At 37.6% G+C, this 72,089-nt stretch overlaps 2 protein-coding genes across 6 annotated transcripts; one reads left to right on the forward strand and one right to left on the reverse strand.

Moving 5' to 3' along the window:
- Positions 1-5,651: 5,651 nt before the first annotated feature.
- On the reverse strand, positions 5,652-12,556 carry LOC113281195 (peroxidase 43-like). Of its 5 annotated transcripts, none has more exons than XM_026529868.1 (8): positions 12,453-12,556; positions 11,236-11,482; positions 10,761-11,128; positions 8,702-9,720; positions 8,334-8,506; positions 6,913-7,091; positions 6,654-6,816; positions 5,652-6,255 (listed from the first exon to the last, which is right to left on the reverse strand). In XM_026529868.1, the coding sequence occupies exons 5-8, from the start codon at positions 8,389-8,391 to the stop codon at positions 5,837-5,839; spliced, it is 819 nt and encodes a 272-aa protein (XP_026385653.1). In that variant the 5' UTR covers positions 8,392-8,506; positions 8,702-9,720; positions 10,761-11,128; positions 11,236-11,482; positions 12,453-12,556; the 3' UTR covers positions 5,652-5,836. The 5 variants fall into 5 exon arrangements, with proteins under 5 accessions (XP_026385653.1, XP_026385652.1, XP_026385654.1 ...); XM_026529867.1 differs by having other exon boundaries at positions 11,227-11,482; XM_026529869.1 differs by lacking the exons at positions 10,761-11,128; positions 11,236-11,482; positions 12,453-12,556 and adding an exon at positions 9,962-9,973.
- A 12,617-nt stretch (positions 12,557-25,173) lies between these two features.
- On the forward strand, positions 25,174-25,728 carry LOC113278872 (uncharacterized mitochondrial protein AtMg00310-like). The gene has a single exon (XM_026527603.1). It carries the CDS (start codon positions 25,174-25,176, stop codon positions 25,726-25,728), a length of 555 nt encoding a protein of 184 aa, XP_026383388.1.
- Positions 25,729-72,089: the final 46,361 nt, after the last annotated feature.

The following is a 72,089-nucleotide window of genomic DNA, read 5'->3' on the forward strand; positions in this document are numbered from 1 at the left end:
TAGGTCAAATCGTGAAAATACGTGGGACCGGATTCTTGCAAGCTAAAGATCCAACCTTGGTCGGTCAAGGTAACATGCTCACGTTTCCAGGGTGTCCGTGTCTCAATCCTGAGAATTTTGATATTTTCTGTCGTGCGTTTGAGCAACCATTTGAGAAAATATGACAAAATCAGGGTTTTGCTGAAACTGAGGAAACTTCATGAGATGAAGGAAAATAATTATAAAATGAAGGAATGATTAAGCGTGGGACCGCTTAGGCCAAGGCATGGCCGACCGTCCAGTGTCCACGGTCCCGTGGTGCTTTTCCTAATTTTATGTTATTTTTCATGAATTTATGAAAATATCATGAAATAAAGGAATTTGTTGAAATTAACGAATTTTCTTGAAGTGAAGGAGTTTCCATGGGATCAAGGAAGCAAATAATATTAAAATAATAAAAATAAGGGCGTGTGGTACCGGCTAGGGCATGGTTGGCCGGCTTGGGTCCGGTCCCATGAGTTTCCCTAATTTTTATGTATTTTCCGTGTATTTTTCCATGATTTGAAGGAATTTTCCTAATTTGAGAGAAATACCATGAAATCAAGGAGTTTCATGGGATGAAGGAAACTTTAAAATAATAAAAAAAAATAAAGGGGCGTGTGGGACCGGCTAGGGCATGGCCGGCCGGCTGGGCCCCTGTCCCACGAGTTTTCCTAATTTTATATTATTTTTCATGGATTTGTGAAAATACCATGAGATGAAGGAGTTTTCATGAGATTAGGGAAATAATAATAAAATAATGAGGAACCATGAAGTGTGGGGCCGACCGGGTTCAAGGCATGGCCGGTTGGCCAATAATCACGGCCCAAAATGTTTTTTCCAATTTTAAATTATTTCCTTGGTGCGAAGGAAACACCATGAAACTGAGGAGTTTCCTCAAGACGAAGGATATTTGTTCAAATGAAAGGATTTTCATAAGATCAAGGAAAATAACAAAAAACATGATAAAATATAAAACTGGTGTGGGATTGGCCACGGCATGGTCGGCAGGCCGGTGAGCCCAATCCCTCAGCACCTTGGTCAATATTTAATTATTTATTATTTTCCTTCCTATTTTGCATAGGTTCATCGTTTCGTCGTATTTTGAAATACTTGTTCGTGCGGTGATTGTTAGTACATCATCATTGAGTACACTTACACCTTTTGAGCCGGGCTTACTCGGAGGTAGATCAGATGCCCGTGTGTTGAATATTTATTACTAACCCATGGAATTCTGCTGGGAAGAACCATAGATTGAAGTAACGAAATATTGCGAAAATATTTGAATATTTTCGGAAATTCAGTGGATGAATCCAAGAATTTAATAATAATTAACTGATGGCTCTATATTAGCAGAGCAAGCTGTCTAGGAGCATTAATTATTCTGACATGAGCTTGCTGGAGCTTCATATCCTTTATGTAGTCAGGGAAAACTTGTTGTTTGTATCCTGAAGACGTTATCGCTCTATACTAGCAGAGCAAGCTGTCTAGGAGCCGTCAATCTCGTGATTCTATATAGAAATAATTACTGAAGTGTTCAGTATTCATTGAGATATGTCGTTGTCCAGCCGAGAGACTACATATCCGCATGTACTCTGATAGAAAGTATTCTCAGTCAGAGATTCGATGAGAGACTCGTGTCTCAATACTTGCGTCTGATTGCTGGATCAGAAGTTCGTATAATTACGGGTTTACGATTTTAGCCTTTGTCGAAAATCCACCATCTACAGTTTGATGTCACGAGTATTTTTTTAGAAAATAATACCTAGTCGTCACTTGCATAACTATATTACTTGCAAAACTAGGCCTACTTGTGTGGTAAAGTCCATATGACACAAAGCAGGTCGTACCATGACTAGTAATCTGAAGTGTGGTAGTTGCTGAGTGGGCCTACCATCATGATATGTGAGAAGTATTCATGAAGAGTGGAAGAATGAATACGTGACTATTCCTTCAACTAACATGTATTGAGGGTCTTGCGTGTAAAACCTACATGTACTGAAATATTTCGACCAGTCACGCACAAGCTAGGAAACAGGCAGTCATAAATGACAAGACAAGTCGTAAGAATGGGACTTTCCCTGAGTAGTACTCAAAAATAGTACATGGTGCTTTAGGTTAAATAATTAAATTATATAATTGATACCCTAAAAATATTGTTTGTAAGGGATGAATGTGAAACTTCGTTTTCAAGCAAGCAACTCAAAATATTTGAGGCATGTAAAGCATTGTTGTATACATCCTGCCTGATTAGTCGCAGATTTCATAGTTTAAAAAAGTGGCATGACCACCCTTCTTTGGCCGGCCATAGGTGACTGCACGCGTAAGCTACAAACGACGTGATTAGTCCGTTAAGAAGAAGGATGGAAGGTGACAATCACGGTATCTCATTGGTCACCTAAGATTGGATCTAGGTCTGGAAAACCAGCTAGCCAAGTTGGACGGCTGAGATGAATTACTGCAGTTATTGGTGGTCATTGACCTAATTAAGACTCTTATAGGAAGATCGACTAGCCTACTTTGGTCGACGATTTAGAGCGGAGCATGTAGGCTAGGAGTGCTCTGATTTGGTTGAAATAGTAAAAGGGCCATAGGTAGCTCCATGGTAGATCGACCAACAAAGTTGTTTGGTCGTGATCATTCTGCGACTGACTTGGACGACCAAGATTTAAATTAAAATATAAATTGGTAGCTCGACTAGCCTACTTTAGTCGATGATTTAGAGCGGAGCATATAAGATAGGAGCAATGTGATTGGTTGATGAAATAGGTGGGTGACTGGTAGTCACGACGACACCTTGTTTACCGAGCATGTAAGGGATTATGCTAAGTTAATTCAGCCGGCCAAGTTGGATGGTCGTGATCATTCTGCGACTGACTTGGGCAGCCAAGATTTATTTCTTAAGAAATTAAGCAATCGACCATCCTTTTTTGGCTAAAAATTTAAAGCGGAGCTTGTGGGCTCGAAGCGATGTGATTGGCCAATAAGGACGGTCGGCCATGGGAGGCGCGAGCTAGGGAAAATGACCGGCCAGTGGCGCAGTCGTGCTCCTCCGTGACTGACCTAATCAGTCACGGTTTTCTCTTTATTTATTTTTTCCAACTTTTGTTTGGATTTTACTCCTACTGGCCCTGTGATTGGTTAATTCCTAGCTTGCTTAGGTTTGGTTTTGACCAATGAGAATAAAGATATCGTGTATGCTCCATTTTTAGGGCAAAAAATCCAATTTTGTGAGTTGACACAAAATTAGGTCAAAAAATTGAATTTGTGTATTGACACAAAATTAATCAATTTAGGTGAATTTTGTACGTCGACACAAAATTACTAATTTTTCACTCTTGCGAATGTTGATGGGCGAAAACGATTTACTGGTTTTTGAGGAAAAGTGGAGAGACGAACGATTCTTAGAACGAGAAAATTGTCTAAACCTTTTGCAAACAGATGCACTACACATGAGTGTTTTGAGTTCGAGAGATCAATCTGTAGGACTCCGGCCTAAACCAAGACAATGGATTTTCTAGAGTCAATTCGGTCACAAAGAGGGATGAGGGTTGATATGTAGGAGGGAAGCTGAGAAGTGTGTGAGATTAGTGATGATCGAAGGATTGTGGATGTGTTGTAGACTTCTGCAAATTTGTGAATTGTTGAGTTCGAATAAGATGAGTTCCGATTAATTGAATTCTGCTCTGTTGAGAGTTCTTGTTCAGATGATAATTTTTCTTTTTCAATCGTGGATTTCAGAAACTTATTTGTATTGCAAGAATAGTAGACACATTGATCTCTAGTAAGTGTGACGGTTGCTGGAGTAAAAGAGTGGGAAAATGGAAATCATTTGAACCAGTTTCTCATCGTTTGGGAGACTTGGTTTATTTTCCATCCACTAGTTTTCTAACTCCTTCAACTGCTTGCACGACTTACTTACATTCTCATCGTTGGTGTACACACGTGTCGTAGGCCGGCAGACCAAAACCCTAGTGAATATCCCCCCATGTGACATGATTGACGTCTCATGAATGTAGAGTCTGCAAAGAAAATGTGTATTTAATTGGTCAATTGTTGACTTGACTAGACATGAGTCTTAGCCTTGATGATTCGAGCATAATGAACGAATGTATGCTCTGAGACTCATGGTTAAGTGTGAGATGTCTGTTGAGATAGAGTAATGCACAGGCGTTGAGTCTTGATGAATTGTGATACATCATTTTACCAGTTGAGGTAGTAATGATGTTTTGATAATTTGGATCGACGAGCGTTCAATGAGATTGCTCGATCATAGACTTGTTCTGATATGTCGAGTATTCGACAGGAAATCAGAGATATTGTTGAATTATGCAGGATTCTCATTCCTGACCTAACATGTCATGAATGGTCGAATGACAAAGTAGGAATCAGAGTATTTGATGTAAATATTGGATGGTCGTCTGTTCGAACCATGTTGCTCAGTCGAGCAAAGATGTTGGTAGCAGGACCGAACATTAAATATAAATTAAAATATTGATTGCTGGATCAATATAAAAGTTTGTCGAATTATCATAAATTCGAAACCCTAATTTCGGAGAACTGTGGATCTTGAAGATAGAGAGTTGTCCAATGTGTGTGAAGAAGTATCGAACAATATTGGAGAAGCCCCAGCTGTCGTGGGACCATTTGAATTTTTGGAGATTTAATATTGGAGAAATTTGCTCAAACGAGGGAGTTTCATGAGATGAGAGAATAAATAATAATAAAATAAGGAACTGGAGAGGCGTAGGACCGGCCACAGCCGTGGCATGGCCGGCCGGCCTGTGGGCCCGGTTCGGTGACGCTCTTCCCTCTTTTTTTTCTTTTTTTTTTCCTTTCCTATTTGCACAGGTCTCTAGACTTCCTCGTTCGTCCATATTTTTGGGTGCTCGTTTGTGCATTATTGATAAGTATACTCGCACTATTTTTCAGGGCTTACTCGGTGGTGGCCCAAATGCCCAAAAAGTGAATATCTATTACTAATCCATTGAATTCAGCTGAGAAAAGCCATGAAACTGAGTAAGAGATATTATGATAAAAATAAATTATTTTTTAGGAATTCAATTGATAAATATTGTGACTAGACTAAATCAATTGATGATTCTATACTAGCAGTCAATGTCTCTAGGAGCATGATATATATTCGAGAATCGAGGTATGATATAGTAGAAATATCATATTTGTTCTGGATATTTATCCTGGAGTGTAGGCAACTACACCACCTTCAGATATATGTAATCTTCTAAATGCGGATCTCATGGAGAGAGCCTACCCCGTTTTGTTAGGCTTTAGTTCTGTTATGCTCTATTCTGTAGCTGTTTTACGGCGAAAAAAAGAAAAAAAAAACTATTTTGGCTCTATTCAATATGCCCACTGAGATTTGAGTATGCCTCGAAATAGGCCCATATAGAGTACACTGCCAACCAGCATAGCTTGATTTAGACTAATCACTTCTGGCACAACATGCTCAGTTGCCGTCTTCCACTCCTCTCAGTTACAATAAAGTAAGCAGATTCAGTTGGCGACATGTTTATATTGTTTCAACAAGTAGTATGACAGTATAACCGTCCAGAATACGAATGGAGTTGCTTAACTAAGAAACTCTGTTAGAGAGGAAGCAGAGGCACTACGAATAAACCCAACAAATAAGAAGCTATATAGAAGCTATATGTTCGAAGAAAAATCCATGATGAGAACCATAACGAGTAAGTAGCTACCACAAGCCATATTAACTTGGAGAAGATGACTTAGTGTAAATTAAACCACTTTACGATTTTGCATGGCCAAGAATACTTAAATGTTATGACATGACAGAATATCAATTAAAAACCCTGCAAACCCGCCTTATCTCTCCCTGAGAACCAGTATTTACCCCTAATCTGCCCATTTTCACAATTGAATCAACAAAATCCGCTTCAAAAGATGGACCAACAACCGAACTTAAAATTCCAAAATAAGAATCGATTATTCCCCTGGTTACTTTATCGTCATAAAGTTTTGCATCAGACTGTAACACTGCGAATCCATCTCGAATGTTCCGCAAGATTTGGGAGTCAAATCTCAATGGACTTCCATGGTCCATGGGTAATCTAGCATTTACATCTCCTTTCTGTGGGCACCTAGATTTTAGCTCAGGAAGGAAGCGCGGATTTATTGAAGGATCGGACCCTGTTGTTGGGAAGTTGTAGAGTCGATCCGTCATGAAGAAGCAGGCTGTAGTTCCAATCGTGTGCGCAGCTGAATTCAGTTTGAAAATCACTGGGAGTCAGAATTCTAATACTAATTAACTTTTGGGGTATTTATCCTCGCTCCCATGTAAATAACATCCCTAGAAATTATTGAATAAATTATAAGGTCTCTAGACTTTAAATGACTCACAATAGTTAAAAACTTCAAGGGATTAAACATGTTCATGTTCCGATCAAAAAAAAAAAAAATTAAACATGTTCATGTTGTAATCAAACATGCATATTTCCTCTTCCAACCAAAACCTTAAGAATGTCACATCAAATATTCATGCGAAAGACTCATGCCTTCTACTAGTTGAAACTGATCACAATAAGCATTTGTATCATGTATTATACATAATAAGAAAGTGTAAGAAAGATATATAGTATAAAGTAATTATATAATACCGCTGAGAAGAACAAGATCCTTTTCTGAAAGTCCCTTTTGAAGAAACTTAGATTTCAATTGTTGAATGGATTCATTCACTTCTGGCATAATAGAGGCTGATGAAACATTCGAAACTCGGCCGTCTCTTCGACCCGTTTGAACCTGATAACGTGGTCCATTGCTCTGCAAACATATATGATATACACATGTATCAATTACGAACATGGTATAAATATTTTAAAAATAAACAAGCCGATCAAAGATTAGTACAATGGGTACCAGTGAGATAGAATCTCGAGCTGCCATGGCTACAATATCAGCACAGGAAACAACACCAGGACATACTCTTTCTAACTGCGATTTAGCTCTCTCTATAACATCAAAACCATTAACACCTTGATGTCCAAATGCATGTCTCTCTGCGTTTTGGCCCTCAATTAAAATCGACCCATCACATCCTTAATATTTTAGAACAAGAATTGGTGATTAGCAGAGATAAGGAGAAATTAAAAAACAAAAAAAAAAGTATGGAGAGAGAGAGAGAGAGAGAGAGAGAGATTAAATTACATTAACAAAACAATCATGGAAATGTAGTCTAAGCAAGATAGCAGCCATATTGTTGTCAACAAGAAAAGCTTCACGAACAACAGAGCTTACAATTTCTTCAGCTTTTGGACATACAGATGAATAAAAACCAACCCTAAGTTGCCCATATGAAAAGCCTAAGAAAGAAGTACTAATCAGTGTGATCACAATAACTGAAATCAGAGCCATTATATCGAACGATAGATGATGGTGAAGTAACTTAGAAGCTTTGTTTTCTTGTATATGTATTCAGCTACAAAAATTTAAACTGTAAAAGATGATTAATATGATAAGAGTGGAGAAGAAGATGATAAAAAGAGTAAAGGTGGGGAAGTAGTGGAGATTGTAATAGGTGTCATAAATGTGTTGGATCAGAAATGTGTCAATTTTTATGCATGTCTTTTTACTTATTTGTTGCAATATTTCTGTCTCTTTTATCAGTCATGTCTATCCTGATATACTCTTTTACCAATAATATTTATTACAATCTGTTTCCTGTGGAAAATTAGGTGACAAGTATTTGTTTTCCTACTTTTCTCATAAATATCATACTATATACCTCTTTTTCGTTTTCGATAAGAAAAGCTATATGTCTGAGTAAAGAAGAATAATTCTGCCATCCTAAACTAGAATGTACAAGTGTATGAATAATTCTATTATTAGGTTACTACTAGCTTTGTTTGTTTAGAGGTTCCTAATCTATGTGCCAGAAACCACATAAATCTTAGAAGTTCTGAAAGTGATAGGTTTCTTTTCGCATGAACAAAAACCACACAAATCAATCATAGAGGTTCAGGGAGTGATAATTCATCAAAAAAGTTATATGTGCACACAGATTTCAATTAATAATCAAGCAGCCTGAAATATTAGCTCAGCCAAGTTGATCTGCAAAGGCATTCCAGTCGGTAAAAAATTATCATTTTCCATCGATTTTTCAGTAGTTTTCTATAAGCATTTTGCCACCATTTTCCTTCTACGAAGAAATATTGTGACATGGTTTACGCTTTGGGGAACTAAAGAAGGTTGATTGTGCTGGCGTGTGAAAGTAACAACGATCCATCAAAGAAAATACAAATAAAATAGTAATGCGTTGATTTAATTTATTCGACTACTAACCTCATCCGCAACCACATATATCCACTTGTAATGACTCGAAACACTTTTGGCAATCATTCAGTGCAACCTCGTACAAAGTGATTACATGGGACATCCAGGACTAAATGTTACGGGCATGTTCTTATCTTCATCATCGTCGCCATAATAGACAACGGCATTTATTGGAGTACGCCTACCGAGCAGGTTATATTAATAAATCAGTCATCAGAAAACAAATTAAAGTAAGAAAAAAGGTGTTTATCTTCATCATTTTGGCTGCAATAGACAATAATATTTACTGAAGGAGTAAACCTACAGAGCAAACTATATAAATTGAAAGATCATCGAAAATTAATTAAAATAAGACAAAAAGATGCTTCAAAGTCACCTGGATATTTCATTTCCCCAATTCGATTGAGTAGAAAGAAGAGCTATCGCTTCCCTTACAAATGAGTGAGAAATCCAACAGTCTGTATAGTCTTGCCAACCCCTGTCCATGCAGCTGCTGCCCGTGCTAACAAGTCCCAAGCATGGATGCCAAATTGTTCCAAAGAAGTAGCATCTCTAGGACATGAATTTTTATGAATTCAGGAGCTCTCATTTCTGTTTTCTGCAACTTGTTATTGTTCAATTCTCTTTTTCTTTTTTTACTACTTCTCTACCATCCTCACTTTCCTTTAGAAAGTTCTTAATGGAGTAGTCAGCAAACACTACCCACTAGCAATTGAGGGAGGTATCCAGCAATGATTTGTTTACTTTTCCTCCCATTGGACACCAAGTCATGTTCAAAACAAGATCATCCACTGAAATTGCATCATTTCTACATAACACAGCCAATAGATCCTAGTTCATGACTTTTCACTTGTCTCAGTGATTCAGTAAAATGATTCAACACTGGGGCAACAGAACTACCCCAACTGTTAAAGAACGACGCCACTTAGAAACCAACACCTGCTTTGGGTTTAGGGGATGACCAAGAACTGATAATATGAGTGCCCTATCTTCACATAGTTGATTATAAATCTATAATTTTCTGAAGCTAAAAGATACTAAGAAACCATGGATCAGACAAACTAACCACACTTGATCTAAATAGTTATTAACTTTGAAAAGAAACATTCCAAAACATTCATATTTCTCCTTCTACAATTGGCGTCTAACAACACTCCCAGTCGACTTGAAATGAAACAAAACCAAAACATATTGAATAGAAGAAAGTAATCCAAAAGTTACGAGAAACAAGAAAGCTCTCAACTATAACCCCACCATCAAAATTCCGAATCCCATCCTCTGATAAAACTTCTTCGCTTAATAAAAGAAACCAAGTACCTTACCACCAACGTTCTTCCTCCTTGCCTCTTCGTGGTCCATGATACTAGCAGATGTAGTAAGCACGATGTAACCGAACTGCAGAGTTACCAGTCAACAACATAAGAAAAAATAACAAGGATTGCAATATCACTGGCGAGTTTTTGTTTAAGAAGAAAGACCCTAATCAACCTCGACACACTATTAAACGCCAATTCAGAGGTCTCACACCTAAGAAGGATTTATTTTCCTAGAAGTCATCCAGTGTATTTTACTGGTCACCAGAATGATTCTGGTAGTGTTGCTGCTGAATGACGAAAACAAAAAAGGTGAAACTAACCTGTCTAGAAATGAATTGTTGACTGCAAAATAAAAAGATCTCGTAAAGGTGAACCTAAAGCAACTCAGCTTACTTAATAAGCCAAGGGCACACCGAGGTTATGAAAAGTTTTAGCTATTGCTCTTGTAAGTACCTAACAAGAGCGTTCTTGCTACTTGTGTGCTTAGCCATCTCCTCACCACTTCACGTTTTGTTCCTTAAATAGCTGGATGAACATACTGACACCACCATCGTGTTCCGATAGTTTCAACTCAAGGACACTACTAGTGATATGGCTAGGACTCCTAATCCATACACTCGATCTGAGTCTTCCATGACTTATCCGATTATATACAGGAGAAGATGCCCTTGGATATTTTACTCTAAGAATCTTCTCTTTTGAGCACATAAAGAATGTATCAAAAACGTGTTCTGTATTAACGGGTTATAGAGACAGGAGCCTATGAGTATCTTACAAACAGGACTCGGTCAATCCCATGAAAAACATACTGCAAACAACCAAGCATACATAATTCATATAATTGATATCTAAATAGGATCTTCTCTAACAAGCAGACTAGAGAACACAGAATAGTTCCATAAATCAATGGTTTATAACAGTGAGACCATAAACAGCTGACAGTCAGGTCTCAGTATTAACTAACCCGCTAGCAACAAGAATAAAACAGTTAGTATCAATTAACCCACTAGCAAGAGGTAGTATAAACTATAGTAGTATACCTTAACAGCATACTCATGAACTTTAGATTGCAATGCATAAGTCTCATGATATATGTTCACACGAAAGTTGATGACTAACCTTCTCGAGAGATGAGCCAATCTTCATTAACCTGAACATCATTCTCTTGTTCTACTTTCGACGTTTCTTGGGGAGTCGGCATCCATTATGTGGAAGGTTGGTGACATCCTGTACATTTATAATTTGATATTTGGGTCCTAATGCTTCTCTCAATCGCAAGACAGCTTCTTTCTTTTTCCTGAAATTAGTAAATCCTTTGACTCTTACTACGACTGTATTCGCCTTGACATTTCCACCTTCGTCATTTTCTGTTGCATCAAATCTTCTTAATCCAGTAAACCCAGTTCGTCCTCTAGGTGGGTTTGTAAATTGAAAATTATTATCCATCCTAGGACCTCTGGATGGCGACGAAGATTGACTCAAAACATCTGCAAGTTCAAATGAGAGAAACCCAAAAAATCATTAAATCGGAAACTGATAACAGAAAATGAGTATGGTGAGAGTACTTGCTTACTACCAACTGTACCTGATATACCTAGATTAGGAGAGGAATCACGCCGGAAACGAGAGAGGGAATCAGAAAGTGAAGATGATGATCTATCGATAACATCATTTTCTTCAACGAAATTAGGGAACCGAGTGTTGCTGCGATCGTTGAGGAAACGGATTGAAGATGGAATTTCAATCTTCCTAGCAGCAACAAGTGAACCAACTGGGTGATGATGAAGAAGAAGATTACTAGTCTTCTTTAGAAAAGCCATCGCCATTGATTGAGTTTGCCCCTAATTCCCAAATGTGTAAAAAATAGATTATAGTTAGGATTATAACACAACGACGGAGTAATATAGAAATAAATCTAGCCTACATTCTGTTATAGAAACATTTCCCCTCTTGAACGAAATTGATGCTATAAAACAGTGAAAAACATGAGTTGTAATCTGCTGATATATCTAGTCCAACATCAATTAAGCATGATGTTCCCGAATATACATTGCTTAATACACAACTACATCCACCTTATTTTATCGATATCACGGGTCTAGTCAACATTTACTTATCATGGCAACTTGAAAAGAACAATAACGATTAACATATCAATTCTCATTAAGGAAGTGACTTTCCTCAAAAAAAAAATGATAAAGATATCCAATCAAATCCTAGGGTAAGCAGTGAATCAAACAAAATGCATCCCATAAGATAGTACTAGGATTAACAAAAAGATTCAATCCACTAAAACCAAAAAGAATCATAGAATTACGACAATCGTTAATCATCATTAAGAACTCAAAGAAGCCATACAAGTGAATCCTTTGAACTACAAACACCCTAAACAAATAATAAAAAATGAATTTATTTTTTGATGCTCAGATAATAAATGGAATTGGGTATTCTTTTCCCTGACCTTCCACAAAGTAAGATTTCATAATGAGCTGGGATTGGATTGAAAATCATCATTGCATCGCTAAATCAATACCAACAAAAACCTAATAAACCCCTAAAATTGGATTCACTTCATTGGTTATCAGAATGAACTCCGGTTTTTCGAAAGTTCACAACAACACTAAAATCTAAGAAAAACCCTAAATCCATACACATGCATACAAAAATCAAAATCAGTAAAACCATACAACAGAATACAGAAGAGTAAAATCTAACAAGAACCCATTATTCAAAATGGATCTAAAAGCCTAAATAAACGGAATCACAAAAACGATAGGTGATAGTAGTGAGAGTGAAAGAGGAACAGCGAACCTTTGATGCCGAGATTTACAGATTAAAATTAAAGTGAAAAAGCTTTTTTTTTGAGGAAGATGGGGTGCTCTTAACTGAGAGGAGGAAGAAGGCTCCAGGAAAAGATCATTCACTGAATCACTGTTATAAGGTGTTTGACTTTGAGTTCAAAAAGTCAAAGAGGGTGCGGCCTGTATCATTCGGATGGAGCTTTTTCCTACAACGGCTACAAAATTTCGGTAATTTAAGCCTCGCGTCATTAGGGCTGCCTCGAAACAATTTTGGGCGTCACAAAAAGACAAAAAAGATCACCCAAACGTAAATTTAAGTTACCTTTTATTGGGGATTTTTTGAAATGGCAATTTTATCCTCCATAATCGGTAGATAAAATTACAATCGGAAGATTATTTACGTAATCGGTAGATGTTAGTATAATCGGAGGTTATTGTGCGCATATGTAGTTTGAAAGTTTTGTTATTTTGAAAAAAACCTACAATCGGAAGGTACTCCCTCCGTCCCACTATTAAGTGACCTACTTTATAACTAAAATTTAGTTATAATGTAGGTCACTTAATAATGGGACGGAGGTAGTATTTATTTACCATGTCTCCCGATTATGAAGTTGCCCCAAAATTGATATTTGAAAAAAATCCCAAGTTTTTCGAATTTGGGAACTATCATAATCAGTAGATTATGAAGTTCACCACAGCTACCGATTATGGAGTTGCCCCAAAATTCATTTTTGAAAAAATCTCAATTTTTTCGAATTTGGGAACTACCATAATCAGTAGATTATGAATTTCACCTAGTCTACCGATGTTAAACCCCACGTTAATCGGTAGACAATGATATAATGTTGTGTCCGATTATAAGGCTATTTAGGTTCAAAAGAACAATAAAAATGAAGCCACTATAATCGGTAGAAATGGTTAATATTTATACCCCCGATTATGTGCATGTCTGACTTTTTTTTGAAAAGTCACCAGAATCGGTAGTTAAGGTAGATAACATTACTACCGATTCTGCACATATCTCACAATTTTTTGAAAATTTACCAGAATCAATAGGTAAGGTTGATATATATGCTCCGATTCTGGTGAAAAATTATGCACTTTCAGACAATCAAGTAATAAACATAACTCAAAATACATTCATAACTCATAAACTTAAGAACATATAATCCAAAACAAGTATTTAAACACACCATAATCCGAAAGAAACTGTTAAAACAACATAATCCATAGCATCGAACAACTCATTATCACCTAATTCCTAGTTTTCTTCTTAGTATTGTCAGCTAAAGTTTTAGAACGCTTAACATGACCCAGACGACCCGCATTATCACCAACATCACCTTCATCTCCCTCAATATTTCCTTCAGCATGAGAGCTTTAAGAAGCATGAGATCTTTTATTCGCCTTTGAAACTTTTTTCTTGGGCGCTTTCTTCGTCACTTTCTCCCCAAAATCAGCTGCATACTCTTCATTATCAATATTATCAATCATCTTCCTGTGCTTTTTTATCTTCTCAATTGGCACAGGTTGTCCAACCGTTATGCAATCAGCGCACCATTTGGACAAAACCTTGAACCTATTCACCTGTTTTTTTAGTTGACAAAAAATCAAATGGAGTTCACCTAATAAATTGAATCGTAATATTAGAGGGAAAAGTCATAACCATATGCACCAGTTTTTCATAACCTGGGGTTTTTTCTTTGACGATACATGTGTAAATGGAAGCCGCCGAGATCGTCTTTTCTTTAAGCTCACGGATTACGCGAAGATGTGAATGCTCTCGGTACCACTCCATATAGCCTGGAGCATTTTCATCACCTCAGTTGACAGCTCTCCTAGTGTTCACCATGTGGTACTCCTTCTTATCCCGGTGATCAACAACAGATGGTGTACCAGAGTAAACTACCTTGATGTTGTCCTGGTTAGACTCGCTATGCTTCACGTCCAACTTGAACTTGTCATTCATGTGATGCCATGGTACTGTTTGGCAAGCACCATGTTGTCGCATCACCCTGGAGCCATGGTACATCACATAACCTGTGGGGTGGCACAATGGTCCAAAATAATGGGACAACTCGGAACGACCCGTTATATGTCCACTAGCCTGGTCTTCCTTGTATGGATCAAAACATACATCCGAGGCCTTCATCGCGTCTAGTTTCTCCCTCAGGCTAACCAACTGCTGCTCCTTTGTCCTTGAACGGTTGTCATGGAGCTTGTACTTTGTTCCTCCTGGTGTACCTTTCTCCCACTCGGGGTTCTCTGCTGCCAATTTCAGACCAGGGTAGTGGTCATAGATCCATGTCTACATAGATGTTGAACCAGGTATTAGAAATTGATTCTTACATTAGATGAAAAAAAAACACACTGATCGGTTGATTAATAGTGTTGAGTAGCAATTACCTGAAATAGACTCACGATCCCCAATTTGGCTAGTCTTAAGCCTCGACGCCTTTCTCAACTCTGTCATCAAGAATGCAAGGCGTGTCGTGCCCCAAGAGTAGTCCGCGACCTTATGGAGAGGATCCAATAGTTGTAGAAGGTTGGCGTCTACTCGGTTGTCACTGGTATTGGGAATATAACACATCCCAATACACACAACATATAGGCGGTGGCCGCATGCTCCACTTCGGCATCACTTAACGGTCCTTTCTCTTCTTTCTCCTTTGTGCCTTTGAACATCTTCACCAACTGAGACATGTTGAACTGCCTAGTTTTGTAGCTAAAGCACCTGTTGAACTCAATGTCCGCTGTCGCTTTATCCCAACCAAGACACTTCTGACAGAGTTCATAAAGTTTTTACCAACTTAACTGCTTTGTGTACTCATACTTGACAGCTACACCATGGTCATTGAGATTAAGAATCTGCTTCGCATCATCCGGAGTAATCGTCATATCCCTAAACGGCATATGAAAGGTGTCCGTCTCGGGATACATTCTCTCCGCAAAAGCCGATATTGCTACCCGATCATGTTCCAACATTGAATTTTCGGCAGCAGTAGATAACCCCGAGTTGTCTATGAGTGTCTTGAACCTTACACATTCGTCGTCTAAAGGCCATTTCTTCATCAAAGTGGGTGTGGCTGTGGGTTTGAGTATACGAATCGCATCGGAATGATACTATTAAACACACAATACAAAATTAATAGAGTATTATTACGAATAAAACGACAACACGTTAGTTCAAGAATGCTCAACATATAACATCTCATGGAACAACCAACAAGGTCAATATTAATCGACATAGTTGTAAGGTGCTCAACATAAGATACACAATGGAGCCTTCACGGTAAAACATAACAAAATGGATCAATGAAGATCAGTACCATGGATAACATACAAGGATCTATTCTATTTTCCATCACTATTTGCATAACGACATAATAAACTTTATCCTTGTCAAACAAAAGATTTCATCCTATTTTCCATCAAATAAATGACTGCATAGGCACAACTTTTGTGATTGTCAAAAGTCCATTTGTCCTTTCATCAATACGAATATCAATTTATGAACGACTTTACTTTTGACACAATATGGGACCTTCAAGTTCACGGACGCAAACAATACATATCCCATAAAAATATTGCAATACTTCAAAACAGATTAATACTGCAATCATATCATCCTCCAAATATTTTTAGAATTTAAAACAAATAAACCTAAAAAATAAAATAAGAAGATGAAAACAAAATAGCTATGTGTAGTCACAATCTTCGCTATTAAAGCTCTAGTTATCTTCCAACTTAATCCAAAAAGAAGACATACTAGGCAACAAAAAGACAAGCTAGAGAGAATCAGACTCCATCGTTTTCCTGACAGTGAATAGGGATATGGGCAGTACGGGATCCTCACAAGACATGGAGTCTTCGGGCTTGTGAACGCCATCCTTCTTTGCTTCATCAGAGAGATGATTCTCTTTACGAAGATCATTGATTTGAGATTTTATGAGACCAAGGTCAGACACAACCTTTTCCAACCCAGTTTTCACCTTATCAAGACCTTTTAAAGTATCAACAAGCTGTTGTTTTGCTTCCCCAAAGTACTTACGAAAGTCATGAACGGCTTCAACAGAGATCATATCATCCTTCTCAACATCTTCATGAGAATAAGCAAAGATGCATGGAGCATTGGGATGATCTTTATCTACAAGTGTTCTCTTCCTCCTGGAATCAACCTCAACACTTTCATCAAGAAATCCTTTTCCGAAACCACCATAGCAAGAAGAGGAGGAAGACATTCTTTGAAAATCCAAAAACCACCAGACTTGTAACCCTAAGAGGTTGGATATTTTATTCTTGGGGACAACAACTTAGGGTTTCAAATAAACTGCTGACTCGGGCCAGAATGGAATCCGTTCGAGTACAACAAATACCCAAGAAAAAAAGTCCTTCAAATAATTAAAAAACAGGTCCTAAAAAAATATTAAGACAGTATGCAACATTTTCTTTTGACTTAACCACTACTTGATCTTAGCGGATCTGTCAACACAAGTTTAGATATGGACGATAAGAAAATAGCTTAACTTAACGGATGCAAGAACAAGTATACTTGTTTTTAACACAACTTACTCAAGAGGATTTTATATGAGTAAGTTCTCGAACCTTGTGATTAACTAGCACAAGTACGAGCCACGGGCTCATTACGAGGTTTATGTATTTGGTTAAGTTTGTCTTTCCTCTTAGTCTTAGAGAGGGATCATGTTTGATATGAGAAGTTATCATAAAATTACTGTCGTCAAAGTAAGAGACATAGTTAGAGTTCTTACCAGAAGTGCCTTGACATGAGGAAGAAGATAATCTGTTGACAAGCTCTATGTATCTTACAATTATCTCTTTAATATCCTTTCTTATCTTATCAATTTTCCTTTCTTCTGGGATGATCTTCTCAATAGGAACAATGTTGCATTTAGAGACAAAGCGTTGAACTTCCTTAGGACGATGTTTATTAAGACGTCTATTCTTCCCTTGAACATTGGAGGAACTCACTGTACGGACTTTCCTGGTTGCATACACAGGATAGGTACGAAAACCAATTGGCTCAATCATACGGATGTCAATCACACTTTTGAGAATCAAATCTAGGATGTGTTGAAGTTGAACTAAGGAGTCTTTATTCAACTTGGAGTTTCTCTTCTGTCTAACAGAACACTTAGTCTCACAAACAAGACATACCTTTTGATCATAGGAATGATTGGAGGATGTAGTCTTAATATTACCGTCATAACAGTTGTCTCTTTTACAGAATGTCCCAAGTTCATGATTAGAAGAAACATTAGGAACATATGTATTTACTTCTGAATGTAAAGCATCAGAAGTTCTTGGTACATTTGATTGCTTTGAACATCCTTGAATGGAGAGTTTACTCAAGCGGCGTTCAATATCCAAGGCATCCTTTTCGAGGCTGGCCTCAAAAGTCAAGCATGAAGACTGATCTTCAGTGTTGCCATGGACTTTGCAATCTCTTACAATACCAAGAAGAGCATTGACATGGTGTTTTAACTGATTCATTCTAACTGCTTGAATTCTAACAAGATTTAGAATCAATTTACTCTCTTCAGCTGTATCCCATTCATTAGCAGAGAAGGTCTCTTTCGAAGGGTAATCATGAACATTCATGTCATTGTTTGTCTGGCTCGTCAAACCACAAGGTTTCTCTATATTCGAGATTGAACTTTTCTCTTTAATAGATTTAGACGAGAGATAATCTTTATTACTGGTGACGCGTTTATCAGAGATAGTATTCTTGTCCATAGAGTCAGATCGCTACAAACACAACTGATGAGATCTTAAACGTGTTTGCCTGCTCTGATACCAATTGAAAAAGCGGGGGTCTAACAACACCACCCAATATTTCGCTTAGCAATATGTATGGACTGACTCCGAAATACTTTGCTAGAGAATCAACTAGACAATCAGACTCAATCTAGATTAAAGTATCTCAAGGAGTTAATATCTCTCTCTTGATTTGATTTTTACTCAAGCTAAAAACAATAGCGAGTCTTTATCAAATACAAGGAATAACTTGAACGGTACCAAAGACCAATATCCAAGGATCAATCAATATCAATCAATAACCAAAGGTTGGATTTCCAATTGATGATATTAATGCACAACCTGTATTATTTCAATTATATAAAATATAATTTGGAAAAGAAATAACACAAACACCAGAAGTTCTGTTAACGAGGAAACCGCAAATGCATAAAAACCCCGGGACCTAGTCCAGATTGAATACACACTGTATTAAGCCGCTACAGACACTAGCCTACTACAAGCTAACTTCGGACTGGACTATATTTGAACCCCAATCAGTCTCCCACTAATTCAAGGTACAGTTGTACTCATACGCCTCTGATCCCAGCAGGATACTGCGCACTTGATTCCCTTAACTGATCTCACCCACAACTAAGAGTTGCTGCAACCCAAAATCGCAGACTTGATAATAAACAAATCTGTCTCACACAGAAAAGTCTATCAAAGGATAAATTTGTCTCCCACAGAAAAACCCTAGGTTTTTGTTCCTTCTTAAGATATAAAATCAAGGTGAACAGGAACCAATTGATAATCGGGTATTATATTCCCGAAGAACAACCTAGATTAATCAATCAACTCCCAACAATCCTTCTTGACTACACAAGCGGTTTGTCGAGGAATCACAAACAGTGAGCCGAAGATGTTTGCGACTTCTTTATCTTTCCTATCGGATAACTCTCACGATCTCAAGCCAACCAATAGATTGTACTCGTACGATAGAAGATGCAACATCAGATCACATAACTACGATAAAAGTATTATCGGTCTGGCTTCACAATCCCAATGAATTCTTTAAGTCGTTAAGCTGGTTTAAGAGAAGAAAACCAAAGGTTAAAGGAGAATCGACTCTAGAGAGCGCACTAGTATCACACAAACGTGTGGGGATTATTTTTGCACAATGCTAGATGTCTCCTTTATATAGCCTTCAAATCAGGGTTTTTCCTTAGTTACAAAGCAATCCATATTCACCGTTAGATGAAAACCTGATTTATATTCAAGCTAATATTTCTCAACCGTTAGATCGAAAACTTAGCTTGTCACACACACTTGGGTAGACGTTTACTGGGTTTGTGAAAACCGTGCCCAAACGTGTACGTGTATGTTGTTTCAACATAGTAACCAAAAAGGTTAACCATATGAGCAATTCATATCAACCTAGTTCTTCTTCACCATAGCTAGTTCAATTGACTCAAATGAACTAGTTAGAGAGTTGTTCAATTGCTATGAGCTCTTATGTAACTACACAAGATACAATTGAAACAAAGATGATTTGATTCGATTCGATTGAATCGTCTCATGAACTTTATAGCCACGGTTTGCATAAAGCATTCCTTAGTAATTTAAGTTTCATGTTCAGAGCACATCTTTAGATCATAACCACTTATGCTCACAAACAAGTTCGCGGACTTAAGGCAACCGGCAGAGTTTTCCAAACTCAGCAGAAAATCTCGGCAAAGAGACTTCCGCCAGTTCGCGGACTAGGTTCGCGGACTGAGTTTGCGGACTTGAACTTCACGAAAGAATTTGGAATCCCAGCAGAAATTCTCGGTACAAGAACTTCCGACAATATGCGGACCGAGTTTGCAAACTGGGTTCGCGGACTTGGCAAAGCCAATTCCTCCGTTTTCTCTCAATCAACAAAGTTCAAAAACTTAGGATTAAGGAATACATGGTTATGTAATCTAAACTCTCATTCCAATCATTAAGACATTCTCAGAGGACGTTATATAGCCGTTATTCACAGACCGTTTCACGTCAGAGCAATTCTCAAAGTAACTGAAACTTTTCATGACTTTCGTCACTAGGTGAAGATAAACTTGATCTAAGCAAAACGCTTTACCAACACACGATTTCGAGAATGTGTATGATCCAGTATATATAGCATACGATAGGTAGTGAATACTCAGCTCAAAATGTCAAATGTGTATGGTCCAGTCTATATAGCATACGAATTTTTGTCTCATAAGAAGTAGGATATAGAATAGATAGACTTTTGAGTGATAGATAAGTTCAAGTCTCCACATACCTTTTTGTTGATGAAGTTCCACGGTTCCTTGATTAGATCTTCGTCGTTGTATGATGAATCGCCATGAAGTCCTTGAGCTCAACTACACTTTTCTATCCTAGTCCGAGACTTATCTATAATAGACTAGAAATCAAGACTCATAGTTTTGATCACTAACATTGACAAACATGCTTGATATGGCAACGCATGCGAGGTCGACCGAGCTATGCTCTAACATCACTTATAGTGGGACGGAGGGAGTACTAATTAATTCCTATTATAAAGATGTAAGCGATATTAGATTGAAATTCATGACCTTCTCTCTCATGCGATTTTTTTCTCTATGGTTTTAACATCCGATTTTCTTAGATCCATGATTTGATTTCTCTTTTAACTTCGTTTTCATTAGATTCGTATCTTAAGTTTTCATACTTGATCAGTTTTCTCTCTGTCTATGTTCTAATCTCGACTTCCATTAATGGTTGTGGTACCATTATAATGGTTTTTTCAAAACTATAAAAACCCATTTATGCTAGTGTTCTTTAAGTGATTCATATATACTCTCTTTTGATTTTCCTCTCTTATCTTAAGATCTTCTAATGGAGTTCTAACTTTTGCAGGTCTCCTGACTTTCTGTGGGATCCAGTGGTGCTTTATATTCAGTATGTGGAATGCTTTTGGTCCAATGACAGTGGTGTTTAAAAAATTAAAGCTTAAAGCAGTGGTGCTAACCATCATCTCTGTGATGGTATTGCTCAGTAGTATCAATATAAGAGCAACTTTAGATCAAAACCCAATAGGCAGTTCTAGAAAACCCATTTTCATCTGCAACTCAACTCAGAAATTAGTCAACCAATACCTCTCAAATTTTCAAATTCAAAAATTGCCCCCCAAACAAATCTGTATATGTTGCCGAGAATTAAGTTCGTACCTTTCTTGGAGATATATTATCCTCCAGAATAACTATTTCTTGTTAAGCAAAACCTCCGGTCAATTAATGCGTCAAGATCTCTTACTGATTTTTTGGATCGATAATTATCTCCAAAAGAAAGGCTATACTCATTTAAGGAAAGCAGTTATAAATACTGTTATTTGGTCTCATGACCCTAAACTCCCTTTACCTTTGTTTAATACTTTCAAAGAAAACCTCAAAATATCTTCGACCAGCAATAACAATATCAATCAACTATCAAGGCAATTCAGAAGGGCTAACATTGATTTACAAACGACAAGAAGAACTGTGGGCTCACAACAAGTGGTTAATCAAGCTGCAGAAGAATGGCTCTTTGGTGTTCTGGGGAAGCTAATGTGGAAATAAAAAATAGATATGAGAACCATCAGGGAGGAGATCAACTCATTGTAGAGGAGCTATATGAATAAGCAGATCCGAGTCATGGGTCAAAACCTCGTTCTGGTTCGCCTGAACTCAGAAGAGGAAAGAGATGAAGTCATAAGGAATGGGCCATGAATTATAGGAGAAGCACTCTTTGTTGTTCAAAAATATACCAATGGAGTTCCGATAACTGAGTATAAGTTTACACATCAAGTTTTTACCATATAGTTTAAATACTTAAGGTTGTAACATCTTAACAGCTTGGTGGTGGATGAAGCAATAGGTTTTATGGGAAAGAAAGTATTTACAAGTCCTCCTGACTGCAGACCAAGGCATGGAAATACAGTCAAAGCAAGAGTGGAAATGAGCCTTAAAGCTCCTTTACATAGAGGTGGATGGTGGAATACAACCACTAAAGGAAAAGTTTGGATCCAGTATCACTGGGAATTGTAGCCAAAAAAGATCTGCCCAAAGTGTTTTGTCATTGATCATGATGACAGCAAATGCATGCATACTTCTCATCTCTTGTACCTGGATACAGGGAAGAATATGAAGAATATCTGAGGAATGAAGCAAATGTCTATGAAGGAATGATGGAGAAACTATGGACAAAGATGAAATGTTACTTTTGGAAGTATTTGGAAATGAAGAAGAATCAAGACAAAGCAAAAGGATGAGAAACTCTGAACTAAAAAATGAACCTCTCATGAACCCTCACAATATACATGTTCAACCTCCTAGTACTAGTGATAACACAAATACTACTGTCTTGGAAAATCACAATAACTCAATGATGGAAGCTAATGGACCAGGAGCCAACACTGCTGAAACCACAGATCACAGTCAGGATCAAACCACGCAGGTACATTCAAAACTTTTTCAACAAGTTACTTTGTACGGTTTTATTACTCCACGCTTTTATACTTCCCTTGCAGAAACTGTTTTTATTATTTATCTTTATTTTCATTCCAACATGTGTATTATATCATGGAATTGCAATGGTTATGCTGCTAAAGACACTAAACATTATCTCTCTGACATCAATAAAAGACTCCACCCAGATATAATTTTTTTACAAGAAACAAAAATCGACTTTGACAAAATTCTTCAGCGTGTCAGACCTCTAGGGTTTCCTAACTACTCTTATGTTCCCTCTATAGGCAGATCTAGAGGTATATGCCTCTTGTGGAAGGATGCTTTCAACTAGATATTGTTTATAAGGATAATAACATGTTCCATTGTCTTGTTAAAGCAGACCCTGCTAAACCTCAGTGGCTCCTATCTTGTGTATATGGTTCTCCATATCCACAAGAAAAGAAAACCAATGAGAGTTCATTAAAACTATCTGTGATACTTATAATATTGGTGCCCCTTGGATCCTCATAGGTGACTTAAACATAACCATGCACCCTGATGAAAGAGCTAATAGCTCTGGTTCTTCTTCAAAAACTCCTCATATAGTTCAGATGATCAATGACATTTGTTTATCTGATCTAGGTTTTCATGGTAGTCCATACACTTGGACTAGTGGTAAGAATGGTACTGGTAGAATCAAGTCTAGGCTGGATAGAGCCATCATAAACCCATAATGATTAGTAACCTTTCCTGATATTGTCCTAAAACATTTACCAATTTTAGGTTCAGACCATTCCCTATTTTCTTGGATTTTTATCCCACTGAGATTGTTAAGAGTGGAAACTGGAAGTTCTTTGAATGCTGGCTGAGAGACAATTCTTGCAAGGACCAAATCAATGCTTCTTGGTCCACCACTGTGAGAGGATCAGCTGCTTTTAGATTGGATAAAAAATTAGTTTCAACTAGGAGAGACCTTTCTAATTGGAACAAGGATCATTTTGGTAACATCATGATAAAGTTAAAATCCTACAAGATGAATTAACCTTTATGCAGCAGTTACCAACAAGTGAAGACACTACTTCTCAAATCAGAAAGGTAGAGAATGACATTAATGAATGGCACGCACGAGAAGAGGAATTTTACAGGCAGCAGTCAAGAAATCTCATGTTTCATGAGATAGATCAGAACACCAAATATTTCCACCAGCAAACAAATAGGAGGAAATCAAGGAATCGCATTGAGTCTCTGCTTAAACCAAATGGTCGCTGGTGCTCAGGCAGGGAGAATCTAGAAGAACTTCTTACATTACACTTCACAAATATCATGAGCACAACAAATCCAGAGAATAATGAAGATATGTTCAGTCTTCTTCCAAAATGTATCATTGAAGCAAAGAATGCTGCTCTTACGAGCATACCACAAGAAGAGGAAATCTGTGCAGCCTTAAAAAGCATGCATCCTTGGAAAACACCGGGTCCAGATGGCTTCCCACCCGACATTTTCAATCACAATGGAGCACAACGAAGGAAAATGTAGTTCAGATGATTCAAAGTTTCTTTTCAAGTGGGAGAATGCTCCGGAAAATGAATATAACCAATCTCTGCTTGATACCAAAAGTTCAGCTGCCTCAATCACCAGGAGACTACAGGACAATAGCACTGTGTAACACAACATACAAGCTCATTACCAAAATAATGGCACTGAGATTAAAACCTTTGATGGAAAGTTTGATCTCACCGATGCAGGCAGCTTACGCACCTGGGATACAAATTGAAGATAACATTACACTTGCGCATGAGCTGATTCATTGTATGAAAAGGAAGAAGGCGAAGAAAGGTTTCATGGCTCTAAAACTTGATATGTCCAAGGCGCTCGATCGTGTAGAATGGTCTTTCCTGCGCAAAATCATGGAGGGTTTTGGTTTTGCAGATCATTTTTGTAATCTAATACAGGAATGTGTCAGCATAACAGAGATACAGATACTTCTCAATGGGTCACCATGTAAAGCGTTCAAACCTAGTCGGGGGATAAGGCAAGGTGACCCATTATCACCTTACCTATTTTTACTTACCATGGAAATGTTTACAAGGTCATTAGCCAGAGCTGAAGCTGAAAAGAAAATACATGGTATCAGAATTGCAAAAAATGCACCTCCAATTTCGCATTTACTCTTTGCATACGATTGCCTGTTATTTGTGAAGACATATCTCCACAATGCGGATAATCTGCTACAACTTATCAATGATTTTGGTTTGGATTCAGGGCAGCAAATCAACTTTCAAAAATCTGCAGTTTTCTTCTCAAAGCATTTACACTCAAGGCATTGCAGAATTTTACCGAGAAGACTAAAAATGAAAAAGATGTCACTTGAAGAAAAGTACCTGGGAATTCCATTATTTCTCAACAGAAAAAGGACAACTTCTTTCTCCATTGGTGGAAGGAATGAAGACTAGATTACTAAGATGGAATGGTAAGTTTCTAACACAATCAGGCAGATCTGTAATGGTAAAGCATGTTCTTAATGCCATTCCATCACACCAAATGGGAGTTTTCAAAATCCCAAAGAAAATGATAAAGGAAATGGATGTTGTACAACAGAATTTTTGGTGGAATAAGCAAGAGAAGAAGGGTGTTTACTTCATTTCATGGGATCGAGTTAATACTTACAAAGAAAATGGTGGCTTGGGTTTTCGTGATCTAGAATGTTTCAATAAATCTCTATTAGCAAAATCTGTATTGAGATTATGTCACAGCTCTCAACAACTTTGGGCAAAAGCTTTAAAGGAGAATAATTTTTCGGATACTTCAGTTCTACATTCAAAAAACAAAAAGAACACCACTTGGGCATGGCAAAGCATTCATGGGGAAATAGGTTTTGTGCATAAATACAAATTCTGGTTACTAGGAGATGGAAAAAATATTTTAACGTGGAAAGATAATTGGATAACCGGAGAACAAGAGCCGCCTAGCACAATAGAAGAATTTAATTTGGCAGTATCCTACAACACTGTAAGTGATCTTATTGATAAAGATACAAATACCTGGAAAATCAGTTGAACAACAACTTTTCTCACCTGCAGATATCCTCAAAATCATGCGAATGAAAATTCCTCATCACACTCAAGACAGACTAATCTGGACACTTACTCGCAATGAGCAGTTCACAGTGAAGTCTGCTTACAGGAAACTGGTGGAGATAAAAACTAATATAGCCGGGAAGTTTGTGGCATGTGTCAACAAAGAATTAAAACAACTAAACATATTATATGGGATTGTGCTTTTTCTCGAGTTGTCTGGACATCAATTCCGGGTGAAAGAATAAGTATGGAAGATGCAAACCAAGATGTAGCTCAATGGATCAGAAGTTGGTTCACTAATTATATGGCAAAACTAGATAGAGACTGGATAGTAAAGATGGAAAATGCTTGCTGAGAAATTTGGAAAAAACGTTGTAGAAGTGTCTTTGATGGAAAGAAACCCAATCCGGTGGAAGTAATAAATACTATACATCATCTAAACAATATTACAGGGAAAGGAATGATTAAACGAAATTGCTTGGAAAGCATCAATAGTTTAACCACTATTTTACCTGCCATCTGGTCACCACCTAGTGCACCTTTTTACTCTATCTGTTGTGATGCATCTTTCAAGAAGTCTGATTCTGAAACTCATAGTGGCATTGGACTAATACTACGGAATTTTACAGGTGCATTTGAACGAGGGAGTTGCATCTATGAACGTGGACAGTTAGACGCGGAACATGCAAAGATATAAGGATTGCCGCATGCCATACGATGGGCAGATAAACTCAACTTGCATCACGTACGTTTCGAGCTCGACGCACAGAATGTGGTAGTTGCAGCAAATGGAGACTATCAAAAAGTCAGATGGGAATCCCAGGCTCTTATTCTAGACATTATTGGTTTTCTAAGCAAGCATCCAACTTGGACTTGGAATTTTATTAGTAGGAAATTAAATAAACCAGCAAATAAGCTGGAAAAACACTCTCGTTCTTTTCAAATTAGTAGGAACTGGATACAATATCCACCAAATTTCATTGTTGCAGCATTACATGCTGAAACATGGAATGTAATAGACTGCAGCTCATAGTCTTTTCATGTGAATTAAAATCATGGATTTGAAACTATGTGCTGGTTAAGAATCAGTGAATCACGTTCACAACCATCAAAATTATCTTTGATTCTCGCCATATCAATAGATGTCAAAGTTTCCCACTGGAAATTATGTCTTTCCCGAGACAACATCGATCTTTAACATGATATGGCAAGATCCTGTTTAAGAATCGTCAATGGATGATGGATCAATTATATCTATCATATACCGACGGCACAAAAATATTCACTCAAACTGGATTCACAGTATAATGAATCATGAATGGATGATGGATCAATACGTATATTGCCAGTAACATTTACAGACAAGAATAAAATTAAAAATTCATCCAAACTGGATTTATAGTGTATCCTAGACATGAAAAAGAAAAAATATCTCGTACTTCTGGATATTGTTTTTCTTTTGATTTTTGTATGCAACCAAACAAGTAATAATATTAGTTCGACAGCCACATCATCCATAATGAACCATTAGATATATAAAATCCGATGGATACTAATTTTTGTTAAAAGGTTTTGTCAAAACCCTTTGTTACAGGATCCCGACCCATGGTTTATACCCTACTGTTGGAAACAACAGTCACACTTACCAGCAAGCTCTCCTGCTTCAAAAAAAATAATAAGCAAGCTCTCCGGACTTATATACAGGTTTGTGGTTTGCCCTCTTCTTATAACATTGATGATACTGCCCCCTAATCCATGCACACCTGGCAGTTACATTCTTTGATGCTATAAAAAAGCAAATTCCTAGCCAATTCAGCATGTCTGTTAGAGGTTCTACTTTGTGGCAGTGTAACAAGATTAAACACGCACATGATTATCTTTTGGAAATTCCCATTAGTGAGCTTCACCAATATCTTGGGCCGAGATAGTTTAGAGTTGTTTTGTGTTATAGGCTTGGTATCCCTCTTTTTATGGAAGGAAGTTTGTGTTCTTGTTGTAAACGGGAGATGAATGTATTTGGTGATCATGCGTTACATTGCGCTAGTGAGGTTGGGCTCAAGTATCGCCCTGACCTAGTTCGAGATGTTTTTGCAGATATATGTCACAAAGTTGGTGCTTATGCTAAAAAAGGAGTGTCCTTGGGCTTTCTTTCAAATGGTGTTGCATCGAAACATGCAAATATTCTTGTTTATGGCTGGGATGATGGCAAGGATGTATGTCTAGATGTCACTGGCGTTTCACCCTTTACAACCGGTGCGAGTGGTACTTTTATGCCAAGGCAGGCTATATCCAAATCCATTTTGCGTAAACATAACAAATATTTGGATATATGCACTACTCATGGATATGGTTTGGGTGTTTTGACATTCACTACTTTAGGCGAGCTTGAAGAGGATACTGTTGTTTTCTTGAAGAGACTTAAGAACTGCCTAGCTAATCATGATGCTTCTAATGGTCGTGGCAGTTTTCTTTTTCATAGGATAGGTGTGGTCATTCAAATGGGTGTTGGCGCCCAGCTGATTGCTAGGTTATCAACCAAAAATTTGTACGATTCATAATTTTTATTGTTTAATAAAAGGCCCTTTGAGGTGGTTTTTCAAAAAAAAAAAAAACTGGGCCAGAATACAAAATTCTTAAACTAATTGATTAAATAGACCGGGCCGTGAGTTAACCCCAAAGGTTTCACTACCCATCCACAAAAAACCCAACAAAACAAAAGTAACACAGAAACTCCAAATAAAAAAAATAACACAAAACCCCCAAAGATGTCACTATCCACCACCAATCACCACCAACCAGTAACACCATTACTAATCAACGGTAACATGACAAAAAACATCACTACCACCATCCTACCAACACCAACCAGCAACACCGTTATTGCCGCCACCACCACCATCACCAACCACCATTACCATATCCACCATCAATATATACCAGCACCACCATATCCACTAACAACACCACCCATCACCATCAGCTTCATAACCATCAATGCTAAAAAAACGGGGTTCTAACAACCACACCCAATATTTCGTTTAGGCAATCTGTATGGAAAAATTCCAATATAATTCTAAGAGAATCAACTAGACAGTCAGGCTCAATCAAGGAAAATATATCCAAGAGTTATATCTCAATTTCTCAAATCAATCTGCAATCAAACATATAGGAATCTATGAGCCGGATCAATATGAGAAATAACTTGGATGGTACCAAAGACCAATATCCAAGCGTCAATTAATTTCAATCAACAACCAAAGGTTAGATTTACTAATTGATTGAACTACGCACAACCTGTGATATTTCAATTATATAGAAAATATAATGTGGAAAAGAAATAACACAGACACCAGAAGTTTTGTTAACGAGGAAACCGCAAATGCAGAAAAACCCCGGGACCTAATCCAAATTTGAAGACCACACTGTATTAAGCCGCTACAGACTCTTACCTACTATAAATTAACTTCGTATTAGAATGTAGTTGAACCATAACCAATCTCACACTGATTAAGGTACAGTCGCGTTCCTTACGCCTCTGAATCCCAGCAGGACTCTACGCACTTGATTTCCTTAGCTGATCTCACCCACAACTAAGAGTTGTTATGACCCAAAGTCGAAGACTTGATAAACAAATTTGTGTCATACAGAAAAGTCTATTAGAATAGATAAATCTGTCTCCCATAGAAATACCTACGAAGTTTTTGTTCCGTCTTTTGATAAATCAAGGTGAACATGAACCAATTGATATACAAGACTTATATTCCCGAAGAACAACCTAGAAATATCAATCACCTCACAATAACTTAACTATATGGTAGTAGAACAAGTTATCGTGGAATCACAAAGAATGTTACAAAGAGCTTTGTGATTACTTTTTATATCTTACCTATCGGAGATAAATCTCGAGCAAATCTTAGAGAAGATAGTACTCAATACGATAGAACAACGTAAGATCGGAACATGCAACTACAGAGAAAATAGTTGGGTCTGGCTTCAGAATCCCAATGAAGTCTTTAAATCGTTAACCTATAATGGTTTTAGGAAAAACCTAGGTTAAAGGAGAATCGACTCTAGTCGCAACTAGTGTCACACAGGAGGTGTGGGGATTAGGTTTCCCAGTTGCTAGAGTTCTCCCTTATATAGTCTTCAAATCAGGGTTTGCAATCAATGTTACCTTGGTAACAAAGCATTCAATATTCACCGTTAGATGAAACCTGATTTAAGATTCAATCTAATATCTTTCCACCGTTAGATGGTGTTTAGCTTGTTACACACAAATGAAATATACCTTCATTTAGATATGGGTAACCGTACCTAAACGTGTATATTGAGTTGACTCAATAACAATTAACCGAAGATAGCCATATGAACACTTTTCTCTTAACCTTGTTCATCTTAACACTTCTAGATCAATTGATAATAAAATGAATCTAATTGTGTTACTCATAGAGTTGTTCAATTTTTTATATTCTCATAGAAGTATACAAGACACAATTGAAGCAAAATCGGATTGATTCAAAAGAATCGGTTCATGAACATTTTAGCCACGGTTTGCAAAGATTGCATTCCTTAATTTATAAATGTATTTGTTCATGAGTATGAAATCATACATAACCGATTTAAGAACTTGAACCACTTAAGTTTGCAAACGGGTACGTAAACTTAAGTTCCGGACATTGGTCACAAGCCGACAGTGTGCAAACGGGTACGCAAACTTTAGCTCCGGACCTAGTTCAGTTGAAATCGTTTGCGAATCGGGTATGCAAACTTGGTTAATGGACTTCAACAGTCAAATCAGTTTGCAACGGGTATCCAAACTTAAGTACCCTAACTTAAACAGTTGAATAAGTTTGCAAACGGGTATGGAAACTTCCGGTCCTGAATTCCATCAAAACAGTTCGTACACTAAGTACACAAACCGTAATGTATACAGACATGGGTTTAGCTCTTAACTCCCATTTCAATCATTGAAACATTCTTAGAAGACAACAATAGTTGTCTCACACAAACTATTATCTTATAAGCAATTTTCAAGTGATCGAATGACCAATATGAAACATTCTGAGCCTACATCAAATGACTGTCTCACACAAATCATGTAAGATGTTACCAGGTGATTTTCACATGATTATCTTTTGATTTTCGTCAAGAATAATGATGAACGTGGTTAAAGCAAAAATCTTACCAACACATATTTAGATAAAGATATAAGCGAGCTAAACTCATCTCGAAATATCAAATGTGTATGATGTAAAGCCTATATAGTTATACGACTTTTGTGTCAATATGAGATAGAATAGAATGGACTTCTGAATGATCGATGAGTTCAAGTCTCTACATACCTTTTGTTGATGAAGTTCCACAAGATCCCCTTAGTAGTTCTTCGTCTTCAATCGATAAATGTCGTGAAGTCTAAAGCTCAAATACACATTTTATCCTAATCCGAGACATAGATATAAGTAGACTAGAAATCAAGACTTATAGTTTTGAAAACTAAACTTGACAAACAATCTTGAGATAGCAACGCTTGCGAGTTCGACCGAGCAGTGCTTTAACAATCTCCCCCTTTGTCAATTTTAGTGATAAACCTATCAATACATATGGATTACAAAATAAATAAACTTTGTAGCTTCTCATCCAAATGCTTGATTTCCTTGGTTCTTCAACATTCCTTGAATTATTCGTCACTCCAAGTACTCCAGTGATTCTAAATGTGTTCAACTCAATATCATAGTTGTTGAAGACTCGTATCCATAACAATAAGAAAACAATTGTTCTCAATTATTGTTATACAGTGTCATAGTATTATTACACAACATCAAAGTTCAATTGTATCACAACTTTGACAATAATACTACGGTGATATGTATCACTCCCCCTTAGTCAATACTTCATCTCACAATGAAAACCACTCCCCCTTACATAATGATCCGTAAACCATATGTATATGTAGTGTGAACTACAAAGTAATTCTCTCTATTTTTGTCAATATAAATTGGCAAAGGTACGAAAACTAGCGGGATCATAATGAAATTCTCAAAGAGATACTTCATGACTAAAAGAGAATATATCAACTTTGTTTCGATGATTTCACATATGCAAAACTTAGTGTATTCATCAAGGAGTTAATAAAGATACAAGATAACTCCTATAATATTCCACGACCGCACTCCCCACAAAGATTTGGCAATTAAGCACAAGCTCGATTAAGAACTCTCCCCCATAAAATTTCATGCCCGAAAGAACAACAAGAGCGACCTTACTTTTACAAGAAAAGAAGGATTTCTTTGGACATTAACAAATCACATGAGACATGAATTTGTATCCAGTAAACTCAATTAAATTAACCACAAAGGAACCTTAATGATTAATTTAATCGTAAATGCTCAACATAAGAAAACTTACGGAGCCGTACAGTACTTTCACATAGAAGTGGATCAGGGAAAGATCAATAGTGCGGAATATTCAAAGATTCATTCTATTTTCCATCAATATTTGCATAATGACACAATAGACTTAACTTTTGACATATATGGGACAATCATAGTTCACAGATGTAAACACACATATCCCATAACAATTTTTGTAGTATATAAAACCAATAAAGATTAATACTGCAAAATCAATCTTTGCTCTTAGAATGTAGAATCAATCTTTTTCGCACGGATTTACACCAAGAATGGATACCAAAGGCATATAAAAATATTTTCTTAACAAAGAAGAAAATACAAAGTCATTAAGGACCATGCACCGAAGTTCACAAAAGAGGATTGTGAACATTCAAGAATCCCAAAGTAACTCGTACTACTGCCCATTCTTGAACTTTCTTCTTTGTGATTCACCAACAACATTCTTAACAAAGCTACAAATGAGATTAGAAGAGAAGTACTCCAAGAATCCAAGTGACCAAGTCCATGAGAAATTGAACAAGTGCAACGAAACGGAGCAAAATACTCAAAAAAGAGATGAGACAAAGACCAATCTTAACTCATCCAAATTCAAGAATTCTCATCCCCATTTTGAGGAGCATTCAAAGAGGAGGGTAATGAAAAAAGAATGAGATCATTCTGAGTTCGGACGAAGAAGTTACATCCAAAACAAGTTTACCGAATATCGACGTCTACATGCCAGTTCACAATCGGGTATCCAAACGGAAGTAACTGAAATTTCAGTTTGCAAACGGGTATGCAAATGAATTTCCCTGGATTTTATTACAAAATTTCAGTTTGCAAACTGGTATGCAAACTGGTAGGCATTCCTGAAGTGTACCAAGAAGGCCAAACATCCCGAACAACTATTTTCAAACCGGAACATTTAAGAACCTTAAACACAAATCAAGCTAGGTAGACATGAACGAAACACAAGGTACATGAATCATTAAATCTTGCTAAAGATTAGAGACATACCTTTTTAGAAGAATCCAATCGAATTCTACAATGTTACCAAAAATTCAAAATCATATCCAACGTAATGTGTGTTCCTCAATTCTTGTGCTTCCCTCACCGTATACATAACATGGAATTTCTTGGTGAGGATGAACTTTCAACACAATAAAGTTGTGTTGTGGTGAAAAATTCTTACTCACCACAGGTGTCAGAAACCGACTTTTTCGCAACCATGAATTTCTCACAATCTATAGTTTTTGGTTTATTTCGTTACTTCTTCCAGCAATTTGTGTGTTCCATTTTTGAATTATCATGAAAGAGATCACTTTTAGAACCTTTCATATCCAAATTCATTATTCCCAAGAAATTTATAACTTCCAATATCATGGATTTTGCCTTCTCCATAGCCATGGGATTTTATGGGAGATCATTCCTATTGACACTCAGTGCATCATTGGCTTTCTTTGATACCCATTGCTGAGTGTGTTTAGGAACAACCAGAACCTTCTTCAAATTACTCTCTTCTAGATTTCTCGGAAGATAATTGGATTGACTATTCTTTTGCAAGTTAGTTTTTCTCTAATTGGAAGCATCGAATCTTATCTCCGTCTTTACGAAGTTATCCTTTTGATAACCATTACGATTGTGAAAAGTCTTCGTATGACGTTTATCGGCAAATCTAGATTTATTACGACACCGATTCCTTTGCCTAAAGGTTGGATAGTTACAACCTGGAATATTAAGGGGATTAGCCTTAGCATATGATCTTGGTTTCATAACTTCTTGCGATGTCCACACAAGAACATCATGAAGTTTCTCATTCCTTATACGAAAACGACATCTCCTTTTCAGGTGAACTTTGTTTCTGAAAAAGCGGGGGTCTAACAACAACACCCAATATTTCGCTTAGCAATCTGTATGGACTAACTCCGAAATACTTTCTAGAGAATCAACTAGACAGTCAGACTCAATCTAGGTAAAAGTATCTCAAGGAGTTAATATCTCTCTCTTCTTTTGATTTACTCAAGCTAATAGAAACCAGTGAGTCCTAATCAAATACAAAGAATAACTCGGATGGTACCAAAGACCAACATCCGAGGATCAATCAATGACAATCAACAACCAAAGGTTGGATTACTCTAATTGATGATCTAACGCTTAACCTGTATTATATCAATTATAAAGATAAAACAATATAATGCGGAAACTGAAATAACACAGACACCAGAAATTTTGTTAATGAGGAAACCACAAATGCAGAAAAACCCCGGGACCTAGTACAGATTGAACAAACACTGTATTAAGCCGCTACAGACATTAGCCTACTCCAAGCTAACTTCGGACTGGACTGTAGTTGAACCCAATCAATCTCCCACTGATCCAAGGTACAGTTGTACTCCCTACGCCTCTGATCCCAGCAGGATACTGCGCACTTGATTCCCTTAGCTGATATCACCCACAACTAAGAGTTGCTACGACCCAAAGTCAAAGACTTGATGACAAACAAATTTGTCTCACACAGACAAGTCTATCGAAGAATTAATCTGTCTCCCACAGATAAACCCTAAAAGGTTTTGTTCCGTCTTTTGATAGTAATCAAGGTGAACAGGAACCAATTGATAATCCTGTCTTATATTCCCGAAGAACATCCTAGAGTTATCAATCACCTCACAACAATCTTAATCGTATGGTAGCGAAAACAAGATGTTTCGGAATCACAAACGATGAGACGAAGATGTTTGTGATTACTTTTTATATCTTGCCTATCAGAGATATCAATCTCAAGCCAATCAATATGATTGTACTCGTACGATAGAAGATGCAAGATCAGATCACACAACTACGATAAAGTAGTATCGGTCTGGATTCATAATCCCAATGAAGTCTTTAAGTCGTTAACCTGGTTTTAGAAGAATAAAACCAAAGGTTAAAGGATAAACGACTCTAGCACGCAAACTAGTATCACACGTAAGGTGTGGGGATTAGATTTGCATTGAGGCTAGATGTCCCCTTATATAATCTTTCAAATTAGGGTTTGCCATTAAGTTACCTTGGTAACAAAGCAATCAATATCCACCGTTAGATGAAAACCTGATTTAGATTCAAGCTAATATTTCTCAACCGTTAGATCGAAAACATAGCTTGTTACACACAATTGAAATGCACGCTTCTAGGTTTGTTAACCGTACCCAAACGTATGTACTTGTTGGTTCAATAATAGTTAACCAAAAGGTTAGCCATATGAGCATTTCATATCAACCATGTTCTTCTTCACCATAACTAGTTCACATGAATCAAATAAACTAGTTAGAGAGTTGTTCAATTGTAACGGATTCTTATGTAACTACACAAGACAAAATTGAAGCAAAGATGATTTGATTCACTCGAATCGGTTCATGAACTTTTATAGCCACGGTTTGCAAACTGAATTCCTTAGTCTTTTTAAGTTTAAGTTCAGAAATCATCTTCAGATATATAACCTTCTTAAGTTCGCAGACTTGGTTCGCGGACTTAAGTTACCGGGCAGAGTTTACAAACTCCAGCAGAAATTCTCGATATGAGAACTTCGCCGGTTCGCGGACTGAATTCGCGGACTTAGCTTCATGCACTAGTTTGTCAACTCCAGCAGAAATTCTCGGGTTTGAGAACTTCGGCAGTTCGCGGACTTGGCTCACGCCATTCTTCCGGTTCTCTTGATTAACAAAGTTCGCAAACTTTGGTTCGAGGAATAGGACCTATACATAAATGTGTTTCCACAACAATGCTTATGTCCACCATTGGTTATGTAATCTAAACTCTCATTCCAATCATTGAAACATTCTTCGTCAAAGCAATTTTCAAAGTGATTGAAACATATCATGAGTTTCGTCACTTGGTAAAAATAAACTTGGTCGAAGCGAAAAGCTTACCAACACATATTTCGAGATATAGATAGGAGAGGTATACTCGGCTCGAAATACCAACTGTGTATAATCAAAGTCTATATATAGCATATGACTTTTTGTCTCAAGAAGTAGGAGATAGAATAGATAGACTTTTGAGTGATAGATAAGTTCAAGTCTTCACATACCTTTTTTTCGAGAAGTTCCACCGGTTCCTTGAGTAGTTCTTCTTCTTGTATGATGAATCGCCATGAAGTCCTTGAGCTCAACTACACTTTTTATCCTAGTCCGAGACTTAGCTATAGTAGACTAGAAATCAAGACTTATAGTTTTGATCACTAACATTGACAAACATGCTTGAGATAGCAACGCATGCGAGTTCGACCGAGCAATGCTCTAACAATCTCCCCCTTTGTCAATTTTAGTGACAAAACTATCAATACATATGTAATACAAAAAAGATAATGAAACTTTAGGAGCTCCTACTCCACATGTCTAATCTTCAACGTTCCTCGGAATCTTCGTCATTTCCAAGTACTCCAATGATCCCAAAGGTTGTAAGTTTAGCATCACCGTTGTTGAAGATCCGTAGCTATAACAATGAGAAAACATAATTCTCGATCATTTTTATACTGTGTCATAGTATTATTACACAGTGTCAAAGTTCAATTGTATCACAACTTCAACAATAATACTATGGTGATATGTATCACTCCCCCTTAGTCAGTACTCCATATCACATGGAAACCACTCCCCCTTACACAATGATCTGAAAACCATATGTATTTGTAGTGTGAACTACATATTAATTCTCCCCCTTTTTGTTAATATAATTGGCAAATGTACAAGAACGGGATCATAATGAAATTTCCGTAAGAGACATTTCATGACTAAAAGAAAAAATACGTACCAACTAATTTAGATGCAATCATAAAACCGAAGCTAAATGCATTCATCAAGGAGTTTAAAGATACAAGATAACCCCTCTAAAATTCCACAACCGCACACCCCTCAAGATATGACCATTAAGCATAAGTTTAAAAGAACTCTCCCCCATTTGATGTCATTCCTGAGAGAACAACAACGACCGACCTTAATTTCAAAAGAAAAGAAGGATTTCTATTGGACACCAAAACCATAAGAATGATTTTTATATCCAAAAACTCAATCAAATTAATCACAAGTAAACCCATGATTAATTTAATCGGAATACACAACCAAATTAAACACAAAAAATGATCAATTTAATTGATTAAGCTCAACATAAGTAAACTTACGGATCTACGACTAAGTTTAACCATAAGAAATGATTAGCTTAACCGTTCATATACTCAACACAAGAAAAACTTATGGAGTAATAACTAAATAACCAAATAACCAAAGAAGATGATTAATTTAGTTGAACATGATCGACATAAAGTACCTTACGGAACAACAACATAGCTAATCATGATAATAATCAACTTGGTCGTTCAATGCTCAACATAAGACAGTTTACGGAGTCTCACAGTAATACATAAAATATGGATCAGGGAAGATCAATTACTGCGGAATACACAAGGATTCATTCTATTTTCCATCACTATTTGCATAACGATATTTAATAGACATAATCCTTGCAAACAAAAGATTTTAACCTATCTTCCATAAACAATTGACGTAATAGGATTAACTTTTGTATTTGTCAAAAGTCTATTCATTCTTTTATCAGTACATGAATATCTATCATAAACGACTTTACTTTTGACAAAGTATGGTACAAACATAGTTCACAGACGTAAACACTAATATCCCATAACAAGTTGTAATATAACAAATCATAAAGATTAAATACTGCAAAAACATCATCCTCCAAATATTTTTATAATTTTTTAAACCAAAACCTAAAAAAGAACAAGAAGATGAAAAATAATAGCTACGTGTAGTCACAATCATTGCTAATAAAGCACTAGTTATTCTTCCAACTAAACCGAAAAGAAGACATACTAGGCAACAAAAATAACCTCAGTTTTCCTTGATGATCTCATACCTTTGGAATGGTCCATCGAAATAGGAATCACTGATATCCTTGATCTTGTTGACCGTAGAGACACCATGTTCATGAGTTAGAACGTTAGTTTTTCGATCAACAATGCGCGCAAAATGTCGAGCTTTAGCGCAGTCAAGAATAACTTTCTTCTGATTCCTGATCAAGATATTCTGAGTACCAAGGATCTTTTCCTGTCCATCAATAAGCTGGTTTATCTGCAGTTGATGGTTAGACAGTTCGTTCTTTACTTCATTCTAAACGAGAATTAAATCCTTGACAGATTCTCCAATCCAAGAGTTGTACTCTTTCCTTTCAAGCATCTTCTTTAGAATAAACTCTTCACCAGAATCACTTCCTTTGAGGTCATCCTCTACAATAGGGTTAACGTCTTCTTTGGGAACAGTTTCCATCGAGTTCCTTTCTGAAGAATAATGAACGCATACATAAGATATATATATGTACACGTGTACACCCTAGATGGAAACCCTAGTGTTCCTTGAGGAGATATGGACGCTCGTGGACAAAGCCAACGCCAAAATAAATGGACCCAACCAGGAACACTGCACACTGTGTTGATTTCAAAAAGTCTCAATCCCCAAGAAATCACAGTGATGAAAGAAATAAATACTAGAAACTTACATAAGATATCAACATACAAACTAATGAAAGTCATCTAAATACTTGAGCATCTCTCAAACATCATCCTTGTATCTCTCAAGTTAGATACAAGAATGAAACTTTCTGCTACTAGGTAGCAGAGGGAGACATAGTCTCACCATAGGTTCTGAAAGAATAGTTGCGATTTCCACTAGGATATTTGATCTCAGCATTTGTTGTCTTCCCTTGGAATTTTCCAAATTTAGGGAAATATTTCACATCCCTCCCTGGAAGCACAGGAGAAGAACCTTTCTGATTACAAAGTCTAGGACCTCTAGAGATTGGTTCTAGGGGATTTCCCGAAATGGGTCTCCATACTCTAGACTTAGATTTACCAGAGTTGCTCTTATAAGAACATGACATGCTTTTATTAGTAGAACAAGAATTTATACCACTGGAATACACCAAAGTCCTGTAATGATTTCGAGGAAAGAGATCATTTTTATAAGATGCCTGGTTTCCTATGAGCAAGAGGTTCACTGCATTAGTCGTTTGACTATTTACTCCATTGACAGTGGAAAAAAGCAAATTGTGAAGTTTAGAAATTTGTTTCTTCCAAAACAACGGATATCATAGTGATTTTCTTTTCCATAGAAAGTACAGGTTCATGGAGAAGACGCAGCAGTTGGCATCTGTTTTAACTTTTCATCCCTGTGAGAAGATTGCAAGTTATATAAACTTTTCTCGACACAATCTTCTTTTGGAGGATATTTATTCATGTACTGTATGTCAAGAGGAACAGTTGGAACATAAGAATTTTTCCTTAAGACGGAGTTTTCCTTTTCCGAGGTCATACACTGTTCATGGGCTAGTGAGAGTGATGCTTCTAGATTCTCTTTCTCAACACGAAATCTGCCAAGATCAGATGAATGTGTCTTGATCAAACGTTTTTCTCTAATTGAGCCTTCTTTGATAATCTTTTCAAGATCACAAATATTTTCACGTTGTATATTATTTTGTTGAAGAAGTTTCTCAATATCCTTAGAGAATGACTCTATGATGTTATAGAGTACACGTTCTCGATCAATAGACTTTTCAAATTCATTGATGAGTTGATCATGATTCTGAAGATCAACAAACTCAGTAGAATTTTTTGAAATTCTGGTGAGCTCCATTTCAGCTTTTGCCATTGTGTCTAATGTCTCATTGGAGGAAGAGTGGTCAACACAAGATGAGACAGTCTTCCTACCTCGGGATTCGGCAGAATCAACTAAGGAATAATCCTTTGAGGTATTTCCGAGACACTTGACATAGTTGAAAGCTTTAGGAGGCATTTTGGTATGCGTAAGATTCTGTCCTCAGACTCAGATTGCTACAAACACAGACTTGTAAGGTCTTGAAGGTGTTTTCCTGCTCTGACACCAATTGAAAAGGCGGGGGTCTAACAACACCACCCAATATTTCTCTTAGCAATCTTTATGGACTAATTCTGAAATACTTTCTAGAGAATCAACTAGACAGTCAGATCCAATCTAGGTAAAAGTATCTCAAGGAGTTAATATCTCTCTCTTGCTTTGATTTACTCAAGCTAATAGAAATCAGCGAGTCCTAATCAAATACAAGGAATAACTCAGATGATACCAAAGACCAATATCCGAGGATCAATAAATGACAATCAAGAACCAAAGGTTGGATTACTCTAATTGATGATCTAACGCACAACCTGTATTATTTCAATTATAGAGATAAAACAATATAATGCGGAAACTGAAATAACACAGACACCAGAAATTTTGTTAACGAGGAAACCACAAATGTAGAAAACCCCGGGACCTAGTCCAGATTGAACACACACTGTATTAAGCCGCTACAGACACTAGCCTACTCCAAGCTAACTTCAGACTGGACTGTAGTTGAACCCCAATCAGTCTCTCACTGATCCAAGGTACAATTGTACTCCCTAGACCTCTGATCCCAGCAGGATACTGCACACTTGATTCCCTTAGCTGATCTCACCCACAACTAAGAGTTGCTACAACCCAAAGTCGAAGACTTGATGACAAACAAATCTGTCTCACACAGACAAGTCTATCGAAGGATTAATCTGTCTCCCACAGATAAACCCTAAAAGGTTTTGTTCCGTCTTTTAATAGTAATCAAGGTGAACACGAACCAATTGATAATCCGGTCTTATATTCTTGAAGAACAACCTAGAGTTATCAATCACCTCACAACAATCTTAATCGTATGGTAGCGAAACAAGATATTTCAGAATCACAAACGATGAGACGAAGATGTTTGTGATTACTTTTTATATCTTGCCTATCGGAGATATCAATCTCAAGCCAATCAATATGATTGTACTCGTACGATAGAAGATGCAAGATCAGATCACACAACTACGATAAAGTAGTATTGGTCTGGCTTCATAATCCCAATGAAGTCTTTAAGTCATTAACCTGGTTTTAGAAGAAGAAAACCAAAGGTTAAAGAAGAAACGACTCTAGCACGCAAACTAGTATCACACGTAAGGTGTGGGGATTAGATTTGCATTGATTCTAGATGTCCCCTTATATAGTCTTTCAAATCAGGGTTTGCCATTAAGTTACCTTGGTAACAAAGTAATCAATATCCACTGTTAGATGAAAACCTGATTTAGATTCAAGCTAATATTTCTCCACCGTTAGATCGAAAACTTAGCTTGTTACACACAATTGAAATGCACGCTTCTAGGTTTGTTAACCGTACCCAAACATATATACTTGTTGGTTCAATAATAGTTAACCAAAAGGTTAGCCATATGAGCATTTCATATCAACCATGTTCTTCTTCACCATAACTAGTTCACATGACTCAAATGAACTAGTTAGAGAGTTGTTCAATTGTAACGAATTCTTATGTAACTACACAAGACACAATTGAAGCAACAATGATTTGATTCACTCGAATCGGTTCATGAACTTTTATAGCCACGGTTTGAAAAATGCATTCCTTAGTCTTTTTAAGTTTAAGTTCAGAAATCATTTTCAGATATATAACCTTCTTAAGTTCGCAGACTTGGTTCGCGGACTTAAGTTACCGGGCAGAGTTTACAAACTCCAGCAGAAATTCTCGGGATGAGAACTTCGCCGGTTCGCGGAATGATTTCGCGGACTTAGCTTCAGGCACTACTTTGTCAACTCCAGCAGAAATTCTAGGGTTTGAGAACTTCGGCAGTTCGCGTACTTGGCTCACGCCATTCTTCCGGTTCTCTTGATCAACAAAGTTCGCAAAATTTGGTTCAAGGAATAGGACTTATACATAAATGTGTATCCAAAATAATGCTTATGTCCACCATTGGTTATGTAATCTAAACTCTTATTCCAATCATTGAAACATTCTTCGTCAAAGCAATTTTCAAAGTGATTGAAACATATCATGACTTTCGTCACTAGGTAAAGATAAACTTGCTCGAAGCGAAAAGCTTACCAACACATATTTCGAGATATAGACAGGAGAGGTATACTCGGCTCGAAATACCAACTGTGTATAATCAAAGTCTATATATAACATACGACTTTTTGTCTCAAGAAGTAGGAGATAGAATAGTGTTGATGGTGGATTTTAGTTGAGGGCTAAAATTGTAAAACCAACTTTATGCGCTGACATCCTGCAAAGGATGAAGCCACTGATAAGTGATGAATACTTCTTCGCTTTACTAATTCATCCAGGTTGGAGCATGTAACAACAATCCCAAATACCCTGTGAATTTTTAGCATTATTTATAATGCATGACTAGCCTTGTATTTCCTGTACTGCTCCACTCTCATTATTGGTGCGGCATGACGACTGAGTGTTGCTCTCAGCAGAGCAACACGAATCTCCAAGCGTTAATAATGAAGCAAATACGGAATACCCGTACAGGCTGTAATTCTCTCGGAGTGTTATACTAGCCCGATCGAGCATTTAGACTGTCCATATCAGTCTCAGAAACGATCACGACCATCCAAGTTCACCAGCATGATTGGATGGCTTAGATCGGATCCATAACCCTTAAGCAGGTATTGGAGTATTCACCACCGGCCCAATGCGGGCCCCGCATGGTCGGCCTCCCCAAAAGGGTAGCATGGCTTGCCAATTCGTCCATCCAAAGCAGCGCGGACGTGAAACCCTAAATTAGGGTTTGCAGCACATTACATGTGTCCCAAATCAGTCTCAACCATCCATCTTCGCGGGCATAGATGAAGGGTGTAGATGTAGATTCAAAGGGCACAGAGCATGTCAACACAAACACCGTGGGCCCGCCTACATACATGACCAATCGGTCAGGACTAACTATGGTTGGTTGTCCCGGTTCGTGCGCCCAAACAAGGCGTGACACACGACCGGAAAAACCCTAATTAGGGTTTGTGTTGCAATCACGAGCGTCCATCTTCTCCTTCTCGGATAAAGGGTCTAGGTATAGACTAGGAAGGTCCGGTGAGTATTAACATGATCACTGTGGCCGACCTATCTCAACACCCGATCGGTCAAGGCATACCATGGCTGGTTTTCTCGATTCACACGCCCAAACTAGGTACGGTCACACTTCCCAATCGCAAACTGATCTCGGCCACTCAACTTCGCCGGAAAAATTGAGTGGCTTAGATCACGTTTCTCCGGGACAATAAGGTACAGACGTGTACACCAGACCACCGTCTGCGTACCTGACTGATCAGCCAAGACCGACCAGGCTTGGTCGTCTCGAAACGCGTGCCCTAAGTTGGCATGACGCGCGACCTTTGTGGTACTGGATTTCTGGCGCAATTTGATCTTAACCACTCCTCTTCACCGTACAAATTAAGTGTCCTAGATCACACTTTCACGAGACATTGAGGTATGTGCATGTACACCGACATACCGTCAACACGCATGCCCAATCGGCCCTGCCAAAAAATGTCCCCAAGCTTGGTTTCGACCAAGCTAAAGAGTGATGCTTGCGCACATCTTCAAAAACCATAACGGTCGCAGATGAGTGTCTTAAAGATCATCTCGTCCGTTCAACTTCACATGCTTGGTTATACAGCCCTGGTCAGGAGTTAAACGGTCAATGAGGTGTCGTGGTGATTACCATCCGTCACTCTACCACACCATGTGGTCGGCCAAGGGAGGACTTGCTTGCGCAGTCTCCAAACCATCACATGAAGTAGGCTGGAAAAGACGCTCAACAGCGATGCTTCATACATGCTGAATATATTCGATGCATTACCTGCATAGAATTCACACGATATTTCATAAATATCGACTTCCTAAATAACATAGTTATTTAATCTAGCATTACATGCTACTTTCTGTGGATCCCACGATCCACACACTCGAGACATCAATCATGTCACAAACTGGGGGATACATACTGGGGTATTGGTTTGACGGTTTACAGCGTGCATCATAACGCGCCATCACAAGAACATGTCAGGAAGTCATGGACGGTTAGTGATGATGCGAGAAGTGGGCAAGACTGATCGTGTAACACTAACACACGACTCCACTACTCCATCACTCCACTTTCTCCACTTCCCACGAGATACGAGGGTTAAGCTCAATGACTTGTATAAATAAGTTCTCCTCCCTATTTTTCAAACAAGACAAGACAACAGAAACAAGTGTTAATACAACCGTATTCAAACACCGGAACTGATAGCTTACATTCTGCAAGCCAGTTCAGCTTTCTGATACAAGTCATACACAACCAACACCTTCACAATCTCAACACCTTCTTCGCTTCCCTCCATAAGATCAACCCATCTCCTTCACTTTGTGACCGAAGCAAGTCTGGAACGTCCATTTCTTGGTTTAGGCCGGAGTTGTACAGATTGATTTCTCGAATCACAAGCACTCCCGTGCAGTGCATTTGTTTAGGGTTTAGATTCATTTCTCATCCACACACCCCAAATTACCAAAACCGGCAGAAATAGTTTTCACCCATAAACAATTGGAGACCACAGTGGGAGATTAATATCTCGGTTGTGAAGTCAACTTCTTCAATACCAATTCAATTTTACTGATTTCGAAAGTGGCGGATCTTAGGTCTGGATCAGCAACCAATCCTGACGAGACTAGTGTTGACAACACTCTCGGTGTTGATATCCCAGGTGTCACCGTGCAGCCAGTCAATACCATCAATGTATGTCGTGGAATTGCTTCCTCTATTACCAGCACCAGCGAAGCAGGAGGAGATATCCCATTAGGAGTGACGCATCATGTCACCAGAGCCAGAGAAGCTGAAAACCTCGACATTTCGGCGGTCACCATAGTAAAAACTTCCACTCCTTCATCAAGACGAGGAGATGGATGAGCAAGAGGAGGACCATCTCCCATTACCATAGCAGATTTGATGGAGAGGCAGGAAGTCCTTGCTAAGACTCAAACGGATATGGATGCAACTTAGAAAGAGGTACTCACTTTTCTTAAGACATTAATTGATCGATTGCCAAAAGAGACGCGACATCCCCTGGAGCCAACAAGGAACGCATTCCACGCACCCGGAGAAGGTACTTCAGCGGCGCGGGCCTACATGGACCTGATCAAAGAAGCGACATCAGATATGAGCAGTCCTGTCATGGAGATTCGTACACTGGGGACTGATCCTCACAACGATCCTCCTCAAGTCAATAGTCTCACTATGAGCCAGAGGCCGGTGGATCAGGAAGCGCTTTCTCTAGTGGAAAGTTTATGCGAACTTTTACACCTCTCGAAGAATCAGCGGGCAGAGACGTTTTGCTGCAATTAACCAGAAGAAGGTCACAACCGGGCCCTACATATTATTGCACGCATCAAGGATTCAAAGTTCAAGAGGGACCTCATCGACATGGAAACGTCTTCGAATGTAATTACTCTCAAGACTCTCAGGATGGACAAGGTTCGCTCAGGCGAGATCGTATGGCATCCTACCACAATGACAGACTTTGAAGGAAACCAGAACAACACATACGGGATCGTCCCTTTAACGTATCACCAATGCCTGAAGACTATGCTGAATAAAGAAGTCGTTCGTATTCATGCATCATTGTCTCCTTACACACGAATATACGGAGTGGAACTGTTCAAATCGAGGGAAGCTCCGCGGGAAAGACCATACAAATTCCATTGCATCCTTCTCCCTACGTGGGAGTCAATCCAGGAGGAGGACCGACTTGCATCAGACTAGGCCCCATGATGTATCCTTGCTGACAAGGTGTCTCAATTCTTCTCTCTGCCCAACAGGATGCTACAACAACGAAGAGCCACAAGAAGAAGTGTTAGACGCTCCACGACAGCTGCAAGATGGTACCAACTCCACAACTGATGAGCTCGGCAATGAGGAATCTCCTAGGCCTATCTTCATCAACTCAACCTTGCGTAAGCATTCATACAATCTCCGATCCAAACTGGTCAAACAATCTCCGAGGCAATTCAGGCGCGAGATCAGGTGTTGCATAAATCCAGAGACTTGAACGAATGCTGCCCCAAGGATGACTTTCCTCTGCCTAAATCAGCCTCAAGGCATTTTTCTCGAGAGAGAAAGACACTTTCTCTGTCATTGAAACAATTTTGTTGAGAGTCACACCCTGCATCGGATTCTGCAAGTTTTCTTTCAACGTAAAGAGATTTCGACGAAGATTTTCACATTCAGAATCTTTTGAACGCACATCTTCTTCATGATACTTAACAAGGGATTGTAACAGACTATATCCACAATCATATCCTTTAAAGAGTTTTCTCAATTTTTTGTTTTCTAGACAGAGAGGGGTCAGAAACTCAGCCAAGCTAGATGTTGACTTTTTTTATGAGATGGTCAGGAAAGCTTGATGTATTGCGAGATTTCCTCATCAACATTGTATCCCTCGTCTGAATCACTTTCGTCTGAAAGATCATCCAACTGTTCATCAAGGGGTGTTTCCCAGTTATACACAGTTTCAGATAATGGAGAAGATGTGAGAGATTTCTCAGGAGAAACAAAGTTTTGAACCAAGTCAGAATGTTTCCGTACTGGTGATGTATTGTTTGAGATAGTATATCTGTCCATAGAGTCAGATTTCTACAAGCACAAACTTATGAGGTCTTAAACGTGTTCGCCTGCTCTGATACCAATTGAAAACGCGGGGGTCTAACAACCACGCCCAATATTTCGTTTAGGCAATATGTATGCACAAACTCCAATATAATTCCAAGAGAATCAACTAAAAAGTCAGACTCAATCAAGAAAAATATATCTAAGAGTTATATCTCAATTTCTCAGATCAATCTTCAATCGAACACATAGGAATATGTGAGCGGGATCAATATGAGAAATAATTTGGATGGTACCAAAGACCAATATCCAAGCGTCAATCAATTACAATCAACAACCAAAGGTTGGATTTACCAATTGATTGAACTACGCACAACCTGTGATATTTCAATTATATAAAAAATATAATGTGGAAAAGAAATAACACATACACCAGAAGTTTTGTTAACGAGGAAAACGCAAATGCAGAAAAACCCCGAGACCTAGAAAATGACTCAATGATGTTAGAGAGTTCACGTTCTCGGTCAAGAGACTTTTCAAATTCATCAATAAGCTGGGAATGATCCTGAAAATCAATAGCCTCAGTGGAATTTTTTGAGATTCTTGTGAGCTCCATTTCAGCTTTTGCCATAGTGTCACATGTCTCATGGGAGGGAGAGATGTCAACATATGGAACAACCTTTCTACCTCGGGATTCAGAAGAATCAACTAAGGAGTAATCCTTTGAGGTATTTCCAAGACATTTGGTATAATTAAAAGCTTTAGGAGACATCTTGGTATACGTAAATGCTAGATAAGAGATTCTGTCCTCAGACTCAGATTGCCACAAACACAGACTTGTAAGGTCTTTAAACGTGTTTGCCTGCTTTAATACCAATTGAAAAAGCGGGGGTCTAACAACCGCACCCAGTATTTCGATTAGCAATATGTATGGACTAACTCCAATATACTTTCAAGAGAATCAACTAGACTCAATCTTAATAAAGTATATCAAAGAGTTATATCTCTCTTTCTCAATTCAATATTTACTCAAGCATCTGCGAGTCTAATTGAATACAAGAGAAATCACTTGAACGGTACCAAAAACCAATGTTCAAGTATCAATCAACAACCAAAGGTTGGATTTCCCAATTGATTGATTCAAACGCACAACCTGTGATATTTCAATTATAAGGATAAAAAATATAATGCGGAAAAGAAATAACGCAGACACCAGAAGTTTTGTTAACGAGGAAACCGCAAATGCAGAAAAACCCCGGAACCTAGTCCAGATTGAACACCACACTGTATTAAGCCGCTACAGATTCTAGCCTACTATAAGTTAACTTCATACTGGAATGTAGTTGAACCATAACCAATCTCACACTCATTAAGGTACAGTCGCGTTCCTTACGCCTCCGAATCCCAGTAGGACTCTACGCACTTGATTCCCTTAGCTGATCTCACCCCACAACTAAGAGTTGCTACGACCCAAAGTCGAAGCCTTTATAAACAAATATGTGTCACACAAAAAAGTCTATTAGAATAGATAAATCTGTCTCCCATAGAAATACCTACGAAGTTTTTGTTCCTTCTTTTGATATATCAAGGTACATAGGAACCAATTGATATATCGGACTTATGTTCCCGAAGAACATCCTAAAAAGATCAATCACCTCACAATAACTTAACTATATGCTAGTAGAACAAGTTATTGTGGAATCACAAAGAATGAGACGAAGAGCTTTGTGATTACTTTTTATATCTTACCTATCGGAGATAAATCTAGAGAAAATGTTAGAGAAGATAGTACTCAATACGATAGAACAACGTAAGATCAGAACACGCGACTACAGAGAAAATAGTTGGGCCTGGCTTCAGAATCCCAATGAAGTCTTTAAGTTGTTAACCTATAATAGTTCTAGGAAAAACCTAGGTTAAAGGAGAATCGACTCTGGTCGCAAATAGTATCACACAGGAGGTGTGGGGATTAGGTTTCCCAGTTGCTAGAGTTCTTTCTTATATAGTGTAGATGGGGAAAAACGATTTGTTGGTTTTTTAGGGAAGTGAAGAGACGGACATGTTGTCGAGACTCCTCAACCGAGAAAACTGCTTAACCTCACACATATGCACTGCAAAGGGAGTGCTTAGATTCGAGAGATCAATTTGTAGGACTTCGGCCTAAACCAAGTCAATGGCCGTTCCAGAGTCAATTCGGTCGCAAAGAGGGAGATGGGTTGATCTGTAGGAGGGAAGCTGAGAATTGTGCACGATTAAATGATGATCAAGGATTGTGGATGTGTTGAAGGTTTCTGCAAGTTTTCTGTGAATTGTTGAGTTCGAAGTAAGTTCTGGTCGATTGATGGAATTTCTGAGAGTGATGACTCGAAAAATTGTCTTGTTTCGATCATGGATCCAAAGACTTATTTATATTGTCAGAATAAACACATTGATCCCTATAAGTGTGAGGGTTTCTTGAGTGAAAGAGTGGGAAATCGTGGTGAAACCAGTTCCAGGTCGTGCAGAGACTTGGTTAACCGTCCACCCACTACTTTGCTAACTCCTTCAACCGTTTGCACGACTTACTCACATTTCTCATCGTGGATGAATCCACGTGCCGTAGGCCGCCAGACCAAAACCCTAATTGATATCCCCCCATGTGACACGACTGATGTCTCATGATTTGTGAAGTCTGCAAGACAGACGTGTATTAATTAGTCAGTTGTTGACTGATTAGACACTTAGCCTAAATTTTGTTGAATTGAGCATGAGTGAGGAATGCCCAGTGTTAGAGCATAGCTCGGTCGACCTCGCATGCGTTGCTATATCAAGCATGTTTGTCAATGTTAGTGATCAAAACTACGAGTCTTGATTTCTAGCCTATTATAGCTAAGTCTCGGACTAGGATAGAAAAGTGTAGTTGAGCTCAAGGACTTCATAGCGATTCATCATAAAATGACGAAGATCTACTCAATGAAACGTGGAACTTCATCAACAAAAAGGTATGTGGAGACTTGAACTTATCTATCACTAAAAAGTCTATCTATTCTATCTCCTACTTCTTATGAGACAAAAAGTCGTATGCTATATAGAATGGATCATACACATTTGACATTTCGAGCTGAGTATTCACTACTTATCTTTTTCTCGAAATCGTGTATTGGTAAAGCGTTTCGCTTTGATCAAGTTTATCTTCACCTAGTGACGAAAGTCATGAAAAGTTTCAATTACTTTGAGAATTGCTCTGACGTGAAACGGTCTGTGAATAACGGCTATATAACGTCCTCTGAGAATATCTTAATGATTGGAATGAGAGTTTAGATTACATAACCATGTATTCCTTAATCCGAAGTTTTCGAACTTTGTTGATTGAGAGAAACCGGAGGAATTGGCTTTGCCAAGTCCGCGAACTGACGGAAGTTCTCTTACCGAGAATTTCTGCTGGGATTTTCCAAAAACTCATTTGCGTGTTTAGTCCGCGAACTGGCAGAAGTCTCTTTGCGGAGATTTTCTGCTGAGTTTGGAAAACTTTGCCGGTTGCCTTAAGTCTGCGATCTTGTTTGTGAGCTTAAGTGGTTATGATCTAAAGATGTGCTCTGAAGATGAAACTTAAATTACGAAGGAATGCTTTATGCAAACCGTGGCTATAAAGTTCATGAGCCGATTCATCGAATCGAATCATTTTTGTTTAAATTGTGTCTTGTGTAGTTACATAAGATCTCATAGCAATTGAACAACTCTTTAACTAGTTCATTTGAGTCAATTGAACTAGTTATGGTGAAGAAGAACTAGGTTAATATGAAATGCTCATATGGTTAACCTTTTGGGTTACTATGTTGAACCAACATACACGTACACGTTTGGGCACAGTTTTCACAAACCCAGTAAACGTCTACCCAAGTGTGTGTGACAAGCTAAGTTTTCGATCTAACGGTTGAGAAATATTAGCTTGAATCTAAATCAGGTTTTCATCTAACGGTGAATATGGATTGCTTTGTAACTAAGGAAAAACCCTGATTTGAAGGTTATATAAAGGAGACATCTAGCATTGTGAAAAACTAATCCCCACACGTCTGTTTGATACTAGTGCGCTCGCTAGAGTCGATTCTCCTTTAACCTTTGGTTTTCTTCTCTAAAACCAGGTTAACGACTTAAAGACTTCATTGGGATTGTGAAGCCAGACCGATACTACTTTTATCGTAGTTTTGTGATCTGATCTTGCATCTTCTATCGTACGAAAATAATCTTTGATTGGCTTAAGATCGTGAGAGTTCTCCGATAGGAAAGATAAAGAAGTCACAAACATCTTCGTCTCACTGTTGTGATTCCTCGACAAACCGCTTGTGTAGTCAAGAAGGATAGTTGAGAGGTGATTGATTAATCTAGGATGTTCTTCGGGATATAAGACCGGTTTTTCAATTGGTTCCTGTTCACCTTGATTTTATATCTTAAGACGGAACAAAAACCTAGGGTTTTTCTGTGTGAGAAATATTTATAATTTGATAGACTTTTCTGTGTGAGACAGATTTGTTTATTATCAAGTGTGCGATTTTGGGTTGCAGCAACTCTTAGTTGTGGGTGAGATCATCTAAGGGAATCAAGTGTGCAGTGTCCTGCTGGGATCAGAGGCGTAGGAGTACAACTGTACCTTGGATCGGTGGGAGACTGATTGGGGTTCAACTATAGTCTAGTCTGAAGTTAGCTTATAGTAGGCTAGTGTTTGTAGCGTCTTAATACAATGTGTATTCAATATGGACTAGATCCCGGGATTTTTCCTACATTTGCGGTTTCCTCGTTAACAAAATTTCTGGTGTCTGTGTTATTTCAATTTCCGCATTTTATTGTTTTATCTTTATAATTGAAATAATACAGGTTGTGCGTTTGTGATCATCAATTGGAAATCCGACCTTTGGTTGTTGATTGATATTGATTGATCCTTGGAAATTGGTGTTTGGTACCGTCCAAGTATTCCCTGTGTTTGATTAGGACTCGCTGATTTCTATTAGCTTGAGTGATATCAAAAATAAGAGAGAGATATTAACTCCTTGAGATACTTTTATCTAGATTGAGTCTGACTTTCTAGTTGATTCTATAGCAAAGTATTTCGGAGTTAGTCCATATAAATTGCTAAGAGAAATATTGGGTGGTGTTGTTAGACCCCCGCGTTTTCAATTGGTATCAGAGAAGGCAAACACGTTTAAGACCTTACAAGTCTGTGTTTGTAGCGATCTGACTCTATGGACAGTAGTGCTATCTCAATAAATGCACCATCAGATCCAGGGATTTCAGAATTCTCCTCCATGACTGATTTAATAAAATATGTAGAAGAAATTTTATCTAAACCTCCACCAGGTTTAAAATCCCTTGAAGTGTTTTCAGGGCTTGAAAATAAGCTTGAGATCTTATCTCTTGATGTTGAGTTATACCTCCAGAAATAGCAAGAATCTCTTGACAAGCTAAATAAAGTTATGATGAATAATATTCATGTTGAGGTTGATATTGATTTACTCATCAGTGAGAGCAATGCTCCTCCTCTGCGTAATCCAATTAGTTGTGATAAACTAAACGAATTACAAGAGGAGTTTAAATCTCAGTCATCTGAGTGTATCACCTCAAAGCATGAATTGATTCGTTGCTCAATTCCTGATACTTCCTATCAAGATAGTAGTATTGTCTTCTTTTGTGAAGAATCTAGGACGTCTCTTTTTATCAAAAGAGTTTCCCTTCGCAGTACTAAAAACTATCTGCATAAACTGTTTTTTATAAGTTGGAAAACAACAAATCAGAAACACAAATCTTTTTAGGTTCTCTTGAAGTTCTTTGATAGACTTATAAAAACAGTTCCTTGGGTGTTTCTCAACCCTACAAGATTTAAGAGTTGTTGGAAAGAAACTCTTTCTTGGTGCCATGGTGAGCAAGACATTGTTCACCTCAACACAACTTGTTTATGTTGAAAGTGCATCCTCACCAAGAAACGCCCTGCTATGTATACGACGAGGGAAGCACAACAACTGGGGCGCACAGATTATATTCGGTAAGGCTGTAGAATCCAATTGGAATTTTCTAAAAAGGTATGTCTATAAACTTTAGCAAGTTTTATGTTTTTATTACTTGTTTGAGTAATTATAATGATCCATGTACCTTGATTATCGTTCATTTCTACCTAACTTGATCTGTGTTTAAGGTTCTTAAATGTTTAGGTTTGAAAACATTAGTTCAGGATGTTTGGACTTCATGGTACACATACCAAGTATGCATAACATCATTGAAAACCAAAATCCAGGGGTTTAAGTTCGCAAACCCCGTCTGCATACTGCTCCAGGATATGAAAATTCGTTTGCAAACCCGTATGCATACTTGACGTCGATATTCAGTAAACTTGTTTTGGCCGTAACTTCTTCGTCCGAATTCGAATTGACCTCATTCTTTTTGCAATCTCTTCCTCTTTGAATTCTATTCAAAATGGAGATGAGAACCTTGAATTTGGATGAGTTAAGATTGGTATTTGTACTGACTCTTGTTTTTGAGTATTTTGCTCCGTTTCGTTGTACTTGTTCCACTTCTCTTGAACTTGGGCACTTGGATTCTTGGAGTACTACTCTTATAAGCTAATTTGCAGCTTTTACAAGAATGTTGTTGGTAAATCACAAATAAGGAAGTTCAAGAATGGAAAGTAGTACGCAGTGCTATGGAATTCTTGAATGTTCACAATCATCATATGTGAACTATGGTGCATGGTCGTTATTGACTTTGTATTTTCTTCTTTGTTAAGAAAATCTTTTTATACGCCTTTGGTAAATATTCTTGGTATAAATCCGGGCGAAAAAGATTGATTCTACCCTCTAAAGACAAATCATCTTGTTTGTGCATTACGAGTTTGTCTTGATGCCTAGGAAACTTCTTATGAGAATTTATTCTTATGTTTGAGAAGGATTACTATAGTTTGGAATAACAATTATTGTGACTACACATAACTATTTTTATTTCATCTTCTTATGTTATTTTTTAGGTTTATTGGTTTTAAATTATAAAAATATTTAGAGGATGATGTTATTGCAGTATTAATCTGTTTGATTTTGAAGTATTGCAATATGTTTATGGGATATGTATTATTTACGTCCATGAACTTGAAGGTCCCATATGTTGTCAAAAGTAAAGTCATTCATGAATTGGTTTTCGTATTGATGAAAGGACGAATGGACTTTTAACAAATACAAAAGTTATGCCTATGCAGTCATTTATTTGATTGAAAATAGGATGAAATCTTTTGTTTGACAAGGATAAAGTCTATTATGTCGTTATGCAAATAGTGATGAAAAATAGAATAGATCCTTGTATGTTATCCACGGTATTGATCTTCATTGATCCATTTTGTTATGTCTTACCGTGAAGGCTCCATTGTGTATCTTATGATGAGCACCTTACAACTATGTCGATTAATATTGGCTTTGTTGGTTGTTCCATGAGATGTTATATGTTGAGCATTCTTGAACTAAATTAATCATCTTTATTGGTTATCTAGTTATTTGCTCCGAAAGTCTTCTTTTGTCGAGCAAAATCTTTGACAATTAAATTGATTGCTTCGGTGATTAGTTTGGTTCTGTATTCCAATTAGATTAATTATAGGTTCTCTTGTAATTAATCTAGTTGAGTTTTTCATATATTCCACAAGTTCTTGTGTTGAGTATATGAACGTCTATACTAATCATGTTCTATTGGTTGATGTAGTCGTATATTCCATAAGGTTTTCCTTATGTTGAGTATTTGAACGATTAAGGTAGTCATCTACGTGTGGTTATCTTAGTTGTAGCTCCTGAGTTTTCTTATGTTGAGCACAATCAATTAAATTGATCACTTTTGTGGTTTGATTTAGTTGCGTATTCCGATTAAATTAATCACGGGTTTACTTGTGATTAATTTGGTTGAGTTTTGGATATAGAAAATCATTTCCATGGTTTTTGGTGTCCAATTAAAAAATCCTTCTTTTCTTTCGAAATTAAGGTCGTTCTTGTTGTTCTTTCGGGAATGACATCAAATTGGGGAGAGTTCTTTTGAACTTGTGATTAAAGGTAATATCTTGCGGAGTGTGCGGCTGTGGAATTTTATAGAGGTTATCTTGTATCTTAAAACTCTTTGATGAATGCATTTAGCTTCGGCTTTATGATTGCATCTAAACTAAGTTGGTATGTATTTTTTCTTTTAGTCTATGAAATGTGTCTTGTGGAAATTTCATTATGATCCCGTTCTTTTACCTTTGCCAATTTTATTGACAAAAAAGGGGAGAAATAATGTAGTAAACACTACAAATACATATGGTTTTCGGATCATTGTGTAAGGGGGAGTGGTTTCCATGATCGAGATGGAGTATTGACTAAGGGGGAGTGATACATATCACCATAGTATTGTTGTTAAAGTCGTGATGCAATTGGACTTTGATGTTACATAATGATACTATGACACTGTATAATAATGATCGAGAATCTCGATTTCTCTCATTGTTATAGCTACACATCTTCAACAACGGCGGTGCTAAACTTACAACCTTTGGGATCATTGGAGTACTTGGAAGGACGAAGATTTCAAGGAACGTTGAAGATTATACTATGAAATAAGAGCCACTAAAGTTTATCTTTTTTGTATTCCATATGTATTAATAGTTTTGTCACTAAAACTGACAAAGGGGGAGATTGTTAGAGCATAGCTCGGTCGACTTCGCATGCGCTATATCAAGCATGTTTGTCAATGTTAGTGATCAAAACTATGAGTCTTGATTTCTAGCTTATTATAGCTAAGTCTCGGACTAGGATAGAAAAGTGTATTTGAGCTCAAGGACTTTATGGCGATTCATCATACAAAGACGAAGATCTACTCAAGGAACCGTGGAACTTCATCAACAAAAAGATATGTGGAGACTTGAACTTATCTATCACTCAAAAGTCTATCTATTCTATCTCGTAGTTCTTATGAGACAAAAAGTCGTATGCTATATAGACTGGATCATACACATTTGACATTTCGAGCTGAGTATTCACTACTTATCTTTTTCTCGAAATCGTGTGTCGGTAAAGCGTTTCGCTTTGATCAAGTTTATCTTCACCTAGTGACGAAAGTCATGAAAAGTTTCAATTACATTGAGAATTGCTCTGACGTGAAACCGTCTGTGAATAACGGCTATATAACGTCCTCTGAGAATGTCTCAATGATTGGAATGAGAGTTTAGATTACATTACCATGTATTCCTTAATCCGAAGTTTTCGAACTTTGCGTGTTTAGTCCGCGAACTCAGTCAGTGAACCTAGTCCGCGAACTGGCGGAAGTCTCTTTGCCGAGATTTTCTGCTGAGTTTGGAAAACTCTGCCGGTTGCCTTAAGTCCGCGAACTTGTTTGTGAACTTAAGTATTTATGATGTAAATATGTGCTCTGAACATGAAACATAAATTACTAAGGAATGCTTTATGCAAACCGTGGCTATAAAGTTCATGAGCCGGTTCATCGAATCGAATCATCTTTGTTTCAATTGTGTCTTGTGTAGTTACATAAGATCTCATAGCAATTGAACAACTCTATAACTAGTTCATTTGAGTCAATTAAACTAGTTATGGTGAAAAAAGAACTAAGTTAATATGAAATGCTCATATGGTTAACCTTTTGGGTTACTATGTTGAACCAACATACACGTACACGTTTGGGCACGGTTTTCACAAACCCAGTAAACGTCTACCCAAGTGTGTGTGACAAGCTAAGTTTTCGATCTAACGGTTGAGAAATATTAGCTTGAATCTAAATCAGGTTTTCATCTAACGGTGAATATGGATTTCTTTTTAACTAAAGAAAAACCCTGATTTGAAGGCTATATAAAGGAGACATCTAGCATTGTGCAAAACTAATCCCCACACGTCTGTGTGATACTAGTGCGCTCTCTGAGTCGATTCTCCTTTAACCTTTGGTTTTCTTCTCTAAAACCAGGTTAACGACTTAAAGACTTCATTGGGATTGTGAAGCCAGACCGATACTACTTTTGTCGTAGTTATGTGATCTGATCTTTCATCTTCTATCGTACGAGTACAATCTTTGATTGGCATGAGATCGTGAGAGTTCTCCGATAGACAAGATAAAGAAGTCACAAACATCTTCGTCTCACTGTTTGTGATTCCTCGACAAACCGCTTGTGTAGTCAAGAAGGATTGTTGAGAGGTGATTGATTAATCTAGGCTGTTCTTCGGGAATATAAGACCGAATTATCAATTGGTTCCTGTGCACCTTGATTTTATATCTTAAGACGGAACAAAAACCTAGGGTTTTTCTGTGGTAGACAGATTTATCCTTTGATAGACTTTTCTGTGTGAGACAGATTTGTTTATTATCAAGTCTGCGATTTTGGGTTGCAAGAACTCTTAGTTCTGGGTGAGATCATCTAAGGGAATCAAGTGTGCAATGTCCTGCTGGGATCAAAGGCGTAGGAGTACAACTGTACCTTGGATCGGTGGGAGAATGATTGGGGTTCAACCATAGTCCAGTCTGAAGTTAGCTTGGAGTAGGCTAGTGTTTGTAGCGGCTTAATACATTGTGTATTCAATCTGTACTAGGTCTCGGGGTTTTTCTGCATTTGCGGTTTCCTCATTAACAAAATTTCTGGTGTCTATGTTATTTTAATTTCCGCATTATATTGTTTTATCATTATTATTGAAATAATACAGGTTGTGCGTTTGTGATCATCGATTGGAAATCCGACCTTTGGTTGTTGATTGATATTGATTGATCCTTGAACATTGGTCTTTGGTACCGTCCAAGTATTCCTTGTGTTTGATTAGGACTCGCTGATTTCAATTAGCTTGGGTAATATCAAAAATAAGAGAGAGATATTAACTCCTTGAGATACTTTTATCTAGATTGAGTCTGTCTGTCTAGTTGATTCTCTAGTAAAGTATTTCGGAGTTAGTCCATACAGATTGCTAAGTGAAATATTGGGTGTTGTTGTTAGACCCCCGCTTTTTCACCCAGTGATTCATGGATTAAACATACTTGTAGTTCTTATATTGATATTGCTCGTCTGAGCAAATATTGTAAATTCGAGGAACTGAGCAAGTATTGCTCAATTCGACGAATTACTAAATATTGATAATTTACTGAATATTGATAGTTCGATCAATATTCGAGCAACTGAGCAAGTATTGCTCAATTCGACGGATTATTTATTGGTAACGTGACCCAATAAAATGTTAATTAAAATATTGGTAGACTACCAAATATCATATAATTAACCCAGATGTTGGTTGCTGAATCAACATAAATTTATTAGTGTTTGAATCTTGCTCAGAATGATGATTTATGGAGCGTTTATTCGAAACCCTAATTTTTGATCAATTGTTCGTCAATTGATGAATTGATGAAAATAGGTCATGAGTGATGGAGGAACCGTCCACATGGGATAATGGACGTCCATGTGGCGCCCAAATTCTCGAGTGAGCGTGCACCAGGGCCCTCGGTTGACCGGTTGGTGAAAGAATAATGATAAAATGCCGGTTTCATCATTTATTGAAAATAATGCTCGATTGAGCATTAGGTGATAAAACCTGATTATGGAAAAGTGAGGGACCGACCAAGAGGGTATGAAATGCCCTTGGTGGTCGTGGGACCAGCTGATGGTCATTTGAGCAAACTACAAGTTGATTGGAAAACGTTTGGACCCAATATGAGCGATTGAGCAAATTAGGTCAAAGTTATAAGAATGTGTGGGACCGGCTCCTTGCAAGCCTTAGGGCCGGCCTTGGTCGGTCAAGGAAGCATTCCCGTGTCACCAAAACGTCTATGTCTCAATCCTGAGAGTTTTGGTATTTTCTGGTGTGCGTTTGAGCAATATCTCGAATTTTCAGAAGAGTTTGATCTTTGACTGAAATTCTCGATTTTTACTCGAATGAGCAAGTAGAACTTTGCTCGTTTGATCAAAATTTGGAAAATATTATAATAATAATATTTTAATATTTGGCGTGAGTAGCCTGGTTGGTCATGTGACCATTTTAATTTTTGGCCTTTTCATGGTTTGAGAAATATTTGAGAAAATATGAAGAAACCATGAATTTTTGCTCAAACGGAGGAGTTTCATGAGATGAGGGAAATAATAATTGTAAAAATAAGGGATTGCAAGGTGTGGTACCGGCCACGGCTAGGGCATGGCCGGCCGGCCGTCCAAGTAACCCAGTCCAATACCTTTCCCTATTTTTATTATTTTTCATGAAACCGTGAAAATATGGAGAAACCATGAGTTTTGCTCAAACAAGGAAAATTGCTAGAATCAAGGAGTTTTCATGAGTTCATGAAAATAATAGAATAATTAAAATAAAAGGAAAAAGCGTGGGGGGCCGGCCGGTGGGCCCGGTCCCCTAGGCACCACTTTATTATTTTAATATTACTTTCTCTCTCTTATTTTGTGTAAGATTCCTCGTTTTTCCATATTTTCGAATGCTCGTTCGGAGTAATAAAATTATCTATTATCACTCAATGAGATCAGCCGTGGATTCGATCATGAAATCGGAATAGTGAGATAAAATAGTTATCTATTACTATTCCATGAGATTAGCCGTGGATTCGACCATGGAATCGGAGTAATGAGATAAAATAAATTATCTTCTAAGAATTCAGTGGTGAATGTCACGGTAGAATTAATCTATTGTAGAAGGGATATTAGCCAGTTAAAGCATCATACCCGTCCTGAAAGGTGCATAGTCAGGAAACAACGAGTGTTTCCGACGTCCTGAAGGCGTTTTGCCCTCTCAACAATTATGTATGGAGAACCGCCTGAATCTATACACGGTCTCTCTACATAGTCAGGGAATAGTGGGTGTCACCGACGTCCTGAAGGCGTTTTCCCCTCTCAACAAACAATTATGTAGAAGGACCGCCAATCATTCTTCTATGTAGAGAGGTTATGATGAAACGCACAACATCGAACGCTCAGCTAGTGAGCGGCGTTTCGAGAATCATATTCATCATGGCTCTGAGAGGAACTCGATCAGAGATCGTGAAACGGTTCACGATTCGTAAAATATGAATCGTCACATGCGTTCTTGAAGCCGGGTCAGAAACATGCAGTATCATGATTTTACGATTTTGACCTTTATTGAAAATCCACCATCAACATTAAGTCCTCTGCTTAGTGAGGGACAGTCATGTTCCGCAGTAAGCATTAGATGGTGATTTTCTAGGGATAAGCAGTGGAACTTGGTCATACAAAGGTATTCTCAGAATCCTCGATTTGCTCCAATGATGTCATATACGAGCAAATGCTCAGGTAAGGACCCTGATATAGTAAGATAGATTGTCATCTCATGTGTATAGATAGATGAGGCACTGCTGATTTGGACGTTCAGGGGCTCAGTTCTGGTCGGTTTAGGACTTACGGGCCCGAGCCCCAAAAGGGAAATCCTTATTTTATTAGGTTTTTGGAAATAAAATTGATATAAAAGGGAAGAGACCTTAAAAAATGTATTTTCCCCTAGCTGTCCGACCACCCCCTCCTTGATTTCTCCACGAGCAGATTTTTTTTTTGATTGTCCGCCGGAGCTCCAATCCTCGCCGGCGTTCCACCCACCACCGACCAACTTCCGGCGCCCATTGATAGGTAAGTTTTTTTTTTGTATGTTTTGTTATTCATGAGTTGTTTGAAAACAAAAAATCCATAAGTATTCATGCATGTGTAGGTTTTATGAAAATTTTGTTTTTAGAAAAATATACATGCCCGGTCGTTCGTTAGTTTAAGAAACGAGCAATGATCCCTAATATGAAAGAGATACATACATAAATTCTTGAATAGACATGGTCTAGTTGCAGTAGAGAAAATTTTGTTTATGAGGTTTCATGAAAACCAAAATTTATTTTCAAATCATGTACTTTCACAAATACTTTTAAGAACGTACGTTTGTTCGTAGCCAAAGTAATATACAATAATCCCTAGAGTTGGAGAGATTTTGAAAAGACCTGCACCTCATGATAAAATTATTTGTGAACTTTCAAAATTTTATTTGGAATATGTGGACCTTTACGAAAATAGAAAAGACCCTCGTTTCGTATACAAATGCTCGTTTGAGCAAAAACAAAGGAATTTTAATAAATAAATAACTCACGTAAATAATGATTATTTTTTTTACGTGAGTTTTAAAATAAAAAGTATTTTTTGTTAAGAAAATCAAAATTTGATTTTTGAGTAATTGTTGGAAGCAAATAATATTTTCATGAACTCGTAGTGTATGAGTTTGGTGATTTCATAGTGTATGTACACATGTAGAAAATCAGCGAATGTTCATATGAAAGGCTATGTGAATTATTCATAGCTTCGTGAGAAGTCAGGTGTTTGACTTTTGAATGATGAATTTTGCTCGTATTCACAGGTTTGAAGGAGTAAGCAAGTTTTCGAAGTTTTACGTTGTTATCACTAAGTTCGTGAAACCATAAATAGGTAACAATTAAGGATTATCATTTTTGTAGATGCTGATGCGAGCATCATAATTATTTCGTTGCTTTAATTCCATTGTTGACGAGATTGAAAAAGCGGGGGTCTAACAACACCACCCAATATTTCGCTTAGCAATCTGTATGGACTAACTCCGAAATACTTTTCTAGAGAATCAACTAGACAGTCAGACTCAATCTAGATTAAAGTATCTCAAGGAGTTAATATCTCTCTCTAGATTTGATTTCTACTCAAGCTAAAAACAATAGCGAGTCTTTATCAAATACAAGGAATAACTTGGACGGTACCAAAGACCAATATCCAAGGATCAATCAATATCAATCAACAACCAAAGGTTGGATTTCGAATTGATGATCTTAATGCACAACTTGTATTATTTCAATAATATAAAAAATATAATGCGAAAAAGAAATAACACAGAGACCAGAAGTTTTGTTAACGAGGAAAAACCCCGGGACCTAGTCCAGATTGAATACACACTGTATTAAGCATCTACAGACACTAGCCTACTACAATCTAACTTCGGAATGGACTATAGTTGAACCCTAATCAGTCTCCCACTAATTCAAGGTACAGTTGTACTCCTATGCCTCTGATCCCAGAAGGATAATACGCACTTGATTCCCTTAGCTGATCTCACCCACAACTAAGAGTTGCTGCAACCCAAAATCGCAGACTTGATAATAAACAAATCTGTCTCACACAGAAAAGTCTATCAAAGGATAAATATGTCTCACACAGAAAAACCCTAGGTTTTGTTCCGTCTTAAAATATGAAATCAAGGTGAACAGGAACCGATTGATAACCCGGTCTTATATTCCCGAAGAACAACCTAGATTAATCAATCACCTCTAAACAATCCTTCTTGACCACACAAGCGGTTTGTCGAGGAATCACAAACAGTGAGACGAAGATGTTTGTGACTTCTTTATCTTGTCTATCGGATAACTCTCACGATCTCATGCCAATCAAAGATTGTACTCGTACGATAGACGATGAAAGATCAGATCACATAACTACGATAAAAGTAGTATCGGTCTGGCTTCACAATCCCAATGAAATCTTTAAGTCGTTAACCTGGTTTTAGAGAAGAAAACCAAAGGTTAAAGGAGAATCGACTCAGAGAGCGCACTAGTATCACACAGACGTGTGGGGATTAGTTTTGCACAATGCTAGATGTCTCCTTTATATAGCCTTCAAATCAGGGTTTTTCCTTAGTTACAAAGCAATCCATATTCACCGTTAGATGAAAACCTGATTTAGATTCAAGCTAATATTTCTCAACCGTTAGATAGAAAACTTAGCTTGTCACATACACTTGGGTAGACGTTTACTGGGTTTGTGAAAACCATGCCCAAACGTGTACGTGTATGTTGGTTCAACATAGTAACCCAAAAAGGTTAACCATATGAGCATTTCATATTAACCTTGTTCTTCTTCACCATAAATAGCTCAATTGACTCAAAAGAACTAGTTAGAGAGTTGTTCAATTGCTATGAGATCTTATGTAACTACACAAGACACAATTGAAACAAAGATGATTCGATTCGATTGAATCGGCTCATGAACTTTATAGCCACGGTTTGCATAAAGCATTCCTTAGTAATTTAAGTTTCATGTTCAGAGCACATCTTTAGATCATAACCACTTAAGCTCACAAACAAGTTCGCGGATTTAAGGAAACCGGCAGAGTTTTCCAAACTCAGCAGAAAATCTCGGCAAAGAGACTTCCGCCAGTTCGCGGACTTGAACATCACGAACGAATTTGGAATCCCAGCAGAAATTCTCGGTACAAGAACTTCCGTCAGTTCGCGGACTTGGCAAAGCCAATTCCTCCGGTTTCTCTCAATCAACAAAGTTCCAAAACTTCGGATTAAGGAATACATGGTTATGTAAATTAAACTCTCATTGCAATCATTAAGACATTCTCCGAGGACGTTATATAGCCGTTATTCACAGACCGTTTCATGTCAGAGCAATTCTCAAAGTAATTGAAACTTTTCATGACTTTCGTCACTAGGTGAAGATAAACTTGATCAAAGCGAAACGCTTTACCAACACACGATTTCGAGAAAAAAATAAGTAGTGAATACTCAGCTCGAAATGTCAAATGTGTATGATCCAGTCTATATAACATATGACTTTTTGTCTCATAAGAAGTAGGAGATATAATAGATAGAAATTTGAGTGATAGATAAGTTCAAGTCTCCACATATCTTTTTGTTGATGAAGTTCCACGGTTCCTTGAGTAGATCTTCGTCGTTGTATGATGAATCGCCATGAAGTCCTTGAGCTCAACTACACTTTTGTATCATAGCCCGAAACTTAGCTATAATAGACTAGAAATCAAGACTCATAGTTTTGATCACTAACATTGACAAACATGCTTGATATAGAAACACATGCGAGGTCGACCGAGCTATGCTCTAACAATCTCCTCCTTTGTCAATTTTAGTGACAAAACTATTAATACATGTGGAATACAAAAAAGATAAACTTTAGTGGATCCTATTCCATAGTATAATCTTCAACGTTCCTTGAAACCTTCGTCCTTCCAAGTACTCCAATGTTCCCAAAAGTTGTAAGTTTAGCACCACCGTTGTTGAAGATCCGTAGCTATAAAAATGAGAGAAATCGAGATTCTCGATCATTATTATACAGTGTCATAGTATCATTATGCAACATCAAAGTCCAATTGCATCACGACTTTAACAACAATACTCTGGTGATATGTATCACTCCCCCTTAGTCAATACTCCATCTCGATCATGGAAACCGCTCCCCCTTACACAATGATCCGAAAACCATATGTATTTATAGTGTGAACTACATTATTTCTCCTCCTTTTTGTCAATAAAATTGGCAAAGGTAAAAGAACGGGATCATAATGAAATTTCCACAATAGACATTTCATAGACTAAAAGAAAAAAATACATACCAACTTAATTTAGATGCAATCATAAAGTCGAACTAAATGCATTCATCAAGGAGTTTTAAGATACAAGATAACCCCTATAAAATTCCACAGCCGCACACATGGAAATGATTTTCTATATCCAAAACTCAACCAAATTAATCACAAGTAAACCCATAATTAATTTAATCGGAATACGCAACTAAATCAAACCACAAAAGTGATCAATTTAATTGATTGTGCTCAACATAAGAAAACTCACGGAGCTACAACTAAGATAACCACACGGAGATGACTACCTTAATCGTTCAAATTCTCAACATAAGGAAAACCTTACGGAATATACGACTACATCAACCAATAAAACATGATTAGTATAGCCGTTCATATACTCAACACAAGAACTTGTGGAATATATGAAAAACTCAACTAGATTAATTACAAGAGAACCTATAATTAATCTAATTGGAATACAGAACCAAACTAATCACCGAAGCAATCAATTTAATTGTCAAAGATTTTGCTCGACAAAAGAAGACTGTCGGAGCAAATAACTAAATAACCAATCAAGATGATTAATTTAGTTCAAGAATGCTCAACATATAGCATCTCATGGAACAACCGACAAGGCCAATATTAATCGACATAGTTGTAAGGTGCTCAACATAAGATACACAATGGAGCCTTCACGGTAAAACATAACAAAATGGATCAATGAAGATCAATACCGTGGATAACATACAAGGATGTATTTTATTTTCCATCACTATTTGCATAACGACATAATAGACTTTATCCTTGTCAAACAAAAGATTTCATCCTATTTTCTATCAAATAAATGACTGCATAGGTATAACTTTTGTAATTGTCAAAAGTCTATTCATCCTTTCATCAATACGAATATCAATTTATGAACGACTTTACTTTTGACACAATATGGGACCTTTAAGTTCACGGACGCAAATAATTCATATCCCATAAAAATATTGCAATACTTCAAAACAGATTAATATTGCAATAATATCATCTTCCAAATATTTTTAGAATTTAAAAAACCAATAAACCTAAAAAATAATCGTAAGAAGATGAAAACAAAAATAGCTATGTGTAGTCACAATCTTCACTATTCAAAACGCTAGTTATTCTTCCAACTCAAAAGAAGACATACTAGGTATCTGAAAATATCCTCAGTTTTCCTTGATAATTTCATACCTCTGAAATGGTCCATCAAAGTATGAGTCACTGATATCCTTTATCTTGTTGACTGTAGACACACCATGTTCATAAGTCGGAACATTAACTTTCCGATCAACAGTGCGAGCATAATGACGAGCCTTTGCACAATCAAGGATAACTTTCTTCTGATTTCTGATCAAGATATTCTGAGTACCAAGGATTTTCGCCTATCAATCGATAAGCTGGTTTATCTGCAATTGAAGGTTAGCCAGTTCGTTCTTAACTTCATTCTGAACATGAATCAGATCCTTGACAGATTCTCTAATCCAAGAGTTATAGTGACAAAGGAAAAGGAAACTAGAGAAGAATATTACATCAAAAGATATACAAGCTAGAGAAATATAACACAATACTTGAGCATCTCTCAAATCCTTATCCTTGTATCTCTCAAGTTAGACACAAGAATAGAACATTCTGTTGTTAGGTAGCAGAGGGAGACATAGTCTCACCATAGGTTCTGAGAGAGTAACTGCAATTTCCTCGAGGATATCTTATCTCAGCATTTCTTGTCCTTTCACTGCAGCTTCCAGGGAAAAGGGTCTCGCAGTCCTTCCAGGAATCACTGGTGAGAAACCTTTCTGATAACAAAGTCTAGGACCTCTAGAAATAGGTTCTAGGGGATTTTCCGAAATTGGTCTCCACACACTAGACTTAGATTTAACAGATTTGTTATTATAAGCACATGACATGCTTTCATTGGTAGCCCGAGAGTTTACAAATGTCCTGTAATGATTTCTAGGAGAGAGATCATTTTTATAAGATGCCTGGTTTCCTGTGAAAGGGACCTTCACTGTAGCAGTCATTCGACTATTTACTCCATTGACAGTAGAAAGAAGCAATTTGTGAAGTTCAGAAACACGTTTCTTTCTGGCAAAACAATGGATAACATAGTGATTTCCTTTTCCACAGAAGGTACAGATTCGTGGAGGAGAAGCAATAACTGGTACTTGTTTAAACTTCATAGCCACCGGAGAAGATTGTAAGTTATGAAAACTTTTCTTGACACAATCTTCATCTGGAGAAAATTTCATTCTGTACAGTAACTCATGAGAATTAGTTTGTGCAGAAGAATTTTTCTTCAAAATAGAGTTTTCCTTTTCCAAGGAATTACACTGTCCATGGGATATGACAAGTGATGCTTCAAGTTTCTTTTTCTCAACACGAAGTCTGTCAAGATCAGATGAATGCGTCTTGATAAAACATTTTTCTCTAATTGATCCTTCTTTAACCAGCTTTTCAAGATCACAAATCTTTTCACGCTGTATATTGTTTTCTTGAAGAAGTTTCTCAATTTCCTTAGAGAATGACCATATAATGTTATAGAGTACCTGTTCACGATCAATAGACTTTTCAAATTCATCAATGAGTTGTACATGATCCTTGAGATCAACAAACTCTGTAGAATTTTTTGAAATTCTGGTGAGATCCTTTTCAGCCTTTGCCATTATGTCCAATGTCTCATTGGAGGAAGAATGACCAACACAAGATGGAACAATCTTCTTACCTCGGGATTCGGAAGAATCATCTAAGGAGTGACCCTTTGAGGTATTTCCGAGACACTTGAAAAAGTTAACAGCTTTAGGAGCATTTTTGGTATGCGTATGAGGTTCTATCCACAGACTCAGATTGCCACAAACACAGACTTATAAGGTCTTTAACGTGTTTGCCTGCTCTGATACCAATTGAAAAAGAGGGGGTCTAACAACGCCACCCAATATTTCGCTTAGCAATCTGTATGGACTAAATCCGTAATACTTTGCTAGAGAATCAACTAGATAGTCAGACTCAATCTAGATTAAAGTATTTCAATGAGTTAATATCTCTCTCTTGATTTGATTTTTACTCAAGCTAAAAACAATAGCGAGTCTTTATCAAATACAAGGAATAACTTGGGCGGTACCAAAGACCAATATCCAAGGATCAATCAATATCAATCAACAACCAAAGGTTGAATTTCCAATTGATGATCTTAACACACAACCTGCAATATTTCAATTATATAAAAAATATAATGCGGAAAAGAAATAACACAAACACCAGAAGTTTTGTTAACGAGGAAACCGCAAATGCAGAAAAACCCCGGGACTAGTCCAGATTGAATACACATTGTATTAAGCCGCTACAGGCACTAGCCTACTACAATCTAACTTCAGATTAGACTATAGTTGAACCCCAATCAGTCTCACACTAATTCAAGGTACAGTTGTACTCCTACGCCTCTGATCCCAGCAGGATGTTGCGCACTTGATTCCCTTAGATGATCTCACCCACAACTAAGAGTTGCTTCAACCCAAAATCACAGACTTGATAATAAACAAATCTGTCTCACACAGAAAGTCTATCAAAGGATAAATCTGTCTCCCATAGAAAAACCCTAGGTTTTGTTCCGTCTTAAGATATAAAATCAAGGTTAACAGGAACCAATTGATAATCCGATCTTATATTCCCGAAGAACAGAGATTAATCAATCACCTCTCAACAATCCTTCTTGACTACACAAGCGGTTTGTCGAGGAATCACAAACAGTGAAACGAAGATGTTTGTGACTTCTTTATCTTGCCTATCGGAGAACTGTCACGATCTCAAGCCAATCAATAGATTGTACTCGTACGATAGAAGATGCAAGATCAGATCACACAACTACGATAAAAGTAGTATCGGTCTGGCTTCACAATCCCAATGAAGTCTTTAAGTCGTTAACCTGGTTTTAGAGAAGAAAACCAAAGGTTAAAGGAGAATCGAATCTAGCGAGCGCACTAGTATCACACAGACGTGTGGGGATCAGTTTTGCACAATGCTAGATGTCTCCTTTATATAGCCTTTAAATCAGGGTTTTGCTTTAGTTACAAAGCAGTCCATATTCACCGTTAGATGAAAACCTGATTTAGATTCAAGCTAATATTTCTCAACCGTTATATCGAAAACTTAGCTTGTCACACACACTTGGGTAGACGTTTACTGGGTTTGTGAAAACCATGCCCAAACGTTTACGTGTATGTTGGTTCAACATAGTAACCCAAAAAGGTTAACCATATGAGCATTTTATATTAACCTTGTTTTTCTTCACCATAACTAGTTGAATTGACTCAAAAGAACTAGTTAGAGAGTTTTTCAATTGCTATGATATCTTATGTAACTACACAAGACACTATTGAAACAAAGATGATTCGATTCGATTGAATCGGCTCATGAACTTTATAGCCACGGTAAAAAATTCCTTAGTAATTTAAGTTTCATGTTCAGAGCACATCTTTAGATCATAACCACTTAAGCTCGCAAACAAGTTCGCGGACTTAATGCAACCGGCAGCGTTTTCCAAACTCAGCAGAAAATCTCGGCAAAGAGCCTTTCGCCAGTTCGCGGACTTGAACATCACGAACGAATTTGGAATCCCAACAAAAATTCTCGGTACAAGAACTTCCGTCAGTTCGCGAACTGAGTTTGCAAAATGGGTTCGCGGACTTGGCAAAGCCAATTCCTCCGGTTTCTCTCAATCAACAAAGTTCGAAAACTTCGGATTAAGGAATACATGGTTATGTAATCTAAACTCTCATTCCAATCATTAAGACATTCTCAGAGGATGTTATATAGCCGTTATTCACAGACCGTTTCACGTCAGAGAAATTCTCAAAGTAATTGAAACTTTTCATGACTTTCGTCACTAGGTGAAGATAAACTTGATCAAAGCGAAACGCTTTACCAACACACGATTTCGAGAAAAAGATAAGTAGTGAATACTCAGCTCGAAATGTCAAATGTGTATGATCCAGTCTATATAGCATACAACTTTTTGTCTCATAAGAAGAGGAGATATAATAGATAGACTTTTGAGTGATAGATAAGTTCAAGTCTCCACATACCTTTTTGTTGATGAAGTTCCAGGGTTCCTTGAGTAGATTTTTTTTGTTGTATGATGAATCTCCATGAAGTCCTTGGTATCAACTACACTTTTCTATCCTAGTCCGAGACTTAGCTATAATAGACTAGAAATCAAGACTCATAGTTTTGATCACTAACATTGACAAACATGCTTGATATAGCAATGCATGTGAGGTCGACCGAGCTATGCTCTAGCAGAGATTCATGTATAAATGTCACAACAACTTTGCAAAGATGACTGATTCTCGTGATAGCGCTTCTGAAGATGATGTTTCTAGAGAGGGAACTTCCTGAGAGGATGTTTTTACAGACGCGTCTTCCAGAGATGATGATTCTTCCAGAAATGATGATTCTGGGACCTCCAAGGAGAAAGAGGAATCTCCTAAAACCAAGAACATCCCAAATACTGATGATGAATTCTTCGTGTTTCTATATAAACCTGAAAAGCGTCCCTCAGGTTCTTCGTTTCGGCTGCTCATAAATCCCATGAGTACTACTCAGAACAAGTTAATATCTGCTCAGGCAATAGTTAGGTTCTGTTTGAATGGGAGGCACTATTTGGGTTCACATGTGGAACTTAAACTTTCTCGAAAGCCTCTAGCACATTTCTATGGATGGGCAAGGCACATGTTGGGTCATAGCCGTGTAAGCACCATGTTGGATCGTGCACAGGTGACACAGGATATTCAAGCTGCTGGGGATTTAGTCATTCATCATGACATACCAGGTATGGTGGCTTTACTTGCTCGCCGGTGCGTTCCTACTCATACTTTCATATGCAGATGGGGAGAACTCACCGTCACATATCAAGATGTAGTCTCTTTGTTGCATCTTCCAATTACTGCAATTTCCCTGAAGAGCTCTCAGCAGAGGAGAATGTGATATCTGACGTGTTGGAAACTACAATGCATGAATTCAACAATTCACCCAAAACTTTCTATGCTCAATGGTTGAAGCACTGGTGGCCGAGAGATGAGGTTCCTGTAGAACCTGTCGATAGTCCCTTGACCATCGCTGCTTTCTTGTGCTTGTGGCTCTTCATAGATGTTCTTGAGGATAATAGACATTTGTTGAAGCCATTTGTGATTCCTTTTGCCATAAAGATGTCCAAAGGTGAGAAACTTCCTATCGGCAGTTTGTTTTTGGGTTCGCTGTTTTCCAATTTAGACTCCTTAGTCATAGACTCCAGTATCTCCAATGGCTTCATGAAAATTGAAACATATACTAATACTATGTTCCTTCAAGCTTTGATGTGAGAGCACTTTGAGAAGTATGCACCGATTCCTCGTAGCATCTTGCAAGGGCCAAATTTTGACACTCGCCATGCTTTCCTTGAGAAAAATAATGCCATGATCATGCGTTGGTCGACGAAGCAACCACAACATAAGATATGCCTCACTAGTGTTTTAGACATCGAGTCTGAGTTTGATTTTCGCCCCTGGGTGTCGGTTCCTCCGCTCTTCTCACAATTGATCACTTTCAATACTGCTGAAGAAAATGTCATATTGAAGTCTGGTACCAGTCTGAGTGATGGAGAAAAATCTTTTATACTGAGTTGTACTCCTGGCTATTAATGTCCGTAATGCACGGAAAGTTCCAGGTGGAGGAATATAACATTGACAGAGCGGCTCGACAAATGGGTCTTGGTCAGTGTTCCCCGGGTCATCGAATAAATAAGCCATTAGTTGAATATCTGAAGGCTCATTTGGATTGCACACATGTGGAAGGAAATGATTACTTGTTTCCTTGCTCTGACCGAGCTACTTATGCAACTCCGTGCTATATAGACTTCTGGCGTCAGCAACTTGAGCGCTTGTATAAGTTTGCAATGGATTTTAAGCCTCTGGTACGAGAGTTTCCTCCTGTTGATGTGATCTCTGATCGACCAAGGTTGAAATACCTTTCTAGTGGTGGTAAGAGGAAGACGTCTCCAGAATGTTCACAGGTAAGCATCTTTCTTACGATTTTAGTAAAGACATGATGATCGCACCTTAGTTGTTTCATTAACCTTATTGTAGGATGGCCGTGATGTGAGATCTCGGATTCATACAGACTTCTCAGAAGTGCAAGAAAGTCCCCAGAGTGGAGAAAACAGAATAATAATGTGCAGTCCCCAGTCGCTTCTCTGGTAAGCTCTCGATACCCCTTCTACCATGACTTTTTCTTTGCCCACATAATTAGGATCATGAAACCAACATTTGATGTTGTTCCAGAATTTTGCTCCATGAAGTATTGACGGTCTCCATCTCGCTCATCCAACAACTCACGAATCCAGCGATGGAGATGAAGTTGATGTAAGTACTCCTTTGTATAGTTAATTATGACACTTTTTGAATAAAATAATAATGATTGTTGATAATATATCCAGGAGGAAATTTTTGTGGAGAACCAACAAGGTCATGCCGTTCATTCGTCTTCGAATGGTGGTGAAAAATAGAATCCTCAAGAATTGGGACCAAATGGAGATAATGGCGCTCCCATCGTTGATGTCGACCATATTAATCTTTCGAATGACTTGGAAACTCCTCAAGTAAGTATCCATTTTGTATTCTATTCATGGAAGTATAATGTTGCTTATATATGAGTGAATGAATGAAAATCCACACGAATAAATGAAAACTTTTAGCAAAATACGTCATCAGAAAATTCAGAACTCAGCGTTTTTTAGCAAAAACACCATAAAATCTTCATCCAATGTCATATTTTCGCGATCTACCCATGTATCCTTATGCACAGGAAATTTCCAAGATTTATCAAAGAATCTTTTTAAGTTTTGAGCATGTTTAGGGGTCGAAACCAGTGACACAATAAACTTCCAGCAGACCTTCAGGAATTTTTCAGCTGGCATGTAGTCCAATGTTTTGGCCACAACTCTTTACTCGTTTATCTAATTGCTATGAAATTTTGATATGTTGTATAAAACATCCATACGAAGAGAATGGTATATAATGCAATCTTAGATTCC

Source organism: Papaver somniferum, chromosome 5 (genome assembly GCF_003573695.1).
Source record: "Papaver somniferum cultivar HN1 chromosome 5, ASM357369v1, whole genome shotgun sequence".
Classification (NCBI taxonomy): domain Eukaryota; kingdom Viridiplantae; phylum Streptophyta; class Magnoliopsida; order Ranunculales; family Papaveraceae; genus Papaver; species Papaver somniferum.

Coding starts and splice junctions, on each gene's coding strand:
- LOC113278872 (XM_026527603.1), top strand. CDS start 25,174: ATGGTAAAGCATGTTCTTAATGCCATTCCATCACACCAAATGGGAGTT.
- LOC113281195 (XM_026529866.1), bottom strand. CDS start 7,407: ATGGCTCTGATTTCAGTTATTGTGATCACACTGATTAGTACTTCTTTC. Junction 7,093..7,200: donor TCCATGATTGTTTTGTTAAT/GTAATTTAATCT, acceptor CTAAAATATTAA/GGATGTGATGGGTCGATTTT. Junction 6,817..6,912: donor CTCGAGATTCTATCTCACTG/GTACCCATTGTA, acceptor ATATGTTTGCAG/AGCAATGGACCACGTTATCA.